Raw genomic sequence first — 72,089 nt, 5'->3', positions numbered from 1 at the left:
TGCCCTGCTTGCCCTGGAGGAGCCTAGAAAGTTGTTTCACCCAGATCAGCTACCCAGTGCAACTGATTTCAGGGGCCCAACTCTTGTAAGCTGGCATCAGACCTTGGCATCAGTCACGTGGTACTGGTTCTGCAGGAATTTAGGATGCCACAGTTAAGGGGCACTATCGGCTTCCACTGAGATTTCAAAGGAAGGCCCTGGAGGCCAGGCAAACTGCAGCAGGGTCAAAAATTCTTGCAGGTTTCCCCTGAGAGGACAAGGTGTAAAGCTCTGAAGGTGAAGCCAACGCTGAAACGGAGACCCCAGGAATTAAGTGATGCCAGCTACGTGGATTGTTTGTCAAGAAAAGCTGGCTGTAGAGCAAACCAAGTTAATAGACAGCCCATGTGGCAAGGCCAAGGGGTGGGGCTATCCAAGCCCTTTGGAAATAACATCTTGCAGCAGTGTGTCCTTGATGCTGTACACAGATTTTATGGGACCAGTTTCCCAGCTGAGTTTTTGGTCTTATTTTGGTCTCATCTATTCTTTTAATGTCCCCTTCTCTCTTACTGTTCCTGGCTTCCATGAATAGAACTGCTCTCCTCCACCACTCCCTTCCACTGTGATGTGCGAACTCACCTTGGGCCCAGAGCAAGAACTCAATTGACCATGGACTTAATCTCTGGACTATGACCCAAGATAAACTTTCCTTCCTTTAAGTTGTTCCTGTTGGGTATTTTGGTCATAGCAGTGAAAAGATGACGGAAACAGAAAGAAGACTTTTTAGGAAACCAAGTGAAAAATGATGAGCCTGAACTCAGGAGATAGAAATGGATAAAGAAAAGGATGAGGTGTGAGAGATATCAAAGAGATAAAACTTAGATAGTTGACTGATTGTGAGGATGAGAGTGTGGAAAATATTGATAATTGCCCCCCACCCCAGATTTCTATCTGGGTTGACTACAGTCATCCATTGAATTAATAAAAAAAAAAATCAGATGCTGCTAAGAGTTGGATCATTAAAAGATATTATTAATAATCTTAATTTGCACATATTAAGCTTGAGTTGTCTGTGGCATAGGCAGCTAGAGCTATGCCGTAGGCTCAAGAGAGACATTTGAGAATCATCAAAATACAGATTGTGTTTGAAGCCATGTAAGTGACTCCTGGTGAATTAACTTAACTGCCTTTTGAATAAGGAATATTGAACTACATGGTAGGCATTACTGGCCAAAGTGATTTTTACAGATGACATAAACTGTTGGACATTTATATTTTTACATTCACCTTCAATAAAAGGTGGCAGTACAATATTGTATTATAGCTGTGTAAAGCTATTTCTCTTAGGAGCAAAACTAATATAATTAAGATGTCTAGTTTTCTGGTTATCTAAAAGTCTTATAAATGCTTGGCTGCCCATTAGACTCACTGAAGGTGCTTCTGAAAATTTTGAAGTTGTTCTAATTCAGTTAGTTTGGGGAGGGTCCCAGAAGTGTGTGTGTGTGTGTGTGTGTGTGTGTGTGTGTGTGTGTGTGTTTAAGTTCTCCAAGTAATTTTGTCATGCAGCTAGAAATAAATGATTGGCATGTCCCTAGACCCTCCTGAATCTCAGTCTCAGATGGGTTTTGGCAAGAGCTCAAAGCAGACAGTTCAAGACTAGGTGAGTCATACACTTAAGATTCCAAGCATCGTGTTAGCAAAGATGATATTTTTATATGAAAACTAAATAGCCTGCCACAAGTACTTGCTTAGCCAGATGGAAAGTATCCTTCTTCTATACAGAAGTTTTGATGTGCAGAGAGGACCAAGAAATTTTTCAAGAAGCAACTTTAAGACCTACTCAATTGCTCATACAGCAGAATTGATTCTTCAGGGTTGTGCTACATAAGGCAAATGAAAGCAGACCTCAACAGGAATATTTTGAAGGCAAATTCTTATATATACTATTTACAGATTACCTGTGAAATGAATTAAAACTCATTAAATGTGTTAAACACTAAATTTATTCTAATTGTAATTTAATCATTGATGATTCAGAAGCCACATTAGGATCAGAATGTCCAGGCTGGCATTAGAAACATCAGCCATTATACTGAGGCTGCATGACAGCACTGGCTAGGAATATCTATTAGTGAAGCTTGCTGTGTGAAATACCACTGAGACTCTTGCTTCTGGCCATACAGAACTGGTTTGCAGCAGATCAAATTTTCTGTCAAGAACAAGTGGAAAAGATAGATTAAAAAACAAAAGTCTGTTGAAAGTTATCAAGATAGCCAGACAGAGGGTTAAAGGCCAGGGAGAAAAAGGAAGTTTTAGGTGAATTCATCCTTGTAAATTTTCCCACTTGAGAAATTTGCTGATTCATAAGTGGCATTGGTGGAGAGAATGAAAAGATAAGTAGAAAGTGGCTGCTAAGGAACAGAGAATATGAATAGATCTTTCAGCAACTTTAGACAACTAAGGAGATAAAAATTGACATTCAAGGCTAGTCAGGTTGGCGGAGCCCTGGAGAACACTAAAACTCTCATTGACCCTGAAAGAATATGATCCATAAGTATGGCTAACTTGGAACTAGATGAGACTTGATGATGGGTAAACTCAGTTTTAATTATCTCAGTGCATGATTAGATTTAGCTGATTGTCTCTTCTCTAATGCCTGTCAGAAGCTAAAGAAAATTCTTTCCTGAGAATATATCATCAACATTTTTCAATATCAATATAAATACAATGAAAAACACACCTAGGTATATCATAATAAGATTGCCAAAAGCCAATAATAGAGAAAATCCTAAAAACAGCTGAAGTTTAAAAAGACTCATTGCCTTGATAAGTGCAACAATAAGACTTATCACTGACATTTAATTGAAAAGATGAAATCTAGATGACAATGTGCCAAAGAAAATATTGGTGATGTGCCAAAGAAAATAATTGCCAACCAGAATTCCTTAAACTATAAGGTAGTGAAGTTCAGGAAAGAATGATCTCTTAAATGGTGCTGGGCAAATTGGATATATACATTGAAAAAAGGAAGTCTGGACTCCTTTACCATGCCATATTTAAAAAATCACTTCTAGACAGATTGTAACTCTAAATGTCAAAAGGGTATGATTTTGAGTAGGCAACAGGGTATAAAATGCAACAACCATAAAGGAAACAATTGATGAATTGCATAAATTAAAAATTTCTTTTCATCAAAAGATACCATTAAGAGAGTGAAAGGGCACAAAATAGATGAAGATATTTGCAATTAATATGGATGAACATAACTTATAACCAGAAAACATAAAGAATTTCAAATCTACAAGAGAAACTTGGGATATAACTCAATGGCAGAGCACTGGCCTTTGATTCTCAGCAACACATACAGATACACACACACACAACTTCAAAGAACATTGGGTAAATGTCTTATCAATTCATAATAGTGTCTATTCAGTGGCCAATCCTCATGTGAAAAGAGCCTCTGCCTCATTAATCATCATGAGAAAAATTCAGAATGAAGGCTTAATAATATATCAACTACCATTAACCAGAATATCTTAAATAAAAAAGAACAGCAATATCAATCGTTGAAAAAATATGAAGCAATAGAAAACTTTACCCAAGTGGTGGAATTCAAACTATTTGGTAGTGTAGAAGACACTATTGGTGCCCTCCCTGTAGCATCTCATCACTCAATACTCCCTTGCATTCTAGCCTGTCAGTTTCAAAAGGAAACACCCATAGTTCTTTAAGGATTTTCTTTATGGGTCAGAACTTACTTGGCCTGTGCATAGGGAAGACCAAAAGTTCTGGGGATTTAATATCCCATAGAGTATTGCCTCAATCAATCAGTGATGGGCAATATGGAAGTATTCCAACCCTTCACTCAATTGGGAAAATTCTGAATTATGTCCTAACCTTCCTCCCTGAGTTTCCTAATGGGATTGAATCTCAGTTGCTGCAACAGGAATTTGCCCAATAATCAGAGAGATTTCAGACTCACTTCTGCCACGGATCCAAAGAGTGTCACTGATCCTGAACCAGTTTCTGATGGTAGGTTTTTGTAATATTCCTGTACCATACATATGGTACTGGTCCAGACCTCATACGCACATGTGGTACTGCATGGGGTTTGAATTTCTCCTAGGCAGTTTGCTCCCTTCCTGGACAAACAGCATTTTTTTTTCCCTCCCAAGTTGATGGACAAAGTTTTTTAGGTTCCATTTTTTTTTTACAAGGCTAACAGTTTTATATAAGAAATTAATTTCTAGCCTCACACAGTCCATGCTGTGAGGTTCTAGTCGTAGCATTTAGAGCCCCTGTTAGACCTCAAATTCCCTTGGATACAGGTAACCCGCTTAATCACTGCTTTGGCTTTGATTTCTCTCTTCATTTTTGCCACATAGGAATTTTCCTTTCTTTGTTGAGCTCAGCTATTGTAGTAGATGCTGCTGGTCCTCATCTTTTTCAGCACTAGTTCTACATGTTGAAGGCTACCTATTACGCTTATTTCTGGGTTTCTGCCTGAGAGCTTTTTATTGGCTGTGGAGCAAACTCAGCCTTCAGGCAAGCTTAGAATGCCAGAAGAATAAAGTCCTCCTTCCCACTTCTACCCAAGGCATTTCCCAATGACAAAGACGATCTGTAGAGAAATGGTTCAGTTTCTTCACCCTCAGTTGGGATAACTCACACATATTCATTTAAGTTCCGGTTGCCAATAGTGGTAACTTAGCTAATCGCACACTGTTTAAAGCTATCCTTTTCATTTCCTTATCTCTGTTTCCGTTGCTAGTGCTTTTAGGGGTTACTGTCTAAATAAGCTGTTGGTGCTTATTTAGAGGAATAACTAAATAGACATTTATTTATTTATTGCTGCTTCTGAGGAATAGGTAGAATCAATCAAAGTAAATCATATGTAACCTAGAAATTTTTCTCCCAAATATATATGACGAAAATGCACAAAAATGTATGCTAAATAACATATACACAAATATCTATAGGAGTACGTTTATAATGCTCCATACTGGCAATAACCTAAATGTCTATCAATCATAAAATGGTAAGTAGATGATAGTATATTCATACAATGGAGTACAAACATCAAATGAATGAACTGCCACTAAACATAACAGCTCAGATGAATCTTGCAAACATAATGTTGAATAAAGGTCAGACTCAAATGTATATATCCTGTTTAATGTTGCATTAGTGCTGTGTCATTATTATTACAAAATGCAGCAAAAAGTATAAAATACATAATAAGTGAAACTTAAATATCTAGTATTATACCCTGAAAAAAAAAAAGAAGGAAATAATTTGGGTTTTCTTCCCCTTAAATATAACCTAAACTGTCAGGTATAATATTTATAAATATATTTATTATTTTACAATCTGAGTCTTAAAAATCCTTAATATTTTCCTTACTTGTTGACATGCTTTATAATGTTAATATCTTAGTGGCCTTTGTTTCTTGTTATCTGATTAATTACAAGCATACAATGACTTCCATGGTATGTATGTGACTCTCATTTTAATCGGTGCAATTAAAAATAATGTGGTACAGATTTTTCAAGTTTAACAAGCAAAAATAAATGGATAGTTCACATTTTAAGTCATCAACATATCAAAAAGCGACCAGTGCAACTGTAGGTAACTTTCAGTTAAGATAATTGGTTTGCTGCTCCAAATTGAACCCTTTGGGGTCAACAATTTCTTCAGTAACCATATTAGCATATTTTAATACCTGTTGAATTTAGAGACTCACTCATACGCTTAGTAAATGGAATTGCTACTTAGAGTTATTAGCATATTCAATCTTCATCATAGCTACCAGACTCGAAAACATTATTAAAATCCCTTTGCAGGAACATAATATGTGAGTATCTGGGATCATTCTATCAAAAAAGAAGCAAAAAAATATGTCTTTCAGAAAGAACCTTTTCCCTTCAGGTGTGTTATGGCTTAGATGAGATGTTCTCTGTAAATCTCCTGTGGCAATGAAGAAATGTTCAGAGGTGAAGTGATTAGATTTAAAAAGGCTAGATCCTAATTAGTGGATTAATCCATTTAATGGGTCAGTAATTTGAATTGATTACTGGGTTGTAACTGTAGGCAGATAGGGCATGGCTGGAGTAAGTAGGTCACTGGGGGCATACCTTTTGGGATTATACTTTGTCTCTGACCCCCCCACCCTTCCACCATAATGTTCTGCCTCACCTCAGACCAGGAGGAATGGAGTTGGCTGATGATGAACAGAACCTCTGAGATCATAGGCCAAAATAAACTTTGTTGAAGTTGTTCTTATAAGATAGTTTGTTCACAGTGATGAATAGCTGAATAACATCAAGTGTGTGCTCCTGTCTAGGATACCTAAAAGATAGTACAGTGTGGCCTTGGGAATCACATTGTATGGATTTGAATCATGGATCTATTACTTAGTAGTCAAGTAATCTTGGGCAGTTTACCTTTCTAAATCTCAGTTATTCAGCCTTAAAATTAGAATAATAACAGTACAGGTTGTTGTGAAGTTTAAATAAATGTAGTACTTTTTGAACTGTGTCTAAAACAGTCAGGTACTTTTCAAGTTATTTGTTGAGCATCTACCATGTACCAAAGACTAGGCATTTGGACAGATAATAAATAAAACAAAGACCTGCTCTAATGGAGTTTACTTATATTCTAGCCAGGGAAACAAACAACATACATAATAAGAAGTAGTATACAAATATATCAGATGGTGATGGGAAATATATATATATATAAAGGCACACACAGAGCCAGGTAAGGGGATTAGAAGTGCTATTGGGCCCAGCAGGTTACAGTAACTAAAGGGGTCAGGATGGGCCTGAGAAGGTGAAATCTGAGCAAAGACTTGAAGGAGATCAGGAAGTTTTGTGAGTGTATATCTGGGGAAGAGAACTCTAAGCCGAATAAATAGATTAAATGTGCTTGGTGTTTTCAAAGAATAGAAAGAGGCCAGTATGGATGGCGTGGGTTGTGTAAGGATTGTAGTGGCACTGGTAATGGGGCCAGATCTTGTAGGCATTATAGGTCATTATAAAACCTTCCGACTATGACCTTGAGTGAAATTATTGTTGTTACGTTAATTATCAATATTCTTTCCAAGATAGGATATCTCTACCATACATGTTTTTTGGAGTTATTTTTGTCCCTGTCATTGGTACCCAAATGACATTCAGTGATAGATATTAGATTTGTTGTAGGGATTCTCAAGATGTCAGGTCTTGCAGGATTGTCAAGGATAAAAGGCATGAGCTATTTGTCCTGGCTGGCCATTCTTCTTTCAATCAAGGCAGTATGAAAGCCAGCCTCTGTGAGTATGTCCCAGGGCAGGAACAGCATTGTTGCTTAGGGGTGGGGACTGTGGTGACTGATGTTGCCTGAATTCCCCTCTCTCTCCAGAAGCATTTCTATATTTCCCTGAGTAGACCAGTCACAGGATCTAGACACCAGCTTTGAGCCTAGCAATGATTAGGGAAGGAAGACACTCCAGGCACTTCATACCTCCTAAGCTGCATGAAGGTAAGCAGAGGAAGTTCACTCAAAGTGGAGAAAAGGTTATGGTATAAGAGAAAGGAAGACAGTTCCTGGTTTCCTTTTCTTTATGTTCTGATTCTCTTTCTTACCAAAGCATGTTTCTATCACACATAAGGTTGAATGGGCTGCACATGTGTGTGCATCGTGGAGTGGGTGTGATGGCCTGTGCGTCTATGAGTTTTAAGCAATGCCCACTGTTGGAGCCAGGATGTATATGGTCAGTTATAAATGAAATGTATTAATGTGGTTTCAGTAAATTACAGGAAGAAGTTAGCCAAAGAGTTCACAGGAATCTCCAAAGGGCATAGAAAAATTTAATTGCCTTTCCTTGCCTGTGCCTGGCTTCTGGAGAATAACATCAGCTGCTTTTTGAATAAGAAACATTCCTCAGTTCACGATTCTCCAGGTAACTGGCCAGTTTCCACTGCTGAATTGATTTTGTTCCAAGTTTTCTGTGCATATTAAATTGGTTGTGGTGACTCATTGTCTCCCAAGTTTTTTAAGGTCCACAGCCAAGCTGGATTCTTCAGTTTCAGTCAATGTTATTGTATTCCCTGTCTCCCAGGCCTGTGGCTATGCTGTCTTTCTGTGCCTTGGGGGCCACACATCCGAGGAACTGTATCCTTCGACCTCAGCTTGGCCTGCCTACGTTCTGTTCTCCTTCAGGAAGTTGAGGAGAGATTGCCAAATATGCATGAATGCAAGCACGGACATTTTTGGTATTTCAGCCATTTACAAATAATTCAACAACCTACAAATTATTTAAAAGCAATCTAGCCAGAGTTTTCAGAACTTCCAATAAAATTTCAGTACTTCCTGCTATGACAGTACCAGAGTATAATTTTTTAAACTCCTCCAGGCACTTCATTGACTTTTTTCTATTATCTTCTATGCAAAATTTATGTTTGCCCCATCCTCAATTTTGTGGACAGCATGACCTTTCCTCTGACTTTCCTATTCCCACCCACAGACTTCACTGAGGCCAGCTTTCTCTCCTTGCAGTTCCTTCATCATTGACCTGGCTGCTCTTTTCCCCAGTTATAATTATTGAACACTACTATGTATCAGGTGCTCTCCTTTTCAGTCCTTATAGTAACTCTTCAGGGTAGGCATCCTTAATATTTTGTTTTAAGTGAGGAAAACCAAAGCATGAAGGAGATAAGCTATTGGTTCAAGGCAGAACAAATACCAAGTTGAAGGACCAGGATTTGAATCTAGATCATCTGCCCCATAACCACATTCCATATCTTGCCTTGGCCTTTCGGTCAGATGGCTCCTTATTCTCACAATATTCTCTGTCATATATCCATAAGCTGTCTCTCCTCTTTTAGATCTAGAGATCTAGAAAGACTGGATCCACCCAAAGAATCTATTCTTAATCCATCTCAACCTCATTTTTGAGTGGAGTAAAGAGGGTAAGTTCCTACATAGCCTTATAGTTGTAGTATCCATAAACCCCAACATGTGAAAACTCTAGCATACCTTAATGTGGTTTAGTGTTTCCTAGAGAGGGTGCCTAGCCCAGTGAGATTTTGAGGATTGGATTCTCTCCTTCACATCAGGTCAGGACTAGCTTTGTATTCCCTGGAGTATGGGAGAAAAGTTCCTCTAATTCCTAAGCCCAGGCTTTAGAAGTTTAGCAGTGATGAAGGACAAGATCCAAGGAGGGGGCATTTATGCCAGTGGGAGGTTGACAGTAGTATTTTTGGCTAAAGGAAACCCAGAGAGCCAGAAATCTAATTTCTCACCTTCTACAATAAGCTGTCCAATCACTCCTCCTTTTAAAATTATATACTTAGGTCACGGTGGGAGCTGGTCTCCTTGTGGAGTGTGTGTGTGTGTGTGTGTGTGTGTGTGTGTGTGTGTGTGTGCATGCACATCTACAGTGGAAGCTCCTTTTTCTCAGAAAATGGAATTTGTGCAAGTCCAGCAAAAATTGGGCAAATTAAGATAGATCTTCACTTCCTTTTCATCTTAGTCTCCTCGCTGTTACAAAAATACCTAAGACTGGGGCTGGAATTGTGGTTCAGCGGTAGAGCGCTTGCCTGGCATGGGCAGGACCCAGGTTCTATCCTCAGCACCACATAAAAATAAAGGCATTGTGTTGTGTCTATCTACACTTAAAAATATAATAAATATTTTTTTAAAAATACCCAAGACTGATTAGCATGAGTAACAGAAATCTCTTTCTCACCATTCTGGACACTGAGAAGTTTTAAGATCAGGTTGTCAGCATGGTCAGGTCCTAGTGAGGGCCCTCTTAGTATATAGAAGGCCATCTTCTCATATTTTTACAGGGTGGAAAGGGAGAGAAAGCAAGTTCTCTCATGTCTCCTATCATAAAAATACCAACCCAATCATGAGAGCTCCCCTGTCATGACCTCAGTGCTCCCCAATGGTCCCATCTCCAAATACTATCACACTGGGAATTAGGTTTTCAACCTTTCTTCTTTGGAGAAGAACAAATGTTTAGTCCATAGCATTACCTCTCCACCCGTGCCTTTTCAGTATCTGTCAACCCAGAGGATTGAGACCCTCATTTTCAAAGTTCCCTTCTTTTCTCCCTGCTCTGACTAATGGTGCACCATTCAAGTTTTTTCTATTATCTTCTATGCAAAATTTATGTTTGCCCCATCCTCAATTTTGTGGACAGCATTTGGACAACATTCATGTTGCACCACCCTTTCTCTCCCAGGCACTGTCCGGGGCACTGAAAGCTTCAGAGGGAATAGGAAGAACGAGGAGGAAACCATCAGCGGGAATGACTAGAAGGTCTGGTAATCTTTCAAAGAATAATTTCAGTTGATCGTGGAACATCTAAGTGGAGATATTTAGTAAGAATCAAGAAGAAGGAAAGAACTAGCTCTTTTTTATGAAAGATTACCATAATCTCCTAGTCACCCCCCTGATGGTTCCACTTAGATGTTCCACAATCATCTTAAAGTCAAAATGTCACAACAGAGACAAGTCTTTTTCTCTACAGTCAGCCCTTCCTGCTGTCCTCATAGTTGTTAGTAACAGCATAATCTTATAAGCTCATGTTTTAAACGCCATCTTCTTTAGTATGTTTTCTTATTCTCAGATGATGCAGACTTTTTTACTCTGTGACATCTTCTCTATGCACATTTTTCTTTATATTCATGTGTGCTGTTCTATCCATGCCTACTCATGTCTGCTAGTTCTTCATTGATCTATCTCTAACCTCATATCCTTTTAATGTTGAATTCTCTGCACTCTGGTTATCATTCCTGCCCATTTTTTCCCCATACTCCTGTCTGACTAATCTTGTTAAGAGACTTCTGCTCACCTCTTTATAGGCTTTCTGACCCATCTGTGCCAAGACACTGGAGCCTATACTCCTTAGCCTTCGTTCCACGTGTCACTACCACATCAGTCTGCCTCGCCCACTTCCCCCTTTATATTCTATTTCTTTCCCAAATCACCCCTACACACCGGAAGCTTCTGTTCTTCCCAATTTCCAAAACTACATTGTACCTTCTCCATCTATTTGCCTCCTTCTTGGAATACTTGCCCTTCATTCTCATTCTTTCCTTTTGAAATACCACTACTCCTATTTATCTTAGTTTCTCCAGGAAACTTTCTATAATTTCCTCAGCTGGTGTGATCTCACCCCCATGTACATCCTAGGTTACTTCACATTCTACGTCTTGATATCATACGTGTGGCTGGATTCCTCCAGTGGTCCTATACAAGTGATTATTCGTAAAAATAGTTTTTCTTCCCAACTACACTGTAAGATTATGTTTAAATTTTCTTGTAATACTTCATATAGGCGCTTTCCTTATTAATTTAAGAACAGCTCTCTGTGTGTGTGTATAAGTTTAGGGAAAGACGTTGCACAAGACCATTCATTGAGATGTTAAGTTGGAATAAAATATTAAAACTTTATTTTTCCACAGTTATTAAATTTTTATTTTGCAAATATTCTATGATGAACTATATTTCAACACAATATATTCATTATATACAATACACCTAAGGATCATCTTTGATTGGATCCACTAGAAACAAACTAAGGTAAGGATTTGCATTCTGGGGTCTGATTGGAGGTTGCTGCTGGGAGATACATCTGCAAGGAGATACAAAGCAGGGTTCGGGAGGGAGAGGCTGACCAGCAATGTGTTTGCAGCTGATGCTTTGGCCTATACTCCTGGGAGAATTCTGATCATCCTGCTGGGATTGCACTTTAGAGTTTTCCTGAGTTAAGAAACACTGAAGGCCCAGGTCTTTGTATCTCCATAGTGACATAGCCAACCCCTGGAAAGGGAAAGCACTTTGATTAAGGCAGTTGCCTTTGACTGTGGGCAATTACCAGTGAAGGATGCAGCTGTGAGCATCAGCAACCAGCAACAGGAGGTTGTGCACACCAGCCCTGAAGAGGGGAGATAGTGGAACACCAGAGTTCTACTACAGTGACACATTCCTATTCCTTCTTTTATTCTTTTTTTTTCTTTCTTTCTTCTTAATTGATGGTGATGCCATCAAAATATCTTTGGAGATCCCTGGATCAGAAAAATGACTCAAAAAAAAAAAAAAACCCAAAAAACCAAAAAAACACCACCACAAAAAAACAGTAGGGAACTAACATTGCTTCAGGGCCTCATTTGGCCAAGCTCTTTTCCTGTTCTTCTTCTCCATTTTGAAACATAAAGGGCCAAGAATAGAAAGTGATTTACATCCTTCATGCATGTTTCATGCTGCCAGGAAAGTGGACTATGCGTTAAATTTGCTTTTCCGAAGATGGAGTTATATGATTCATGTGGGGATGACTCAGAAGTGAAGAGACTACCCATTCCCATCAATGGCCACTTCCCTAGTGAGGAGGAGACAATGCCATACAATTATATTCCCTTCAGAATTCAGTAATGATATATTTCCACTATGTGGGGGTACATATATTGAGCCAAAAAACTCCCTTTGAGCAACAATGGGATCCTTCCTTACTCATGGATAACATCTTATTTTCCTCATGTCTGCAATCTCCTAAGGTTCTCGGAGACTGAGAACATTCACTTCCAAACCCTTTTGATTTCTTCTATTTAACTGGCATGACTCTTCACTTTCTTTTCCAGACCATATTTGGAGGAGACGGTACAACATCATGCTGTGAGTGAAGACTCTGAAGCTAGAGAGGTTCAGATTCTTCCTCCAACTGCTCTTCACTGGGCAGGTGGCTGGTTTTCTTTTAGCACCATTTCTAATCTGCAAAAGGGAGAGAAGAGGAGTACCTACCCCAGGGGCACTTTATTAATTAAGATCTAATTTCACAGGGTTGTGGCAAGGATTAGCAAATAAAAATCATGTAAAGCCCAGTGCCCAGCTTATAGAAAGTGCAAATCACTCGTTAGCTATTTTAAAATCTGATTTTTCTTATTCTTTACTTTGCTCACACTCTTGAATAGGGAGAATTCCTCAGGAAGTTATGGAACTCTGAAATCTCAGAGCAGAAGTGACTCAGAAGGTAACCTGGGAGGCTTATCATAGTAACCAATTTGTACTGCTTATTTTAACCTTTAGTGACCTTTCCAATACTTGCATAGTTGTTTTCTAATTTCCCTCCTGATTTCATTAATAGCCTCCTCCTTCATATTTAAGTCTGAGGGTTAGACTGCAGCAGATATGCATATATGTTTCTTGTTTTTACTGTTTCTTAATCCTAAAGGACACCCAAAGACAGACCCACTGTGAGGGAGGAACTTGCGCTTAGTGTGCTCAGCCTGCCTACTCTGTCAACTATGGTGGATAAAATCTCCATCAGTTTTGACTGCTATGCTTTGAACTCTGCCAGTGTGGATCCAAAATGAAGCCATTCTTGATCAATGCAACCATGTTTCCTGATGCAAAAACAGCACAGACTCAGACCAGCCAAAAGGGAACCAACTGTTTTGCCCAAATGCAAAGGGATAGGGTTTATGTGGCCTTGCAACCTTGTAGCTATTGTCATAAAATTACCCAGCCTTTTAGAAGTCCTGATTCTTTATCTTGGCCAATGTCAACTGCTGGACTTCTTGCTATACGAATGCCCTGAAATGGCTTCTCGTCCACATTCAACTTTATGCTCTCATTTCTATTTCCTTTTTTTTTTTAAAATAAAATAAGCCAGATTTCTAAGGAAGGCAAGTTCCCACCAAAATCCTGCAGTTCACACTACACATGGGATGAAGGGAGGAGACACACAGAGAGAGAGAGAGAGAGAGAGAGAGAGAGAGAGAGAAACTATTCCCAAACCATAGCTTCCTGCAGAGGGAAACCTGCCTTTGTGTTCATGTGCTCCGACCCCACCTCTGCCTGCACTGCTTTCTGCACCCTACTTACCCTGGTCCTCTTGCTGTTTCATTACTGCATATCCATTCTTAGAGCACTTCCAGGGCTCCAGATTCTTCCCAGGGTCTTCCAAAGTCCATATCCCAGGAGCCTGGGGAGTTTCTGGGGCGTTTCCCTTTTGAGCCTTCCAGGTTACCAGCAGCCCAGTGATATTAGCCAGATTTCCTACCCTTCTGGGGGCATTTATCAGAATCCCATGTCAGTTTTATTCAGGTGCTGGGTAGGAGGTAGAAAAATTCTAATGTGGAGAACAGCTGTTCTCTCTGACCCTTATTGGCCCCACCGGACCCCAGAACATGGTCCATAGAGATTCATTGTACAGAATATATATGTTATTCTCCCAGAGGAGACTTGCAGATCCTTTGAACCAGGAAACAATCATCGTTCATCTTTCTATGTTTACATGGTGGCTTTCTCATATATGCATTGCTGTGTAGCATGCACGTCTTGATTCATGTATGGTCATGTTACCTGCAACCGAAACTTTAATATTATGAAATTTATAGCACACTTCATCTATGAGTCTCACTGCACTTCCTAAACAGCAACTAATTGGAGACCTACTGTTGTGTATTTATTTAATAATACCGTTGTATCCTCAGCTTTAACAAAATGTTCAGTTCTTTACTGTTTATTGTCAATGTAATTTCCTTCACATAATACAAATTAATGAGGAGATAAAAAAAAGAAATTTGTTTTTCATTAGTTACTAATTTAAGGATTTCCAAGCTGATTAATCAGAGTCCTTCCAGCCCATGCCCCTGCCCTGCCAGCTCCCATGCACTCAACTGATCAATCATTTTTTCCCTAAGAATATCATTTGCAGTTAAATATTTGTTTTGATTCCTTAACCTATAGTGATGTAGAACTAGCTTACCCATCAGAATTCTTCACAGTTTTCTGTTCTCTTCTTGCCTCCCCCACATAGCCCACATCACGTGATACCAATTTGGGTATCATACCTCTTCTTGTCCATTTCTCAAGCAGCTCCCTTTTCTCTTTCATCTAATCTTTCAAAATTGTGCTAGTCTTCTTTCTTTTCTTTTCTTTCCACCTTTGAATTTAACTCAGTGGTCTCATGAGAGATATCTTTCAATGCCCAGTTATCTTTAAACACACACACACACACACACACACACACACACACACACACACACACACGCACACACACACTCGTATGCATGCACTCGATAGCTTCTGCTGTTTGAAAGCTTATTAACTGCTCATGCAACTTCATCATTGATATTTTTTTGTATGAATCCTGACTGTTGCTTGGAAAATTCATGTTTTTTCGTCAAGTTTTCTGTCAGAGTTTCTATCATCATCACGTATGTTCTTCTTTATTCGTCCACAGACAAAATCCAATTATCAACTGTGAAATAAAGAGGAGATGGGTCACTAGGGGCTTCCCAGGGGGGACAGACTTCTTCTCTCATAAGAACTGCAGCAAAGTGGTGTTCATGGGCACGTGATTTGTGTAGGCTCACAACTGTGCTTAGAAGAACCCCCCAGCTTGTTTAATGCACTGTTGTCATGGTCCAGAAATTCTTTATATATATATATATATATTTTTTTTTAACCTGACTTTTCATTTTGTGCCAGGCAAGTACATAGTGCTATTTCTCCTGTAGTAGCAGACCTTCTAAATCAAATACAACACTGTTTCAGTTCTTTTTTTTCATTGTCATGACCAAAAGACCTGTAGAGGAGGAAAAGTTTATTTGGGGCTTATGGTTTCAGAGGTCTCAGTCCATAGGTGGCCAACTCCATTCCTCACGGAACGAGGTAAGGCAGGGCATCATGAGGGAAGAGTGTGGCAGAGGAAAGCAGACATGGTCTGCAGGAAACAGAGAAAGACAGCTCTCCTCACCCCAACAAAACATAAACCCCAAGGGCATACCCCCAATGACCTACCTTCTCTAGCCGGACCCTACCTGCCTACAGTTACTACCACCCAGTTAATCCCTATCAGGGGATTAATGCACTGATTAGGTTAAGGCTCTCATATCCCAATCATTGTACCTCCAAACTTTCTTGCATTGTCTCACACATAAGCTTTTGGAGAACACCTCATATCTAAACCATAATACCGATATTTATAGGCCCTGGAACATCAGGAAAATCAAAGGGGTTGAGCTGGGCCCTGTATTATCCACACAGAGGACCAATCAGCTTCCCTCTCAGTAGGAACTTTCTATCATCACATTCACCTCTGGAGACCCAAGGTCATTTGGTGATGTTCATTTGAATGCATTCTTCTCCCATTCTTCCTTCCTCTTAGAATTTCTCATCTAAATTTAGTCTCACCCACATCTACCATTAGGTAATTTATCCTAATCAGGTGCTTGGGAGTGACACAGCCCAATTCTTCAATGGAAGAAACATTCAACCTATATCTAAGAATCTACGGACCTGAAATCTGAGCTCAGCTATTCAGCATAGCCTGAAAAGGCATCTCCTGAGAACAACTTAAATGCAGTCTAAAAGCAACAATCACCAAGAGGTAAGCTCAGGGGAAAAGAAGAGAAAAGAAGCATGTTAAAAGAAAGTTATTAAAGGATGATAGGATGATAAGAGATGCAACAAAGATTTTAAAAAATAGCTGGTTCTAAGGAAGAGGCACACACTCATTACTTATGAAGATATATGCAAAACTAAGTGAAAGGAGACAGGGAAGGTCTCCCAATGAGTATAAAACTGATTGAGATGTCAACTGTCATCTGTTACTTAAGGGCTTATTGTGAAGGAAAAGCCGAGATCTGACTGGGAAAAAAATGGACCACATCTCTCTTTTTGAAACACATACATACCACCAACACCAACACCAATGATAATGACAATGATTATTTACCCAGCTTGTTCTCTTAGACAGCTGCTCTTAGAGATCAGAGTTATTATCTTTTTTCTTAGACACTGTTAATTTTTTTTCAGTATCTAATACTTGGTATGTGCTTCAAAATACTAGATCAATTCATGATTCTCATTTTAAGGACTTCTGTGCTCTGCACTGATGATTACATTCAATGCTGATTCCATAAGATTTGAAGAATAATAAGCTTGGAGCAGACTCTTTGGATTCAAAATTCCATTTTGCCCTTATTAGCTTCATCAGCTTGAACATGTATCTAAACTTCTCTCTGCCTCAATTGCTCATCTGTAGAAGACTTATGTAAGAATTAAAGGGTTAATACACATAAGCTCCGAGTCCCTCTCACATCCAAAGCACTCAGTAAGCATCACCTATTATCATCCTTGTTGACTTCCCTCTCTGACTGTAGAAAAGCAGAGTTGGCCCTGCATATGTGGTGATGTGCTGTTTTCTGGAGCTCTGAAAAAAAATACATTTCTGCCCGAAGCAAAAAAATTAATTTTAAAAGATGTAATCCTTCCATGGTTTTGTAGTACCTTCACCTCTGATGGCAGGAGCACATCTGGATTGGAATGTGCAGCTCAGGACACCTTCCAAGACAAGCTGATATAGTCCATGCTTATTTCCTGAGGAGATTCATCAGGGAGAATGTTTATGGCCATTCACATCCAAAGCAGACTACAGAAATATGACTGTGCAGTAGGTAATGTTATTTTCGGGTATTGATAAAGCTGGGGGAATGGCAAATGAGACAGCTAGATGAGGATGATATATCCCATGTGTAAAGGAGAACAGACATATTCCATTTGGGGAAAACCTTTCCAGGAAGTTGGTGGGACCAAGTGGTAGAAATCCAAGTGTAAACTACAGGATTGCCCCTGAAGAAAGGCACTCACCCTTTGTTCACCATCACCACAGCCTCTACAAAGCAACAAAATCAAACTAATTACACAATAAAATATTTAGAAGTACTGTATTTTAGTTTAACCTGCTAACACAATGACAGGCCTTGGCATTTTCCATCGCTTACAATTTCTTTGTGGAAGGAATTCACTCCATTAGGTGACAGCTGTTCTTGATACTAAGATAGCCTTCAGTCTCTCTTCTTTGTTTCAGATGCAAACCAGGGACATTGGTGACTTGCTTTCACAGTGTCTAAAGCACTTAAGTTTTTAATTGATTATGTTTCAGAACAGCGAGGCTTGCCATTGGAGAATTCTTTGAATTTTTAAACAAAGCCCAGTGCCACAGAAACCCTGCTGAGTCCCAGGATAAAGCAATATTATATCCTGAAGAAAGCATTTGATTTCAGGAGCAGCCACACTAACACTCACCAACAATACCCTTCAGTGCCCCCACTAGGTGCACTTAAATGGACTCCTGCTGGACTTCCTGCTTTCTCCCCAAGTCTCAGAGTCTCACACTGCACTTACTGACCACAGTTGGAGAGTCCCCAAAGAAGCAGCCGAATTATCAGAAAGTGATAGTTCTGTGCAGGGAACCAGAGGAGAAGAAAAACAACTTTTATGTCCTAAACTAGTCTTTCCATAAAAGCTTCTGTCTGGAAGAGCCATGTAAGAACATTAGAGAGATGATGACAGCGGGGTACAACCATCAAAGTCACCTTTGCTCCTTGAACAATGTGCATTGTCAATAGCTCAGTTGCCAATTGCTTAATCTAAACTTTCTGAGGGTCTGAGTGCTTTTCATCAGTTTAAAAAAAAGTAGGTCCAAAGAATAGTTTCTGAGACTTACATTTCCTCAGATTACAGATGAGTGACCCTTTCCTTCCTTTTGGTTCAGTAGCCTAGAGGGATGAAAAGACTAAATAGAGATACAACCTGTTAGGAAAGTGTATTTACCTCCATGTTCTGTGACACTAATGGAATACATTGCCAACATGGTAATATTAGACTATTTGCGTTAATTCTCCCTTGTGTGTGGCAATCACACTGTACAAGTGTCATCTTCAATAAGGAGATAATTTTAAATATTTCATTTTGATGCAAACATCTTTTGCTACTAATAAGGAATCCCAGAAAAACAAGTGCTTCTACACAGATTTCCCTCACAGACACTGACCTAAGGTAAGGCAATGACAGAGGCTGCCTAATTAGCAAGCTAATAATACTCCAGCGTGCCTATGCTTCTGATTTCCATTTTTCATTTTTCTGATTTTCATTTTTCTCTGGAATGAAATTTGAAACCCATCTTTGGGAGGAGTATTTTGGGGGCAGAGGGAGGAGGAACAGAATTTCCCTCCATCTCATGTGAAGATACAATGTGCCATATAGGATTTATGTCTAACTTTGCCATCTCTATTCTACAGGCATCTCATTGGTATTCAAAGACAGGAGTTGGATCTCCCTTCATGTGTGTGTAAGGCTGAGGGTGAGGCCTTCGGGGTCCAGCTAACAGAATGCTTCATGTTCTCACTTGAGGTTTCATGGTGATGAAAAATGTTCAGAACCTATGCCTGGAGGTGGTGTAGTCAGAACTAAAGAAAACAGTTGAAGGCAACTCACTAAATTGAAAAAATAAAGTCTAAATGAAAAAAATAAAACAAAACAAAATAACAATACCAAGATACAAAGTCCAACATTTCAGGAACCAAGGAAATTCAATGCGGGAAAAGATTTGAAGTAGAGAAAGAAGGTGAGGCAAGTGAATTCTCTGACTTGAGAGTCTGTAATATTATATAAAATATATATAATGATATGCTTTGGGGTTACATCCATGGTTCCCTCCCCAAGGCAGGTATTACCGTTTGTATGTGAGGTGTCCCCAAAAAGTTCATGTGTGAGACAATGGGAGATGATTCAGAGGGGAAATGATGAGGTTGTGAGAGCCTTAAACTAATCTGTGAATTGATCTCTGATGGGATTAACTGAGTGGTAACTGGAGGTAGGTAGGGTGTGGCTGGGGTAGGTGGGGCATTGAGGGTATAGCTTTAGGATATATATTTGTACCTAGTGAGTGGAGTTTCTCTGCTCTGATCATTATGTGAGCTGCTTCCCTCTGCCATACTCTTTTGCCATCACCATGAGCCCCAAGGAATGGAGCCTGTTATTCATGGACTGAGACCTCTGAGACCATGAGCCCCCAGATAAACTTTTCCTCCTCTATAATTGTGGTGGTCAGGTCTTTTAGTCACAGATGTGAAAAATGTGACTAAAACATCAGGCCATGGAAACTCTTAATTTTTCCCCTCCCTCACCCCTACCCCTAGAATTGCTGACCATGAAGAAATTCTCTAACTTACCTGGTCTGATGGTAAATGACAAGACCTCTCTTCCAGAAGGCATCCTGTCACACACCTGCAAGGAAAGAGTGTGGCACAGAAATACCAAGACGAATTTGGACAGGACTTGCTGGGTGTCCCCACCTAGTCCATTAACATGAGATCATGTTCTTTTTGCCCCATCACATCTTAATATAAATGTCCTTGATTTAATCATGCTATGCAATTAAATCTCCATAAAAGCCAAATAGGAAAGGCTAGGAGATTTTGGATGTTTGAATACATGGAAGTTCCTGGAGGGCAGCCCAGTCAGAGAGGGCATGGGAGCTCCACACCTCTTCCCACCTCTCTTGTTCCATGTATCTCTTCATCCATATTCAGGAATAATGAGAAACCAGTAAACGTGTTTCCCTGAGTTATCTGAGACATTCAAGCAAATTAGCTCCAAGGAGGGGGACGTGGGAACCCTAGTTTATAGCTGTTTGGTAAAACATTTTGGGGCTTGTGACTGGCATCTAAAGTGACTAGGGGCAGTTTGGGGGACTGCACTCTCAGTATGCACAATAGGACACTATGTCCAGTTAGATTGTGCCAGTGCTGAATTAGATTGGGGGACACCAGCTGATGTCTACTATAGAACTGATGACTTGTTTGGTGTGTGGGGAACCCCCCTGCCCCTGCCACATATCTGGTGTCAGAAATCTTTTGATTGTTGTGTGAGATCAGAGGAAAAACAGTTTTCTTCCCCAACTCAGATTCTGATCCTTACATTTGCTTTCTAGGGTACCTGACTGAGATCCCTGGATAGATTGGGTGTGTTGGAAGGGGCAATTCTAAGTGGACAACACTTTCATATGTGGACTTTGTTATTATCACAAGACATCCAGACAACTCGAAGAGCACACTGCATTTAGAGACAGTTTCTCCCATGGAAAACCTAGAGTATAAAAACATGGGTCTTAGACATAAATCCCATATTTTTAGACAGAAAAGATACACAATTTCTATAATGGGTGTAGACCCACAGGCCTTTGATTTATTCTCTTGCAGTTTAAATTTAATCATTGCTATGATCTGACTATGTCTCCCAAATTCATGCATTAGAAACTTGATTCTCAGTGCAGTGATGTTGGGGGGTGGGACCTCCTGGGAGGTTGAGGTCAAGAGGGAAAGGGTTTGCTCTCTTCTGCTCTCCTGTTATGTGAAGATAGAGTTTATCTTTTTCTTGCTCTTCACTTTCTGTCATGTAAGGCTGCAGTAAGTAGGCCCAAACTAGATGCTAGCACCTTGATCTTGAACTTCCCAGCCTCCAGAACTGTGAAAGAATAAATTTCTGTCCTTTATCAGTTGCCCAGTCTGTAACATTCTATTACAGCAGACACCTGTCTTCCTGGTTTCCTCCATTCAGTGCATACAGGATGAGAAAGATGAGTACACTTAGAAGGATGAGGTTGAAGCAGAAAGGTGTAGGGGGGGAGAGGATCATCTCCATGTGCTTAGGCAAGGGGGGAATGATTATTCAAAAAAGGTTTGAGTAAACTCATGATATCTGAGAGGCAGAAGAGTGCTGAATAGAAAAGATTGCTTTAATGAACTTGAGACCTGTAGATATTCATCCAAAATACTCAGGAGAAAGAATGGAGAAGGATGGAGCAAGGTTAGGTCCAAGACAAAAACCCTAGGTCTATAACCCCAAAAAAAGCAAGTTGGTGGTCTTATTTTGAGGACTGTTTTCCAAAGGGGTTCCTTTGCCCTGTTTGCACCATGTTGGGCTAAAACTAGATCTGAGTTTTTAAAGCTGGCTATGCAACTTATTATCAATGAACCCTTAGGTACATTACCTAAACTGTTTGCGTCTGCAGAGTAACCTAGAGTCAAAAGTTTCACTTCCTGAGAGAGCTTTCTTGTAAGTTATTAAGTGAAGAACTGGGTGCAGTGGCACACACATATAATCCCAGTGACTTGGGAGGCTGAGGCAGGAGGGTCACAAGTTCAAAGCCAGCCTCAGCAATTTAGTGAGTCTCTAAGCAAACTAGTGAGACCCTGTCTCAAAATCAAATATAAAAAGGGCTGGGGATATGGCTCGGTGGTGAAGCACCCCTGGGTTCAATTCCTGATACTAAAAAAAAAAAAAAGTTATTAAGTGGACCACATAAGAAGGCATATTAAGACATATGAAAATATTAGAGAAATCTTAGTGAGACTTCCAACAACATGGCAGACTGAGAAGATAAGAATCTGCCTTCACACCATTCCATGCACAGATCATGGAAAAACATGTTTTCACATATTTTGTAGCCTATAGCTGCCAAGGTTTGGAAGTGTATTAAAACCTTGGTCCCATCCTATAGTGCTACTGGAAGATGGTGGAACCTGTAAGAGATTGGGCTTAGTTAGAGAAAGTTGTGTCACTGAGGATGTGGCCTTGGAGGGGATTTTGGCATACCTGGTTCCTTTCTCTTTCTTTTTGCTTCCCTGTCACTGCAAGAGGTAGATAGGCTTCCTCCACCACACATTTCTGCCAAGACACACTCTGCTGCCTCAGACTTGAGACAATAGGGCCAAGCAATCTTGGACTGAGACCTCTGAAACTGTCAGCCAAAGTAAGTCTTTCTTCCTTTTAAGTCGTGTATCTCAGGTATTTGTCCCAGTGATGGAAAGATGGCAAGCATAATAGCTTTATTCAAAAACTGAAAAGGAAATCCTAAGGACAAACTTAAGATATAAACCAAAACCCAATCAGTAAATCAAAGCTGATACCACTTGCCCAAGGAGGTTTCAGATTAGATATATTAAAGATTCGGGAGTTGGGGGCTGGAGATATGGCTTTGGATCTGTGTGGGGTTAAGAAGATAAAAAAATAACTGTGCATAAAGCTTGGAAGTGTAAAATGCTGCCATGTTTGTAAAAAGAGATTCATAAAAACATTCCCAATCAGCTCGGAAAAACAGAAATAAAGCTTACTATTTGTCCAAGGCCTTGAGGAACAGGAAAGAGTTGCTTATGAGAAATTTAAAGCCACGTGTGGGTTGTGCCAAAAGTAGATGTAGAGTCTGAATTTATTGCACTAGATTGTACAGAAAACTTAATCCATGAAATTAGCTTTAGGAGCTAGTTTTGCACTATTGAATGACTTGAAATCTCTAGTGGAAACACATTTGAATTACTCAAAAGTGGTTTTTCTTTTTCTTCTTTTCTCTTACATCTAGAGCAATCCAGATCTCTAGGGAAAAACAGGCCCTGCAGAAGATGAGTTCACAAATTAAAAAATTGCAAACCACATGAGGAAATGAATCACCATGAAGGAGAGTCAAGACATAAAAACAAATGAAAATTAGCTATCTAAATCTTGAACATAATAAATTTGACACTGGGTAGATTTGGGAAGAACTAAATAGAACTTCTAAAAATGAAAAGAGCATAGATTAAAATTAAAATAATAAAGAGGATATGTTTTAGTGTAATGTGAGGTTACATATCAGAAAGGCACACGTTGTTATTTTATAGAGTAATATTATGGGAATAAGGGAATTTTATATAATATTTATAAATGCCCACTTTGGCAATCCATATTAAGTTTCAAAGATACAAAAATCAATTAAGACTTACCCAGTTCCTGACCTTGTAGAGCTCTTATTCTAGAGAACAATAGTAGTGGAAAAAAGGCAATAAAATGTTAAATAAAATAATGAGGGCATAAATGATGAAGTGATTAAGCCTATCTACCAGAGTTGAGCAGAGAGCAATTAGAAAAAGCTTTGTAGAGTAGGAAATACTTGAATTGAGTCTTGGATGAATATTTTCTAGACCCATAAAGAGGGAAAAGACACTATGATTAGAAGGCATATGGTAAAACTAGATGATACAGCTGAGCTCCAAAATAAAGAGCAAAGGAAAGAGCAGAGAAGTATCCAAAGGCAGATTATGAATAGCAGGTGGTAATTTTTACAAAGATGTATAAGGATCACACAATATTACAGTACATAAGACTCTGGAATCAGACTGCCTCAGCTAAAATCTTAGATCTGCAACTCACTGGTAAAGGAAGGTATCTCAAGTTACTTAAGCTCACCAAATCTCAGTTTTTTCAATGGTAAAATATAGACTGATAATACGAAATTTTCAGAAGATTGTGGTGATGATAAGTGAGATTATGCATGTGAATACATGGCATAGTTTCTAGTATGTTTTAAGTGTTTAATGATCACTAACCTTTGTTAATATAACTACTGTTCCCATTAAGATAATTTTGAGAGATGAAAGCAATCAGTATTTGTTCATTCAACAAATATTTGAGACACTGTATAAAGAATTGGAGACTGAGTTGGAACATGATAGGTTCAGTTCCTGCCCTCAAGAAACTCACATTTTAAAAGTGAAGACAAATAATAGGTGACTAATTATCATCATTGTCAATTGTAATAGATGCTGCCTAAGGAAGCAGATTAAATGCATTATCTTGATCAATAATGCCAGAGAACTTATCTGAATTGCAATTCTCATCTCATCTTGACCCTACCATGGGGTCAAGAAATCTTTGTTTTGAATAAAACTCAGATAGTTTTAATGCAAGGTAGCACTTGAAAAAAATCACAGTACAAGTCTCTTATTTCTTTAGGTTTAATGAAGGAAGATCTTCATTAGAGTTGAAAACACCCGACCCAACAGCACCTGGAATGGAGCCATTGACAATTACTTGACTCCAGGTACTTTAATCGAGCCTTCAGCTTTTCATAGACTTTTTTGAGGACTAATTTGGGTTTAAAAGACTTGTTTCTTAAATTGCATTTTGGTAAAATCTTAAGAAAAAAATCAATAGCTAATTATAGTCTGTTTGATTTCCCCTCTTCATTACCCTCAGGGAAATGGAAGATGCTCCTGCTGTCTCTAGCAGGGGGCTCTGCAGTCATCCAAAGGGTGAGGGGAGGATCCTAACCAGATCAGCAGAGACAGCCAGCATTAACATGAGCTAACTTTCTCAAGAATATATCCGATGGGTTATGCCCATTGCCCACACATTTTTTTGTACTATATGAAATTGTCTCAGTGGTGGAGCACAGATAACCTTCTCAAGAAAGTAGAACTAATTAGTTTCAGGGCTTTTAATTTTATTACTGAAAATACAAATATTGGGGCAGTACTCTCTATGATCTTCCTTTTTTGAGCCTCCTTTAGATTCAATATTCAACTTTTCAATATTCAAATATTTATCCTAAATATATGTTGAAGAAATGTTTAATGAAAATTCATTCCAAGGGATGCCAAATAATCAACCTGTTCAGGGATACCATGGGTACAGGTCAGGCCAAAGCAATATACAACTCTGTATCACAGCTTGTTGAGAGACAGCCTGGTGGCGTGTTCTTTGTCCATTCTCTGGGACTTCTCATCTTAAAGAAGAGTCAAATTGCTGATCTCAGCGAAATTTAACAACTATCCTAGGAAAGAGACATCTGGGAAGCTGGTCTACAGGTAATTTCACTCCCAAAGTTTGTTTGTAAAGTGGTTTTGGAGGAAGTCTTCCTATAGACGTCTTGTTATCCATTGGGTTATTAGGCAACCAGGTCAACCCACACTGTGCCTATTTTACTGAATAGCATTAATAGTGCAGTTTTAACTAGATATAATCACAATTTACAAAGCAAAAGGAGGAATGTATTTGGACACAAAAAAATACCTTCCTCTCTCTTAATGATAAGGTCACTGGAAGTAGAATTTGGTGCCTCAGTATTGAGCTGGGGGAAGGGTGGAGAAAGAAAATGATGATGAATTCTTTCAATAAAGACATAGTGCTTTTACATTTCTACATTTATATAGTGGAAGAAAATGTGTGGTATCAAATATAAAAAGATGTCTTTTAATGTCATGAACTGGGGACTTTAGGCATTTTGATGGGTGGAGGTGAAGGGATGGGTTGGATACCAGGTCATTTTAATGCCCCGGGTTGGTTTGCCTTTTAGCAGCATTTTTATGTGTAGTCCTAAGTAAATTCCCAGGTGGAGGCATTGACCTTCTCTTTAGATGAAGAATGAGAAAATAATTGACAAATGGAAAACCTTTTGTGTATGTGGCCAGAATATCAGTACCAACACAAGATGCTTAATATTCTAGTGTAAATTCAGAAGCATGCTTGGAGTTTATTTTTGCACCAAACCACAACAGAAGTGCTCCTGGTGAAAGTTTATCATAAGGAGAGGAGAATTCCATTGATCTAGGTACCCCTTCTGCCATTTGTTCAAGGTCAGACCATGTGTGAGGACAACAAGGGTCAGGATTGATTGCTCAGAGCCAAGGAATGCCCATGACAAAGGTGGGTATGGTTAAGATGTAAGGCTTTGCAACACAGGGTGATGTTTATTTGGGGAACAGATAATCAAGACAATAAATGCCCTTCATGTATATTTTCTTAATGGCTTTCAAAACCACACTATAAGAGAGGTACAAACATGGAAAACTAGAAGTAGGGAGAAGTAACTTTCTCAGAGTCACAAAGTGATAGAACTGGGTTTTGAACCCGGGCACTTGTACCTAAGAAACCCTACCCCTTCCTTCCATATGCTGGGGATCAAACTGAGGGATGGCCTCAGGCATGCCCAGCAAGCCCTCTACAACTCAGCTACAGCTCCAATTCCAGAGCTTATGTACTGAATCAATTAAAACCCTATAAATTTAACTATCTCTGAATTTCTCTGGGCTTATGATAAAAGGATGCCCCTGCTTTTTGCAGTCTAACCTGCCAGAGGTCGAAGAGCCTCTGTATCCTAAACTTTGTACTTAATTTCAATTTTTCTGAAAATTCAGATAGCACACAGTAAAACTGAGGGAATTGTCAATGCTTTTGTATAATTTGGAAGAATTCCATTGAAATATATCTCTCCCAGTAGTCTGCACTTACTTTTCCAACCCATTAGCACTGCATGGATTGTGGTTGATATTACAGTGACTAGAATGTTTTAATTTCCAGATCTCCTATGTATTTGTACATGGCCTTAAAGCTAAGGAATTCTCAGGTGATTCTAGTATGTACATTTGTAAATGGCAGTAATGGGTATTGCCTGATGGGTTTTTAAAAACCAATCTGTTTGTAAATGACTTTTGGCTTCCTGGGTCAAAGAATTGTATCAATTAAAACAGAAATGAAAGGTTCCAACACAGCATCAGTTTTTACTGGGAAATAGAAGAACGTGCCTACAATAAGAACTATAGAGATCAAAGGACAAAAGCACTCAGTTGAGTGAAACTAATAAAATATTGGGAAACACTTTTCAAGTAGAATAAAATGCCATATGTGAATGAAGAACATCATTACTAATCTTTTAAAATATAGAACTTTTTACATTCCAGCACATCAAAATCATCTTTAACCATTTTTATTTGGAAAAATTACTCACCACAATTTTCATTTTAGAAGTTGAAATTCCAAATTCAGAAAAATGCAGCTATTTCATTGATGTAACTGGAAGCATAAAAGACATTAGACTAAGCTGGTGAAAGTAGCCATAGACCTTTTCACATATGAGATCAAGATGTGCACAGGAAAATACCAGAAGACCCCATGTGTGATCTAAAGTGGAGGTTGGCAATAGATCAGGATCCACATAGGTAGTATACATTATTTAAACATACAAAGTACATGTATGATCATAAATTATAGAATCTCTGCCTGAAGTTCCAGAACCATATGGCTTTTAAATCTGCCTAATGACACCCTAACAAGGTGATGGAGAAAAATTTTCTTATTCTATATTCAAACAGATTAAAATAACCCAAGGACTTCTTTTTAAATCCTTTGTTCAAATCCTTTCATTGTTCAAATCCTTTTGACTCCCCCCAAAATATAATTCATGTTTCAGAATTCCTTGTTCTGCATTACCATGTCTATAAATATCCATATCCTATAATATCCTATCCTAGTAATTGTCTATTGAATTTTCAGTTTCCTAAGTCAGACATTATTAACTAATGTGCCAAAATAGGCTGTAGAAATATTTTCTCTGGGATTATTTCTCTCAGTCCTTAGAATGACAGGTAGGGTCTGAGGCCAATGCTTTCCACTTGTGAACAGTTTCAGTATTCAGTGTGATACACAAATAGTATTTTCTATGCACATCATGACATTTTTTTTAAAAAAGTTGGTCATCTGAGTATAGCAGGTGAACACTGATGAATATTATGAGATCAGTTGAGGCTGATTTAGGAAGCATTTTGAGCAGTGTCCAGCACACAGTAAGTAAAATGGACATGCTTGTTAAAAACATACATATTGAAGCTACTATAAAAATTATACTTAAAGTATAAATGACTGATATGTTCAATGCACAAGGAGATATGTTCAGTTTAATAAAGTATTTTGCTAACCTGTATTAATAGTTTCTCTTCTAGCAACTACCCATTCCCTTCTTTGTGCAAACAACTTTTCTGTGCCTTGCAAACTAGTCCCAGAAGGAATAAAAAGCACAGATCAATACTGTCTTAAAGCAGAAAGCCCCATGTCACCATGCTTTTCTATCCTGACATTTTTACAAGTGATTTCATATCTCATGGGATTTGGTAAAAATAGTCATTCTTGGAGCAATAAGTAATATTTAGAAAAAATCACAATGGATATTCCAAAATCAGGAAATTACCTATCTATGACTTCAGAAGGTAACTTTTATACTATAAATTATCACCTAACCATGTAACTCCCATTGATCTTTGAGTGGTTCTCTCAGATGGGTGATAGATTTGGACTATAAATATTTGTTGAATGAATATGCCATAAATCAACAAATAAACAAATTCTAGTTGATTTATGTCAACTATATCCAAGGAATTCAATAAAACAGTTTGGTCTTTGCACCATGGTTTGGCCTGACTGAGAAGTTGAAGATGATGGAGCAATAAGTAATTATACCAAAATATCAAAACACAATATCTGAAAGTTAGGAATCATTGTATAATCTCATTCTATCTGAATAGTCAAATGCACAAGTTTTTCAATCTTGTGTTCATTCCAAAGTTTAAATAGTAAATTGAGCCTGATATGGAGGTATCCGCTACATGGAGAAATTTCAAGTAAGCCTATAAATTCATTGGGAGTCAACTGTTCTTTTTTTTTCCCCCCCAGTGTCTTCAATTCTTTGCATATATATGATGTTTGGGGAAAAATATCAATTGCAAAAAGTTTGACATTATGTATGAATTCTGTATACATAGATTGACTGCTACTGAGTCACCAGGAGGCTCTGGGGAGAGCTGGATGATGCTCAATTTGATCATGGAAGACAGATCATATTTTTAAAAGAATTCTCCCAGCAACTCAGATATGTACTACTTTTCTTTTCAAACTCTTCAGGCTCAGTGCTCTCAGAGGGAGCTAGGCAGGAATGCAAACTCCTGGGGTGGAACAGAATAAAAGGATTTCTATTGGAAGTTCCTGGGAAGACACAATCCATCCAACCTTACTTGCACTGATTGGGTCACTTCTTAAACTCTCCCAAATAAAACCTTACGTGAATATGGTACTTTACAGACTAAAGGCATAGCCAAAGAAGTGATCCCTTTCTCTAACGATACCAGCTGGTTGGCCCTGTAAAGCAGCCAGAAAGATTACTGGGGCCTCATACATGGGGCCAGGGAAGAAGTACAGCCCAAATGAAACCCAGCTACTAAGTCAAGCCTAGAACCCAGGCCGGGCATCCTTCCTATCAAATCACTGTAACTTCACTGAGTCTCTGTAGCATTAGGGAGCCACTAACTGAAGAAGTAACTGATGATGATGGTTATTCTGGAGAGCCCTGGGGGAGGATCCAAGGTACCAACTAGGCTGAGCTATTTAGTCTTCTTGGCATCTAACAGACATGAACAAAAATCATTGCTGAATGGAAGTAAAGTCCCCTCTGGCTTTCTTCTGCCTTGTTTACAGTCTTCCCTTTGGTATTTAGGAGCTAATTATGCAGACTGCAAACCGTCTGGGCCTCTGCTGCCTGGTTTCTGACCATTTGCCTGCCTGTTATTTCTGTCAGCAGGCAGAGGTCAGGGAGAGAAATCATCAGACTTTAATCAGCCTCCTCTCCCACTTGTTAGCATCCGTAGCAAAATCTTTGATGAGGACAGAATGTTTCATACTTGGCTATCAAGGATTTGGGATCTAGGGATTATTTATGGATTTCATTACTCACTTCATTTCCATCCACTATTACTGTGAATAGCTGAGGTTTGCCTGCATCCCAAACACAATTTCAAATTCGTAGAAGTAGTCTATGCCCTAAAGAGCTGAGCATTTTCAGTTTGTCTTATGTATCCGTGGCAAAGAATTCAGGGTTACCGAATATAAAAATATGCAAGAAACTCTGAGAGTAGAATGGGTGGAAAATTTTTACACTGTAGGAACACCTCACTTTGAACCATAAAGCTGTTTCTGAAAAGTTCCTGTAACTTGAGTGTATGAACATTTAGTTACATTTTAAATCAACCAGGGGAGTTGTCAACTCCTCAAAGCACACTGTGCTGTGAGCTGTTTTGCAGGTGCAAAGTATTTGTTCAAGTAAATAATCCCACCCATTTATCTTTTTTATGAATTTGAATTTTAATATATCAAGTTGTCTTAAAACACCTGTATAAAGAAAATTGCCAAGGTGCTTTCATTGAATATCTGGTAGATAAAGGGACTCATTTTTCCAGGGGAACATTGTAAACCACCTGGCTTATTCCACAACCAAAGCTGAGAAGCACTCAGCTTTGAAGCACTGAGACACAAAGCTCCCAGTGGGCCACTCCTGATTAAGTTCCTACAATTCTTGGACCTTCACTTTCCATGAACAAGAGAAAACCAAGTGGACCAGTTCATAAAGCCAGGTTTAGGAGTGTCTGCTGGCTGGAATGTTAAACCTATTCATCATTGTATTTATGCATATTTGGGTAAGGATATGTCCTGTTTGTTTTTAAATTTCTAAATAGGGTATCTGAAAATACTTTAATCATTTGCCTATGGAATGTTCATTTAGACCCAAAGAATTAAGATAAACCCATTTATATATTTCATACTTTTCTCTGTTTATGCCTCCTCTTTGCTCTCTTATCCCTAGACAAAAACTAATGTTTTTAGCTCCATTTTCCAGGGGATTGCTCTGTCTTCGCTGTCATTTGTGCAGGCAGCTTTAGAGTTCCAGAACAAACATATAGTACCATGAAAAATTGGCCAGATGTTTTCAAAAAGTGTTTAAAGCCTAGTAAATCTGCTTTTGCCTACTGTTTGAGTTTCTCTTGGCCCACTGCCCGACATCCATTAGGTATATTCTGAAAATGTTAGTCCTGGACACAAAAGAAAAAGCTTGCTTTTTAGATTGGTTTGTACTATTTACTGTCAGAGATGACAGAGAACAATGGCACTGAGATACGCTGCCCAGTCCCTTGGTTTACAACCCTTCCCTGGCCTGTGGTATTAATTCCCGTCTTTGCATCAAAGATGAGAAGTAGTATTTTGGTTCCTGACTACTGCCCTCTTACATGCCTAATCATCTTTAGAAACAGATCTGGGAGCTCTTTTGACTGCCCTTCAACCTTAAAAAGGCCAGGTCTAGATTGGTTAGGAACCTCTATAACAAGGCAGGGAGGAATAATGAGAAATGGAAAGCCACGGAAGCAATTCCACTGGTGGACAACCCCATGCCTGCATTGTTTGTTTCTATCTCAGAAACACCAACTGCAGGTCCACTAATATGCACACAAAGCCTCAAGAAGCTTCCTGTTCTACTTCAGGCATCTCCTGAGGCCACCTTGTTAAAGAATTTACTTTCATAATCAGTTTTTAAGAATCGATATTTCTTTTGCTATTTCCCTCTGCTTGGACATAATGTGATTAGAACAAAGAGCTCTTATGCTTTGGGACTAATCAGAATTGTTGCTGAAGAGAATATCCAACAGTTCTCCCTTCACATACCAACGCTGCCTTTTTCCTTCCACTCTGATATGATAATGATGGTCAGAAATGGGAATCAGGAAGAAGTAAATTTGTATGTGTCTTATCTTCTTGGAGGGCAACTTGTACTAAGATCTTGTTGAACCATATTTGCTGCAATGGCCAATGTCCCATCACACTCATCTCTCTCAAAATTCTGTTCCTGGGAGATAGTGACATTTCACAGCAAGTATGACCCATTCCAGGGGATATTTGGATCTATCTAATTTAGGCAAATAATAATGAGATGCATAGAGATTGTCCCTCTGTTAAGAAATGAAGAATGATTTCTAAGGCTTTCCATCTCAAATCCTCTATAAGTAGGTAGGCACTAACATTTATGTATATCATGACCAGTAAGACAAATTGGTAGGTTTATATGTAAAGTAATAAAATCTGTCATATATATAAGGCAGAGTTCTCTCTCTCTTAAAAAGATACAAAGTTTGCACAAATAAATTTGTTAATATATGTATGGTGAAATCTTAAAAAAAAACCATATAATATGCAATTAATTTGGAAAAGAGTTAAAAACAGAATATTGTAAATCTTTATTCCTCTCCTTATAGCATAATTCAAAGATGTCTTCAGTTTTTTTCTGTCCCTTTTAAAACTCAAACTCTTAATTGAAAAGCAGTCTGTGTTATTCAATATGAATGAACTAATTACACTTGGGTCAGGTGTAGGTTTGGGTTGCTTTGGACATTTAAAAAAGATTGTCCCTCTTAGTCCTTATCTATTTGTTCCCTGAAGGATTTCTGTATCCCTTTAGGCAACCTAGGCAGTAGCAGCAGCAACAATAATCTTATTTACTAAGGGGCAGGAGGGCAGAGGGTTGGAGGCCCCAAGGGCTGGCGTTCAATAAGGTCCCTGTCATCCTGAGATCAGAGGGTTTGCTCCAGCCCAGGTGAATAATGACCAAGAACACTTTGTGACTGATGACTGCTCTGTTTGGGGGAGCTAATTGATGTCCCTCTGTTCCAAGTAAATAATGCCCTTTCTTGCAGTGACAGTAATGTCATCAAGAGAGAAAACGCATGCCAGCTAATAGGACACAGGATATGGAGCCCCACACTAATCTCTGGGTACTCTATGGGGCCAAGTCAGAAGTGATACTTCCATATATATATAAAATATTTGGAAGAATGTGTTTGAATAAGCAGAACTAGGGAAAAAGGCTACTTAAAACTTTGACCTTTTTGGTTAAAACTATGAATCTGCTCTGGCCTTTGCAAATTACAGAGCAGGTACACCAAGAACAATGAATCTCTGTAGCATTTATGACCCTTGAGGATCTTGTCCCTGGCCCTCATCCTTGTTTTTCTTCATGCACCATGTCTTAGGCACATAGGGCTATGTGTCATTTACTAGACATGTCAAACTCTCTTACAACTCTTGCCTCTTGTCCTCACCCAACCATTATTTCTCTCCCAATCCCTTCCACTATGCTCATTTTCCCCTCTCCTCTTTTCCAAGCTAGTTCTTTATTATTCCATTCAAAAATCACCTCTTTTACCTAAGTCAGTTATGTGTGCTGCTTTTGGTTTCTTGTAGCCCTTTCTGTTTTAGCATTGATTGTATTACATTGAGGTTTTTCTGCTTAAAGTGTTCACACTCTGATTATATCTTAAGTAATTTGATGACTTACCATTCAGATACTCAATAAATGTTGTTTGCCTTAAACTGAACAAATGCATAGTGCAGTTCACTAAATGGAAATTGCCTCGTGGTTTTGAACTCAGTAATCTTATAGCTAAGAGCAAATCTGAACTAGTTGTGTGAACTTAGGCAGGTAACTGTCTATCAAATGGGAGTAATAAAATTTCACAGGTGATTGAGAGGATTAAATGAGATGATGCATCTCATATTAAATGAGATAAATACTAACCATTTTTATCAGTGCCAAATTATAAGGTAGGTTCTCAGTTACTAAATTGTTTTTTTATTTTAATTAGTTATATATGACAGTAGAATGTATTTTGAAATACATCCATGGAATATAACTCTCCATTCTTCTGATCGTACATGATGTGGAATTACATTGGTCATGTATTCATATATGCTCATAGGAAAGTTATAACCTATTGTATTTTACAATTTTAACAAGTTACATTTCATTAAGTAGTTGAGTATTGTTTCCTGGATGCCTTCTGTTATGTACAACTTGAACAATAAAACTCAAGGTTTTTTTTTTCTTTAATTAAGTGAATCCAAATGAAAAACCTCTGCAAGAAATGGCTAAAAGTTGGAAAAATAACTACTGAAGGCAGGATTGGGAAGTATTTGCAGTGCCAAGCTTTGGGTCTAAAATAAATCAAACTTCCCCTCAGCCACTCTTTCCGATACCAAGGTGAGTGATGATTCATACTAGGCAAGTAATAAAGAACACCAATTTAATTTATTTTGACACCAAGAATGGATTTGATAAACTTTTTGAATGGCTTCTCTCTGGGAAATGAAGGCAAAGAAAATGCTAGTATCTGACTAAAAACATGCACCTCTTCATGCCTCTTGCTCCTTTGCAAAGTGGTGTGATTAAACAAAAACAAAAACAAACAAACAAACAAAAAAACCCCCTAGGTTTCAGAGCCCAAAGATGTGGGTCTAAGCTTAAGGAAGGCAATTTACTGCTGACTACCCAGATGAATTTGACCTCTTTGAGCCTACACATGTAGAAAAATATAGTAAAACACTGGGACTGTGAACATTATTTTTATGAGGCATTCTGATATGTAGAGGGGTTGTTTTTCATCTTTAAATTTGGTAGCACATGGGAAGTTTTCAATTCATACTTGTGGAATATATGGCCTAAAGGGAAGAATGAATGAGTGGATGGATGAATAGAAAACAATATGAGCTTTGAAATAAGCAAGGCCCGGGTTCTAACCTTAGCCTTGTGATATCAATAGATTTTCTTTTCCCTTATAATATGAAATAAATAAATAAATAAGTGTGTGTGTGTGTGTGTGTGTGTGTGTGTGTGTGAATGTGTATAAAGTGCTGGCACAATGCCTCCTTTATTTCTGATCATTACCTAAAGAATTGGTATAGACTTTAACTAAATTAGATAAAATGGAGAATTCGAACATGGATTAATTTGTTCTAATACTTTGTATTGGTGTAGACTTTCACGGTTTTAAAAGCTCTTCAAAACACTTTATATCATCTGATGCTACATATATTTTCAGACTGGCATTTTTACAGATGAGAAAAACACATCAGGGGTTGTGGCTTGTCCAAGTTCAATAACTAAAAAGTATGTGGTCAAGGACTACTTCCTGGATCTAATAATTCCTCCTCCAGTGTTCTTTCCAGCACAGTAGTTGCCTGTGTCAGTCAAAGCTGGGTATTTTCGACATTTGTTGTGATTTGGATATTAGCCACAAAGATTGTGTACTGGTTAAGGAGCATGTGAACATTTTCAGATGGATCAGGCTTACCTAGGAAGATAATCATTATTATTACAATAATCATTATTAATACAATGAACACTACAGTACATTAGTCATCTATTTCTTAGTTTTTTAGCTTTATAGATATTTGAGCATCCATGATGAAAGCAAGGAAACGAGGTGCTACACATATTACTTGGGAGTCTCCGTGTCTGATTTTCTCCTAAGACTGTACCTGTAATGTTTTAATTCTCCTTCTCATATGTTGATTCCTTCCTATCTTTTTTTTCCTTTGAATATGTCACAGGGAACCATGTGTCCTATAGTCCCCCATACTCTTTCTTTACTTAACATTACCAACTGCTACAGTTTGAATCTTGGTTGTCCCTCCAAGGCCCAGGTGTTAAAGAATTGATCCCAAACTGTGGCCCTACTGGGAGGTAGTGGAAGACTTAGAGGGCAGGGCCTACTGGAAGGAAATTAGGTTATTGGGAATGTGCCCTTCAAGGGGAGATTAGAACCCTAGCCCTTACCTATCACTTTCTTTGCTTCCCAGATGCCACAAGGTGACCAGGCCTCCTCCTCATGATGTACTATATTGTCACAGGCCCAAGCAACAGAACTTTGGCCTGGACTAAAGTGACCATGGACTAAAACCTCTGAAACCATGAGCCAAACAAATCTTTTTTCCTTTTAAGCTGATTATCTCAGGTATTTTGTCACAGCAATAGAAGGTTAACACACACAGAAATTTCTCAAGTGGTTAAAACATCAGCCCATTGACCTATATTTCTGAGATATTCCAAGACCCACCCATTCCATGTTTTATCATATCAAGTTTAACGAGATGTATGTACTCCAAATATCCCTCAGGATTCTAGGGACAGAAAATTGAGGAATAATGATGATGAGTTTGTTTACTGTTATGGTTTAGATATGAGGTGTCCCCAAAAAGTTCATGTGTGAGATAATACAAAAAAGTTTAGAGGTGAAATGATTGGGTTATGAAAGCCTTAACCCAATCAGTGTATTACTACCCTGATAGGGACCAACTGAGTGGTGACTGTAGGCAGGTAGGTGTGGATGAAGGAAGTGGGTCACTGGAGTGTGCCTTTGGGGTGTATGTTTTGTGAGCTTAGTCTCTCTCTGCTTCCTGATGTACTGAGCAGCTTCCCTCTGCCACATCCTTTGGCCATGATGTACTTCCTCACCACAAGCCCCAAGGAATGGAGTTGGCCTTCTATGGACTGAGACCTCTAAAATGTAAACTCCAAAATCAATTTTTCCTCCTCTATCAGGTCTTTTGTTCATAGCAGCAAAAATTGACTAAAACATTCACTTTGTACAATTTAAATTGGAGCCAAAACATACATATATATTACCTACAGTCCAGGAAAAACTCTTCATAAAATGTTTTAGAAATAAGGGTAAAATCACTCATGGGGGGACACCGGTGTTTCTGCATTTTTCAACTGGTTTTCTGTTTCTACCTCATTCTGTACATGTATATATATATAGATAGATAGATAGATAGATAGATAGATAGATAGATATAGATAGCTATAGATATAGATACCAACATGTATTGATTAAAGATCAGTTTGAGTTTTAAGATGGCATATGAAAATATTGAAATAAGTATCTTTCTACTATGAAATCCTAGTGTAGAATTTAATAGTTAAGAATATATGTCTAGTGGTGTAAGGAAAGGAAGCATGGGAGGAATAGATGAACTCTAAATAGGGGATAGGGGTGGGAGGACGGAGGGAGCATGGGGTTAGAAATGATGGTGAATGTGATGATTATTATTATCCAAAGTACAGGTATGAAGACACGAATTGGTGTGAATATACTTTGTATACAATCAGAGATATGAAAAATTGTGCTCTAAATTGTGTAAAAAGAATTGTAATGCATTTTGTTGTCATATAGGAGTAAAAAATTAATTAAAAAACCTAAACAACAACAAAAAAGAATACATGTCATTTGCTTTTTATTAGAAGGATTCAGCTTGTGCAAATAATGAACTTATTTAAAAAAAAAAAAAAAAGATAGCCAGCGTGGTGGTGCATGCCAGTAATCCCAGCGGCTTGGGAGGCTGAGACAGGAAGATCCAGAGCTCAAAGCCAGACTCAGCAATAGTGAGGCACTAAGCAACTCAGTGAGACCCTGTCTCTAAATAAAATACAAAATAGAGCCAGGGATGTGGCTCAGTGGTCAAGTGCCCCTGGGTTCAATCCTCATTACCAAAAACAAACAAACAAACAAAACCCCACAGTTAATCTATTTCAAATATTCACCAGCTCATTATTTGAAAAGTTTATGGCAGAACTATTTAAACTTTATTATATTGCTCTTTTATTTTCGAAAAAATTATGTGTTTTTTTTTTTTTTACAAACTGTTTGTTATGGTTTGGATCTAGAAATGCCTCCCCCCAACTTATGTGATTGGTAATGTAGGAATGTTCTAAGGCAAAATGATCAGATTATGAGAGCTATAAACTCATCCATAAATTAACCCACTTGATTAATAATTTGAAAGGACTATTGAGTGTCAACTGCAGGCAGGTGGGCATGGATGTAGAAATTAAGTCTCTGGAGGCATGGTCTGGACAATATGTGTCCCTGGACCCTTCCTTTCTTTGCTTCCTGGCTGCCATAATTTGAGCGGCTTGCCCCGCCATGCCCTTCTCCATGATGTTCTGCTTCACCTCAGGCTCAGAGCAATGGAGTCAGCCATCCACACACTGAACCTCTCAAACCATGAGCCCCAAATAAACTTTTGCTTCCTCTTATTCTTGTTAGGTATTTTGACCACAGAAAGCTAACTCTTTAGGTTTATATTTATCATGTCTGCTAAGTCTCAATTTAATTTATACATTTTGACCAGGTTTGTTTTAATTCATTGCAAAATCATTAATACCTTCAATGAAATAATGCCTTTAAAAGCAATAGCAGGCCAGGCATGGTGGCACATGCCTATAATACCAGCAGCTCAGGAGGCTGAGACAGGAAGACGGCAAATTCAAAGCCAGCCTCAGCAACTTAGCAAAGCCTTGTCTCAAAATAAAAAATTAAAAGGACTGGGGATGTGGCTCAGGTTAAGCAGCCTTGGGTTCAATCCTGGTACCAAAAAAAAAAAAAAAAAAAAAAAGAAAGAAAGAAAGAAAAAAAGAAAAGAAAGAAAGAAATAGCAAGAAATAGCAGTCATTCTTCTGCTTTCTTGTATAAATGAAAGTTTTCTGCACTGTTTTTACTATGTTAAAAATGAATATATTAAATCAATCTGTTCCCACATTTCAAATAAAGTTGTAAGTGCTCTTTGGAGAACAAATTAGTGGTTCAGCAATCCTTTGGAATGTGAAACCCAAGTGATTTCTCATCTGACTGTGAAACAAGGCAGAGACCAAAAGCATTTTATGTTCTTCATGATAATCTAGAATTTTATTTGATTCCAGGTAACTTTGGACAATAGACAGGATGAAATGTTTTCTCTTGAATAAATAACAGTTAAATTACATCAATGAAATAAAATATACTATGGGCTTAATACATTGTAAATATTACAGAAGTACTACTTTGCTATAGTTATTTAATGACTGAAGCTACATTTAATAACAATCTTACCATTACTTGTATACAAGGTATTATACAGATTACTAACGAAGATATTACAGCGGTTGCAAGGATATTACCAGTTCAACAAACATCTAACAATACAATATTCTTCTAAGAGGAAAAGTAATAATGTTAGATTTACAGACAATAAAGAGTTACATTTTCCACTTGAAACACTGGAAATAAAAATCCAGATAATCTGGTATCTTGATTCATACTATCACAAGAAAAAGTTTTCTTTCTTGGGGACTCTGATCCCCAGGAGGCCTAGTCCAGTAAGATTACATGAAGAGAGCTTTTAGGATGCCACAGCAATGTAAAGAAACTCTCCTATCTGAAAAGTACTGATTTGTAAGCCACTCCTTAAACATCTGACCCTTTAAAACCTATATACATACATTCAGCCCAGAGTCTTTTGTCTATATTACAATAGGCATTGTTAACACTCCATCAGAAGGCCAGTGCAAGACGATTGTGAACAGCCATTGCCCAGCATTTCGGAGATTTTAAAATATCATACAAATATACAGTTAGAGTATGAGAAATCTAATTTTGTGCATGATATTGGTGGTCTCTTTTACAGATGTGGAATGGCAAAAATTAATCAACAGGACCGTAACTAGAGTGCTACTCATCGAGGGCCTGATTCTCATTTGGTGGTTGGGCCTCTTTCCTGCAAAGTGGGTTTAGGCAGCAAAAAAATCCTGGACATTTAATACCAGACAGAACTGACTGAAAGTGCCAGGGAAGTCTGGGAATCATCTCAATTGCAGGTATGTGACTGCAGCATCTCCCAGATCTAATTTCTTTTACATATATTTAATATGTAATGAAAAATTAGAGATTCTTGGAGACAACCTGACTGTTCTAAATGAAACTGCTAGTCTAGGACTGAATCATCATCATTATTATGAAGAAATTGAGTGGGCTGGGAATTTGGCCCTTTCTGAAGACAAGTGATGACAGGATGCACGGTGAGGACAAATATGTCATCTTAGGGGGACAGTAGAGGACTCTGATGCCAGAGCTTATAAATACTTAAATTTAAACTGTATTTAAATTAATGGATATAATTAAGGGATCAGCTAATGAATGATACTAATGAATGGTAATTCTAATGAGTATATTCATTGGGGAGAACATCTTAGTCACTTGGGTTAGGAAATGATATGAGAAGTGTCAAAGTGAATCCAACTCATTTTAAACGTTTTTAAATGAAGGTAGTATAACACACACGTGATGATATTTCACAGATATTTCTTAAAATATCAATAAGCACCGAGTTTAGTGCTGTCAGCCCCATTGTCCCTTAATTTATTATATATGATTTAGGTCTTAAAAGCACAACGCACTAAAAAATCTACATGGCATTCACACAAATACAGTTTCAAAAATGAATTCTGAATTTTTTTTATATCTATGATAAGAATTTCCTCTCCACCAGGTCTTCATAGCTGTGAGAAAAGAGTTGGTACTGCCTGGTGAGCTCTAAGACATGCAGATTAATATTTAGAGTGACCCAGGACAAAAGACTGGAAATTCTTAAATGGAAACTAGTCTCTGGTGAATCCTTTTATGTCAATCATTTTCTTTCCTTCTAAAGAGATCTTAATCCTCCAGCACCCTGAGCCCTTGCTTCATTTCACACAGAGGTAAAGTGAGGAAGCCAACAGGCAGATTCTAGCTAAATCCTAGCTTGGTCCATGGGCCCCACTCCATCTTAGAACATAAACTGCAAGAAGTGGAACCACCCCACCAGGCTTCTGGGGTATCATGAGAGCTAGAAGTAACCAGATAGACACTAGGTCTTCACTTTCATGCAATGCAGGCCTCATGTTCTCTAGGAGTCATGCTTTATCTGTTTAAGGAGAGATTATAAGTAAAGTTTGTCAGGGTTAAGTGGCTTCTTAAGCAGTATCTTTCCTTACTGGAAAAGGGTTCAATTCTGAGCACCCATGGTACCATTAAGGAGTCTGAGATTGGGGCATCAATAGAAAGCAAGCCAGCTTAGGCTTTAGCATATCTTGCCACCAGGAAGCAGAGGAAAAGGCTATTCCACATTGACTAACACCAAGGACATCTGGGCAAAGCAGAGAAACAGCATCCATGACCCAGGCCTCAGTCCCAGGTGTGGTGGCTCTTCACTGCCACTGTTGGATTCAGCCTCCCTAAGCCACATGACCTGGACCTGGCAGTGCTACTGTAGTGTGAGGTATACCACGCTGATGAAACTTGGGTCACACTACCTATACACAAACTAAAGAACGTTACTGTTTGGGGATTTTAGAACCATCTTACTTTTTAATGATCTATATCTCCATAACCTTGATAAATATTAGGTGCTCAGAAACCCAAACACTCTCATTTTCCCCACAGTAATACTGTAAATACAAACCTTTACTTGGGAACCTGTCATCGATTATTTCTTGTTATGAACTGGTCTCACATAATATCTAAAGGTCAATTTATTAATTCAATCTCTCTCTCTTAAGGAGGAGAATTTTCTCTGAATGATTTTCTCAGAATTTTTATCAGAAGATTTCTGGAAGAACTCAATTTTAGAAACTGAATTCATGTGCAAGAGTGCAGCAAGTGGTACAGTTTACACTTGGTCACAGTTGTCTCACTTTATGACACTGCTGTTAACAGTACAAGATAGAAACACACATACATATACACACATTTATATTCACATTCACACACAGTATAATTTTACTGATCCAGACAATACTTTGATTTAAAAAAAAAAAGACTATTATTTGACCACCCAGGGATGGAATCTACTTACACTTGGAATAGAAGAATGCAATACTCTTCAAGTAAACAGCAACTGCACAGTGATACAATATACATTAAGATTGACACATGCTGTCTTAAGAGGTTCAGTAATTAGCTAACGACTAAAGAAAGTCAGAGATGTCAGCCTAAAAAAAGTCAATATGCTTTCTCGCTTCCATTCTGATTATAATCCATTACCCAACAGAATCTACAATCCAGAAGATAAGTGTCCTCTTATGAAAATGCAGGGCTAACCAATTTTTAAGTGTCAATGAATTCTGCTCAATACTTTGAACAGTCTTCAAATTCTTCTTGTTGTCTTAAGAGAAAAAATAAACCTTTAGGTATCTCAGTGTCAAATTTAGATATTTCAAGAAATATTAAGGTTTCTAAAGTTAGATCATGGGCAATAATACTTTTGAAAAGTGGTCTCATTGGCATATATCCACTGCTGTGTTCCATTGTTCTCATAAAAGTCAACCTTTTGGTTTTGCTTAACTAGACAAATTTACACAACACATAGGAAACACTGACACACAACTCACAGGACACAATACATTTTACAAAATATCTCTACTTTAGTACTATAACTGTTGTAAAAATTGACACCTCTGATACTATGAACAAATACACGTCACATTTATAATGAAAGTTGTGGTTACAAAGGCATTACTCATCTGATGGCATTTTTCTATGGGTACTTTAGACTTAAAATCATGTAGCCAAAGGTTTCCCTCCTATTTCGTTGAGACTTTGAAGGACCATTCAGTCACTTGAGCAACAGGCTTTCTTCACTGTAAACCCCTGGAGAACAGAGTTTGAGTACCTAAACTATTGAAATGTCAACGAACTGATAAATGAGCATGGTGACAATCACCTTTTCACTGAGCATGGTAAACTTAAAAAAATATAACCGATGAGACGACAGACTCTTCTAGGTTTTGAGCTTAAAAAAAAAAAAAATGAATTTCTTTTCCTGTGTTGCCAGAGAGGCATCAGGCTCACAGAGCCTCGGCGGACGTGTCTGTGGACACAGACATGGTCACCTTGGCGATCTTGACCGTGCTCTTGATGCAGCTTTCTGCAGCCCTGTGAACACTGGCTGTGTTGTTCGCATGCTTGTGCAGGCAGTCCGAGTCCCCCATGCTGTTATCCAGAGGCTGCGCAGTGCCTTCACATGAGGGGAACATGCTCCGGAAAGCATGTCTCAGGTCCTTGCTCCTCAGAGCATAGATGATGGGGTTCACGGTGGAGTTCAGCAGGCAGAGCATACTGCAGAAGGCAAACACCGTCTTAATGAGCTTGTTCATCTTCCCGAAGACATCGTACACCATGATCGCGAGCAGAGGGCCCCAGCAGATGATCAAAACCACCAGGATCAGGACCAGGGTCTTGGCCAGTCTAATGTCCATGCGGGCTTGGTCCGGCCGGGTCACCTGTACCTTGCCATCCTCTGACGTGTGGATGATGATGCTTTTCTGAGTTCCACGTTGAATCATGCGGACTGCGTGGCTGTGAGCTTTCCAGAGAATATACATGTATGCGTACACAATGAACAGCAGCAGCACGCTGGTGACCCCGATCCAGAACATCAGGTAGGTTTCATCAATCAGTGGGAAAATATCTGAGCAGACAGATTGCAGTTTCTTGCAGTTCCAACCCAGGAGAGGCAGCACAGCAATTACAATCGCGATGGTCCACATCAGGCAAAAGGCCACCACGGCTTTGGGCCTGGTGACGATTCTCTTATAGGCCAGGGGCCTGTGAATAGATATGTACCTGTCGATGGCCGTGAGGAACAGGCTGCCTACAGAGGCAGTGAAGGAGGCTGTGACCCCACCCAGTTTGAAGAGAAACACGTTGGGGCTATCTTTGCGGTGGAACACGTGGAAGTCAACGAAGCTGTAGACGAAAATGACACTCCCCAGAAGGTCTGCCACTGCCAGGCTGCCAATGAAGTGATAGGAAGGCCTGCAGCGGAGGCTACGGGAGTGGAGGATGACACAGAGCACCAGCAGGTTCTCCAGAACCGTGAAGGTGCCCAGTGTGAGGGACAGCACTGCGATGGCCAGCTGTTGGCTGGGGTTCAGAATCATGAAGCACTCCATGTCCATGAAGTTCTCCCCACACTGGATATTCTCCTCATTCTCCTTGTAGGATGAGAGCGACTTGTTGTAGAATTCTGTAATGTTGTTTCCCGGGTCTACTGGGACTAACTGGGAGTTGTCTCCTGCAGTCATCTTTTCTTGGAAGGGACTGCCCCTAAAAGAAGTTAAAGGAAATTTCTGTGGGAAGTACCCTAATTTGGATGCCATGTCGCCTTTGATGTCTTCGTACTGGATGTCATTCGAGCCCACGTAGAGGAGGTCTGTGGTGATGGTGCGGAAGGTGGTATCTGCAAGGCCATCTAGGATCGACTTCATAACCTCAGCCTTCGGTTAGGCCAGACTCAAAGTGACTGGGAAAGAGATCGCAGGAGGGGATCCTAACAAGAGGGAAAACAGATAAACTGAATGGTGAGAAAACCAGGAAGAAAAATAAAAACATCACACACACACACAGATGCCATCATGACGTGTCATTGTGTCTCTGAATACAGGTCAGGTCCTTGTAGATTCTGTCAACACAATGCGCCAGTCACTCAGGGGAGAGCCTCCCCCAAAGCTAGGGGTGGAGTGGCATACATCAGAAACATCTTTTATTACTTAAGCTGTCTGGATTGGAATCACTGCACAAGTCCTGACTGGGCCTCCAGGATCAAGCAGGCCAAGGTAAATGAAGTATTCCCTGGCTACAGTGTGCATTCCATAGGAAGTGTGTACCACTCTGCTTCTATGGCCACATACAAAGCACCCCGTGCCAATGGGGCAGGGAGTTCACCCACATGTGACACAATTGTGCATCTGGAACACTACCTTGTCAGATGGGTGGGAATAAATATGTAAGACAACCAAAGCAAAAAAAAAAAAAAATGCAGAATCAGGTGTTGAGTTGCAATCTGTGTGTTTCTGTAAAGGGAAAGGAGGGAAATGCTAAAACCAAGAGGCAGCTCCAGGCCATGGTGGGAAGATCTGCTCCACCAGGCAAGTTTCCTCCCCCAGAGAAGAGATGTTCTGGACCGAGCTGTAGCTGAGATGAACTTCTAAAATGTCTATAGCAGCCAAGAAGAATGTCACAATGCCCACTCTTGTACTGAAGCTGGTGGCAAACCAGACCTTGAATACCTGAGAAGGGTGAGGATGAAGCATGCCTCCTGAGAGCAATCTCTGCTGACACAAGGGTCAGAGGGGACAGGAACCAGGCCTAGTGGAGTCCAAGACTTTCCAAGTAGACAGCTCTGGAAATAAGGACAACTAAGAGGAGGGGGCCACATTTTAAGGGCACTTCAGTTTTAAGTTAAATAAATTGGTGTTTCAAAATTAAGAGCTAGAGAACTGATCTCACCATTTTATATAAATGCTTGTTTAAAAAAATGGCTGTTCATCTCTCTAGTTTATGAAATCCATTAGAAGTATAGCATGGTATCTATACTAATTGAAATTATACTAAGAGCCAGTACTCTGCTTATTAATTGCTACTTGTTACTCCTAAACACAACGCACTATGGAAACTAACTCTCAAGAGTCCTTAGGGTCCCTGACAGCCTTTATCTTCGAATAAATTTAAAAGTTCTGAGTCTTCCTGATAAAATAAACTGCTTATTAGAATTAATAATTTATTATTGTATTATCCATTTAACAAACTATGGAGCACCCACTATGTGCCATGCACTGGATTAGACACTAGTGTCTTGACAGCTTCAAGGAGCCCATGGGAAGTGTACTGTCCAACAGAGGAGATGGGCGGCTGCCCCAGTAATTAGGAGCAAGTGCAGTGTGAGCTACCCCCTGGAGACTTCAGGATGCTGGGGAACATCCAATCCAGGGGGTTGAAGGTGGCTTCCCCAAGGAGAGAATGTTTATGCCAAGAATAGGTAGGAACAGTGTAGATGGGGAAAGGACACAGAATCAAAGAAAATATTTTAAAATTAATACCCTAAATGTCACAAATTTTAAAAAAGAAAAAGTGATTTGGATTAGACATAAAATAAGAAATATGGCCCACCTTACCACAGTCTGCCTTCTCAAGTCCAGGCCATAATCAAGTGTGTGCCAGAATTAGGGCACCTGCAACCCAATCAGTTTTCCTGTCTTTCTCTGATCCTAGTCTCTTTGAGCAACCAGCCTTTGCTCCTGGGTCACTGCCTTGATTTGAGTGTATATCAGCCCAGACTAAGGGAAAAATCTCATTTCCTGAGTAGTGACAAATGTTACCCATTGAGGATTAGGGCCCAAATAAAATAAATAAATAAATAAATAAATAAATTCAAGATTTATATTTGAATGCATTCAAATAGAGCACCAACCAACCAACTTATTTGAAATATGGCCCACCTTACCACAGTCTGCCTTCTCAAGTCCAGGCCATAATCAAGTGTGTGCCAGAATTAGGGCACCTGCAACCCAATCAGTTTTCCTGTCTTTCTCTGATCCTAGTCTCTTTGATCATTGCCATGCAGCTATTGGCCTGATCTTTAGAAATCACATGGATAATTATGTGACTTCCCTGTTTCAACTTCTCTGCCAGGGATGAAGTCATTGCAATAAAAAGCTTCCTGTGATCTAGCCCTGCCTGTCTCCCTAGCCCTCCCCTCAGCACCCCTAACCTCACCATGTGAGCTGTACCAGATGGATTCCACTTCCACAAACACATCAAACTGACTGCTTTTTAGCTCAATGCTCTGGTTCCTACTTATCCTAACACTCTTCTGCCCAAGCATTCTCTTTCTGCCTGTTCATCTCCCCCACATCAGTTTGGTGTCACTACTTCCCCTAGCTCCTTGCTTCCCATGTTCAGATGAAATACTCTCTTTGGGGTTCCCAGAATAACCAAATAGAGTTCTGTCATAGCACTTACTAAATTTTTCAGTGTTTCTGTGTTTGCATTTGCTCTGCTCCTTCCTCTAACTCACCAGAGAACAAGCTCATTGAGGACTTTGTTGGGGACATTACCTATTTTAGTATTTAACTCCCAACATTTAATATGCTGACTGGCACATAAAGGAGGCTCTAAATAAGTTGGTTGGTTGGTGCTCTATTTGAATGCATTCAAATATAAATCTTGAATTTATTTATTTATTTATTTATTTATTTTATTTGGGCCCTAATCCTCGATGGGTAACATTTGTCACTACTCAGGAAATGAGATTTTTCCCTTAGTCTGGGCTGATATACACTCAAATCAAGGCAGTGACCCAGGAGCAAAGGCTGGTTGCTGAAGCTATAGAAATATAGGATGCAGAAATAAGGCAAAACCGCAAATATATATTTGAATGCATTCAAATAGAGTGAAAAAATGTTCTTTTCTATTCAAGATGGGAGAGGTATTCTTCTCATTGTGAAAAATAAATGAGCACATTATTTGAATCAAGGTTTCAAGCCCAAGGAGCTGCCTGATCCATTTGTGTTATAAAAATGCTATATTTAGGTGATGTTAACAGCATTCTAGATGATGTGGCCTATGTGATTACATAGTCTACATACTCAAGAAGGAGCTACATGACAGGCACTATGGGGGGGCAAGGTAAACAAGAACACTGGCACTGTCCCACCAAATGGCAAACAAAGCAAGAGCCCCCAGCACTCATATGACAGGTAAGCCAAAGGGCTCGCTTCAGCCCTCCAAGACTGCCCAAGCACAGTATGGAGGCAACTGACAAACCAAGGGCCCTAATCCTCCATGGGTAACTTTTGTCACTAGTCAGGAAAATTAGATTTTCCCCTTAATCTGGGCTTTCAAGCCAGTTCTGCACACTGTTCTGCACTGACATAGTACAAGGCACTTGGGAACAGTCGGCTGCTTTTCCAGAGACAGGAGTTCCAGGATACAAACAACACAGAGGCACTTAATGTGGTTAGGGTGCTAAGCCCACCCAAAATCAGGGCAGTGGCCTAGGAGCAAAGGCTGGTTGCTGAAGCTACAGAAATACAGGATGCAGAAATAAGGCCAAATCCCAACAGTCAACCTGCTTGTCCAGAGCTTTACGGTTCTTTTACCTAAAGCCTCTCCTGAGCCCCAACCTCAGCCTGGCTCCAATTAACTCTCAGTGTCCTTAGGGTCCCTGTCATCTCCTTTCTCACCTCTTCATCTCTTCAAGAACATGTCCTATGTGTGCCACCATTGGGCTATTTCTCAGGAGTCAACTCATGCTATTTGCAAACTTGTTTGCTAAACTATTCCACTCACACGTGAAAGCTTTCATCCATAATCAAGGAGACACAGAAGATAGTCATGGTGTATGAGAGCTGTTCCTTACATGGTCACACAAAAACATCTTGAGCTCACACAAAAACATACAATTTCCTGGTCCTGGAAGATGACATTCTGCTCTCTGAATAGACCATCACACCTGCCACCTTCCTTCTTCCTCTTCCCTTCCCTCTGCCTGAACACTCATTTCCAAGATCCTTGCCTATTAAATTGATCTTGTAATGATTGCACCAAATTGTGCCAATGCTACTTCATGTCTGAGACTTTCTTGACCAGTCCTTGCCACCAGGCACAACTTGAACCCCTAGTTTATCCCTCTGTCATAGGCCTCATCATTTAAATGTGTATTTACATATTTATTTTCACAACTAGAATTCAGTTCCAAACACAGAATGTTGTCTTTCTACCTTTAGGTGATTTACCAGCCTGAGAGCAGGAGGAGAGAGCGGGGCACCCATGGAAATGCTCACCAGAACCTAGTAAGATGGCAGTTGATTGGACATTGAAAACAGTGATTTAATACTATTTCTTTGCCTTTCTTAAAATTTGAGAATAGGAAGATAACTCAATGAACATTTGGCCTAAAAAGCAAAACTGGAGCTTACATTTCCAAATAGTTTCTAGGCACATAGTCCATGGCCTCTGTCCTTAAGACATTTTCCCTCAAGTGACAAACTCCCCAATACTTTCACTTAAAATCTAATTTTAAAATTTATATGTATATATAAAAAATATGTATGTGTATGTATATATATGACTTACCAGGTTCAAATTCAAAAGTTACAGAAAAAATACTCGGTGAAAAGTCAATTCTTTTTACCATACACATTCAAGCAAGATATATATAATATATTTGTACCCTCTATACTCCCTTTTAAAATAGTAACATACTACACATACTGTTTAAAACCTTGCTTTTCATTGAAGGTATATTAAATCTGGGAAGGTGGGGTATGGTGGTGCACACCTGTAACCCCAGCTACTCAAGAGGCTGAGGCAGGAGGATCACAAGTTTGAGGCCAGCCTGGATAGTTTGGTAAGACTCTGTCTCAAAATAAAATGGGCTGGGGATATAGTAAAGAAAAAAAAAGTATGCATTGAGATAGTCCACATTAACAAATAAAACCTCCCTTTTGATTTAACACCTGCTCTATTAAGGTCTATTAGATGAACGTGCCTCACCTCCTACAAAAGGGATGTTTTGGATATTTGTCATCTTTTGTTAATACAAATAATGCTGCAACATTTTCATTTTTCACATTTCTTTGGGTATTGCAAGTAATCTTTTTACTACCTAAAATCTTACCTTGGACTTACTGTAAAACCTCCTCCTCCCTCTCTTCTACAGTCAGGTATATCACTTAACTCTTGCTGATTTCCCCCCTTTGTTCACATAAAGGGGGCTTATTACAGGAAGGTGGCACTCTGAGCCTTTTATATATCAACTCACTTATTCATGGCCCTATAAGGCAGATGCTGTTATTATCCCTGTTTTTAGAAGAAAGGCACAGAATGGGTAATTTGACATTAGCACATCTAAAATAGTGGTAGAGCTAGGACTCAACCCAGATGTCAACCACATTTCAAGTGCTTAATGTGGCTAGTGGCTACCACATTCAACAGTGCAGGCCTAGCACTCCTGCTCTTTGCTTTTTTGATGCACTCTCTCTCTCTGAGCTAAGAAGAGGTATGACTATACATCTATTTTCCTTATTTTCCCTGCTGATTTCAACCAGCCAAAGCACTAGTCAACAGAAAGAACATTGCATTAGGAGTTAGCAGACCAAGATAAGTGTCAGATGTTATTGAGGAAGTAATCTTTCTAAGGTCAGTATTTCACCTGCAAATTGGGGATAATGGTGATGACAGTCATGACTAAATCACAGAATTGTTATGAAAATAAATGCACATAAGACCCTTAGCATATAACAAAAAATTAAGTCTTCAATAAATATTAGTCAATTAGTTCTTATGACCATATACTAATGATATCTCAAGAATATATAACCTATACTAATTATTATTATAATACTATATGTGCTAATTATATCTCAAGAGTATGCACTACCTTAACTTGATCACAGGCTACTTATTCGTTTTGTCTCAATGATTAAAGCATATAGCAAATAGGAGATACATACATAGTGGAGGGGATGTTCACTGAGTATTTATTATATTCAGACATGTGAGAAACTTTAGATATTTTATTATTAAACTACTATAATCCTATCAGGTGCTTATTTATAATTACTATTTCACAAAGTGAGGGTTTTTAGATATTAATTACCCAGATTGTGAAGAATTTTCTTGCAGTTGAGTTCATGTTTCTCAGACTCCAAAGTCTCTCTTTTTAGACCTTATGTGCTGCTTTAAGAATTAACATAAACTTTATCAAAGCCATTTGCATATTATATTCAAATATTCCAGCCTCTTAAAAACATAAGGCACTTTGCCAATAGTAATTAACACTATTTCCTAACTCACCATTTCCTATCCCAGCCTATCTAGGTAAATCTGCCTACAGGGATGGCCCCAAGGATTAAAATTTTAGTCAATATTTTTGAGAGCTATCAAGCTTCTTCAATAAAGACAAAGGATCATAGACCTTATTTTCAGTAAAGCAAAAACAAAAACAAAAACAAAAACACGTGTTCTGTTATTTCTCCACAGGAAGATACTGCATATGTGATCACAACTTCCCATATTAATGCCACCAAACACTTCATTAAAACAAATTAGCTTGTTAAAATCTAAGCCAGGGCATGAAGTTATGAGATATAGAGAAATTTCTGTCCAATATAAGCCAACTTTAATTAAAGAATATACTTAAGGTCTGGGGCTATAGCTCAGTGGTAGATTGTTGCCTCACACATGTGAGGCACTGGGTTAAATCCTCAGCACCACATAAAAATAAATGAATAAATACAGATATTGTGTCCATCTACAACTAAAAAATATTAAAATAAAAAGAATATAGTTAAAAAGAAAACTTGGATTTTATGCAGTTCAAAGATCTTCATAATGTCAAAACTCCACACTGCACAGGCTATTTTAGCAGTTCATGGGATCGTGGCAGGAAAACTGTTTTCTACATTTTGATAATTCTTTCTTTTATTTCTACATTTGGATTATTACAGTAATTTCCACCTTATTATTTTTTTGCATTGAGAGTTTTCTTTGAGAGTTCATTAGCAATATAGCTTAGGCTTTGGGGGAGGTAGCTGCCATTAATTTTGTTTTTGTTTGCTACTGGGAAAATCATAATTGGAAATTTTTAACAAGGTGTGTGGATGTACCTATTAAAGAAGCAGTTGGTTTTTATTATGAGTATAGTAAAAGGATGATTGTTAAAGAGATTTTCTTAGAATTATACTTTAAAAAATATAACCAACATATTCTAACAATTTAAGCTATAAATCATGTCTTTAGAGTAATAATAAAATGATTAGAATGTGTTAATTTTTTTAGAAAAATACTTCAAATTAAATAGAATCACCTCACCCGTTCTTTCTGTCCTTCTATCTGCACACCTGCCTCTCTGCTATCCTCTTCCCCCATAAAAACACAGTTCACGTCTCATCAACTACAGGCTCTGATGTCATCAAAGGAATTTTGGGGTATGGCAACAGCATAGAGGTTTTTTTATTTTTATTTTAAATGTTTATCCAGAGTCCAGATTTTTATTACCATTTTAAAGGTTTCTGATTAGGTTGAGTGTGACATAAGTCCTGAAAACAAGATTTCAAATACAGCCACTTCTATATCAATATTATTTAACCATAGTTATTTTAGTTTTCACTGCCCCACTGAAGACCTTCTTTATTTTAGAGGGCCATTTCAATATTCAGGTATGTGCATCTGGAGTCAAAATTCTTATTGTTCTAGACTGTGTGGCATCTCTAGGGAAATAATAAGCAGGCTAGTATTTGCTCTGTGCAGGATGTTTTGTGTCCAAGAAAGCAGAAAACTCTTTGGAAGTAACAGAAGGACTGATGATTCTGGATATAGCTATATATTCTGCTCTTCTCTAATATTTGAAGTTTGCAAATGCTTTAAGGAAATGATACCAAGTTTACAGTGTCTGAACAGAGAGAGGGGTCCATGATATCAGATGCAGGAGGTCCAGGCTCTTGCTTAACCTGCTGTCTCCCCTACTTGGTTAATTCTGGGTTCTACTCAGCTGCCTCATAAAAGAGCCATGTGAAGGGCTCAAGAGAATGAAGGTCCCAGTGGATATAGCCATTATTTTCCATTCATTTCTGAGAATAAGTCTGGTTCCTACTAATTCAATCAAGAAAAATAGCTAGCTAATTTATTTCTCTAAAGTTAGTAGGAAAAATTTTAGTTGACTCTTATAACAACATTATATCTAAGTTATGTCCTCAATAGACATAGCAGGTCTCATGGGCCAACATCATAACATAATGCATGATGGTTTGGTGTTAGTTGATTGGGCAATGAATCTCTTCAAAATCTTACCTAATTGTTAGTGGTTTGGAATTACTGAAGCAATTTGGTCATTTTTTTTACATCATCTACTATAGTAATATAAAATAAAGAATTTATTTAATTAACATGATAATTCAGGGAAAAATGCATAATCCTTATTCCTGGTACTAATGTCAGCTCCTTTTTCTATATATAAAAGAAAATTCCATTACAGTGGTAATGCTTGGTTGGCTCTCAAAGCTTTAGCTCCTCATATGTTTTGTTAAAAATATAGAAGTTATTAAAGGCACCATTTTCTTTGTTTTTTTCTTTTCTAACAATAGGAATATTAGATTTTCCATGAAAATATATCAACTAAAAGGAACTGAAGACATTAAGAAACTTATAAAGCTGTATTTCTTTTCAAAAAATTCAATGTAAAACATTCCTTATTATTTAACATTTATTAAATCTTATTAAATCTTATTAATAATTAATAATTTAATCCTTATTAAATCTTAATTTAATTAATAATTTAATCCTTATTAAATCTTAAATTTCAGGGCTTAAGAAAATGATGCATTGAAATTACAAAAGGCTCAGGCACAGTTTGGTGATGATGTTACATGAAAAGCCTGTCACAAAGATGAATTAATTATACAAATAAAATTATCTGTTGATTTATGTAACAAATTTCTTTCACCATTTAATTTTGCTCTGCCATTTAGATGTTTCCTCCTACTAAGTGCCTTGGCCTATTCTGTAAGAGAGAGATGTTTTCCACACAGTCTGTAAGGAAAACACCCATTCCTTAACCGAGAACATGCAGTTTTCAATTCAATAAAAGCCATGGTCCATACATAAACTACTACATAAGATTGTCCTTATCTTGCATGTGAGATTTCGTCATTAAAAGTAGAAAGCAATATATTATTCTGGTCCATAAATTATGTAGGACCTAGTAAGCAGGCTCTTATCTTTGCTATTCATTATGAAGTACTCTACAGCAATAGATATCATAGGTACACAATATGATATCCAATTGTGTGGTATAGCTTTCAGTTTCTTCTCCAACTATTGAAGAAGAGGTATTTTCATTTTTAAGCCATGCACATACAAATTAAGCCCAACTTCAGTTTTATTCTTTCAGTTTCAAATCTGAGATTTAGATGAACAAATATGGACATTAAAGAAAATCTCAATTTTCAAATATTTTAATTTAAGAAATAGCTGAATATTTTTATGTTCCAGTCATCATGCTAAGTAGGATATTATTTTTCTTTAATATTTATGTGAAATAGATGTTATTACAATCCCCATTCTGTACACAAAAACACTGAGTCTTACAGAGGTAAAAATGCTTTGCCAAAGGTCTCCAACCAGTGGAAGCAGGGCTGAAATCCAGGTCTGCATAATTCAAAGTGCCTGCTCTTCACTGTGAGATATAGAAACCATATAGTAAGAAACCCTTTCTTTGATTCCTAGGGAAAGGGAAGAGTCTGTTTGGGGGAAGGAGGTCACAAACAGTACATGATAATTTTACCTGATGAACAACTAAAATATGAATGATCAGTTGAGAGCAAAAACATTGGTCATAGCACCTGCAACACATTCTTTACCAGTGGTCTTCAGGGGCAAAGTATGGTGATCAACTATATATAGTTTCAATGATTAAATCTTTCATGTGAGATAAAGACAGTCTTATGTAAGTATTTCATGTGGCTTTTAAGTATGGCTAGTTTTCTTTGCCAAAAAGTCAGCTGATCATTAGGGAATTAAACTTGAGTTTTGGTCTCCATATAAGCATCCATCTGAAAAGGTATCCAAATGTCAAAATTACATAAAATGCATCAACAAAGATCTATGCCAGTATCTTTTATCTCAGCATCAAAAGCAAGTCCTAAGGTCTTCAGGAACAAAGCATGCCAATCAACTATAAACTGTAAATCCCAACTCTGGATTAGCACATTGTTTGCAGAAATTATTGGCAAGTATATAAAATCTAAGTCCTCTCTGTCTCTATTTTATCTTTAATTAGGAAAGGTGGTTCCATTTTATTTACTTTTTTTTTTTCTTCATCAGTCAATTACCACGACAGCGGTTGGTAATGACACCCCTCCACAACACCATGAGACATGAAGAGGAGAGCTTCTTTAGTCTGAATAAGACAAGACAAGTCAACAAAAGCTTGTAATGTCCATTCTCTATGTGGTGGAGAGATTCTCACTTGAAATCCATCAAGTTCCCACCATGAGCTATGCATTTTTCTTAGATCCAGAGGGAATAAGATTCTCTCTGGCCAGTTCCTAAGTTCTGACCTAGAATCACAGTAGACAAATTGTATAAACCTTAGTTTGACTCCAAGATTGTTAGACTTCTAGTGCCCAATAAGATAAAGGTGTGTTACCACAGCAATGTGATTGATAGATACAGAGTTATAGGCCTTCACATGCTTTATTTAGTTCATTTTTACTGGGCATGTAGTCTGTGCCTACCACTAGACATTATATTCCAAGCATGCATGTTTTCTGTGATTCACTCCTGAAATATATACACGTTTCACACTTATGTAATATATAAAGGTTGAGTAAATGGAAACAAGGGAAATGATTCTCCATTTCACCCCACCCCTTAAATAAAGCCCACCCATCTGTCTATCCCGTCCCACAGATGAAAGAATAGGATATGAAAGTGCGTAATAGGGATATTTTAACCACCAAAGAGTATGGGCTGTTCATTGATGATCTCTGCCGCAAGTGACAACGGGCAATGCCGAACCATTCTGTAGCAGTCTCTCATGTCTAATCCCTCCAGACCATGAACACTTTGAGAGCTGGGACCCGTCTTGCAGGTCCTCTGCCTAACTCAGGGTTTGGCACAGAGTAGGCATTCTGTTTACAAAATGGATATAGGCAGGCATTAGCAATATGACAGATCTAACTTAAGATAATGGCTTTATGAATAGTTTTCTTTGTCAAAAATCCAGATGATTGTTAGGGATTAAAGTTGATTCTTGGTTTCCATACAAACATGCATCTGAAAAAGTCCCCAAATGTCAAAATTAGATAAAATGCATCAACAAAGATCTACCCTAGGATCTTTTCTCTCAGTATCAAATGAAAGTTACGGGCCACAACCAGATATTTGTTTTTCACTCTGATCCTGGTTCACTCTGGGTGTGTGTTATGAACTGCAACGATTAGTCACATAACAATGATACATAAAAGATTTTTGGGACACACACAACCTTGGATAAATACTAATTACACACTGTTGATATAACTTTAAAGACAACACATGAAATTATTATAATAATTTTTCTTTCCCCAAGCACATGTTACACATTAATCTTTCCCAAATGGGTTTCTCTATATGCAACTGTGTTTTCAAAACAACTTGTCAAGACAAGTATGTGAAAATCCAACCACTAGATGGAGTGGCTTTTATAAGCCCTTTTTATAAGCCCTTGGGAATTAATTTGTTATTCTATTCACTGGACATAGTTCTTGCTTTGGTTGAGCAACTTCTCCTCCTGCTACAACATTTTATGAATTTTACAACTGAATTAATTAAAATATAAATAAGAAAATATGTCATGGAGGGTTCAAATGGATTATTATGAATGCCTACAAAACCCAAATTTCTAATTACTTTTCTCGGGTAAAGGGGCATTGAGAAAATTTAATATATTGACAAAAATTAATTGTGAATATTTGGAATTTTGCCTCAAGAAAGTAATTAAGAATAAGTAGAGAAAAGCAGTTCTGCTGAAAATAAATGTTTATGCCAAGAGATGCTAAAAGTAAGAGGAGAGTTCTCAGGAGCCCAAAATCAATTCTAATAACAAACTCAACACATTTCTATTACATGAAATATTGGGCTTTCCCATTTCTAAATATTAAATTACCAATACAGGTCATAATTCTATGATGAAAAAGAATGCAAAATAATTTTATATTATATAGGGAGTGAAGTAGAACATTTCACAAGTGAATATTAGTTCAAATACTCAAATTGAGGACACAGTGACTTCCTAAATAATTCAATTTCCTTCCAATTATTATTTCACTCACTGAAATAATTTAAAATAAGTTTTTATTATTGCTTAAATCCAGGGAAACATATTTTAGAAACTAGGCACTTCTGTTTCACCCACTTTGGTTGGAATATTTAGGAAAGTCTCAGTGTGTACTAACAATGTAAAATATAAACAGAAAAATGTGCTTTCAAGATGCAAATAATTATATACACACAGCAGTAGAAGTACTCGGTTTCAGTAAGAATGTAAAATATAATTTGGAAATGCAGTTGTGGCTTAGAAGTAAGCATGCAATTTGGATTCAAGTGTGGAATCGTTATGCCACTGAAACCATGAGGTGGTTTTATTGTATGCATCCAAGGTCAGACTCTTTCTAGGGTTTCTGTGATTCAGTTATGAGATTCTGAACAGAGCTGAAACTGAAAGTGTTCAGAAAGAGTGACAAGAAGATAAAGAACTAGGAAGATAAAGACTGATGCAAATGAGCTGAAAACTCTAGTGTGCATTTTAGAAAATAGTCTGAGAAGTCACATAGTTGTCTGTAAGCGCACACAAGGTAGTCTACAGGTCAACAGCTCTCAAAGTGTGGTCTCTGAACCATACAGTAGTACCAGGCATCATCTGAAAACTTTTGAGAAATGTGAATTACCAGGCTCCAGCTCAGATCTGGGAAATTAGAAACACTAGAGTTGAGGCACATCTGTGTTTTTAACAGGATGCCAGAAGATTCTGACACATTCTGAAGTTTCAAAACCACTGTTAAAGATTGTAGAAACTCAGGAAAAAAAAAAAAACTAAGGAGAAGAAATAGAATTAAATTTTAAGAATTGTTAGATAGGAAGAAAGAATATTCTGAGTATAGGTTTTTAGATCATTGAAATGAAGTGCTAAGAGAACCTGCTCATAATAAAGTAGACTCTGACAGATCTTTAAAACCAGGGTATTCCCATTTGATGGAACAGAATAATGTTAATCTGGCCTGAAAATAAGTATAAGGGGAGGGAAACTTCTCCAGGTTTCTCAGTGTACAATCGGGGCTTCTCTAGACTTTTTCAGGACACTTATTGTTAAACATTTTACCCAGCAAAGGGGCTTCAAGATGTAATGTGTACTAACACAGCACACAGACATAAATTTAAAAACTCTACACCATTTTCTCCTAATTCTATTTACAAAGCCTATGCAAAGCTTTATTGGAGTGCTAAGCTATTTCTCTTAACACCACTGGGAAGGAATCCATGAGTACTGAACTTAACAGAATGGGAAAAAAGTTAAAAGTAATTAACATCTCAGCTTATTTTTTTTTAAGCTAGAAACATTTGCTTCAGTTAATCTTTACCCCCAAACCATAAAATATTATATTAAAAGAGATGAGCCCAGAAAATGACAAACTAAAATGGCAATTTTGCAGTATCTAAAGTGACATAGTTGCACTGCAAATTTTTAAAGAATTATTCTAGTAATTATACAATTTACACTGATTCTAGTTGGTCGAAAAAAATTTAAAATACTTACAAGTTATAAGTATATGGAAATGTGTCCCAAAGCACTTCAAATGTATGACCCTGCGAAAGCTGTTTCTTCTCTAATTAATCAATAAAAATGGACCATAGATTACTTATAGTTAGTTACCTTACTGATAGCTAAAAATCATTCAAATATCCCCCCTCCTTTTTAAATAAGAAGTAAGATGCCATTTCCAAAAGTAGTTGTGCATCCTTCAAAGTCAAGTATCCACACATGCAGAGACACAAAATTCCTTGGATAATCTTTTGCTTACTTATGTGTTAAATTGTCTGGCTTTCCTTTTTCTCTCTCCATATATACTTGTTCACCAGTTGTACAAAAGCTAGAGAAAACATTTACAAATTCTGGCAGCAACGCATTGAAATAATTTGAAAATGTGGTCCGTTTTACCAGCCAGTATGGAATAAACCAAAATACTCAGGTCATAGCAGAAATAAACCGCTCTTATAAAGAACAAATACATTTGATTTTTAAATATAGCTGCAAAATAAGCAAACATGGGTGACAAAGAATGACTGCCTAAATAATTTTTTGGAGATCACTGGTATTGATTTACTTGCTATACAAATCAGTGTTGTGAAAATACTTAGTACATATGTCCATAGAAGTAGAGATTAATTAAAGCAAGTTTTTATTCTTTTAAAACACATTAGAATTATCAACAGTTTGAATGTAACACTCCTTACAACTTAATTCAATTTACAGAACTCAGATTGATTTCAATTTTCTTCTCTAAAGACATGGTCCAAAAGAATGGATGAAGAAAACAGGGGACCCTACCATTTAAACATAAATTTTGAAAAACTTGAATTCCTAATTATATCATATTTAATTATATTTAAATATACTATGGACATATGCAGTTTGTGAAAGCATTTGCCGGTATATTAAACCACCACAACAGATTGCCTGGCACATCTTTGAAAAATGCCTCTGCTTTTCTTTAAAAAGCAATAGCATGGAATTTGCTAGTAGGGAAAAAAATAGATTATTACATTATCAAATTTTGGGAACTATACTGCACTTTATCTCCTGAAGTTAAAAGAAAATTTAAAATGTTATTCAGACTTGACAAAAGAGTGAGGAATAAAGCCAAAGATATCAAATCTCTATTCAATCAACTAAAATTTTAAACAATAAAGAATCCAACTATCTAACTAAGAGTGGAAAAACAAAACATTCAATGATAAACTAAAACATTGTCATTTAAAATCATAAAGATGTGTTCAAATATAATAAGAACATTGTATTCTTAGGAAAAAAAAGATTTGCCACTTGGGTTAGAGAAAAGGGAACTTAAATCACTTCTTGCATTCAAAAAATGCAAAATCTACTTTGTGAAACTTAATTTAAAATTTACTGAATATAATGAAGTAGCACAATGGGTTAAAAACTGAGCTGTCTGAAAAACAAGGATTCCCATCTAACCAGTCTCAACTCATTTATTCAAAAACAAATCAAGATAAAAGAAAACAAAACTTTGAAAGATTTCCTAACATGCAGGTGTGACAATCTCTCCAGCTGAGACCCAAACAAAATCCATAGCATTCCCAGAACAAATGCAATGACTCTGCCAGACCCACTGGCTCAGGTTTAAGGAGTAAACAATTCTTTCCTCATAAACCCATAAAAACTCAACTATGAACTTCAAAATTCCATGGTTGCTAAGTTCTTAAATTAACCTATCCAAATGAAGCTTTCAGATTACAGGCTATCTCAACTTTATCCTTTAGTAATCCATATGGAAAACACTTCAAATACATGAAAAAAATCAATGAAAACTCGATTAAGACTATACTTATTTATGCAACTAACTGTCCTATAATAACTATTACAATTGAATGTACTTTATTTCACCATAAGACATCATGTTCAGTAAAGAAATAAGACTCAGGAAGTAAATATTTTACCTTAAGAACTAGAAATAATCACATTGATTGCTTTACATAACAGTTTTGACCTATTATTACTGTTACATCATAAACATTTCTATTATCTACGGGGCAAGTTTGAGATAGAAGTCCATCTAACATCACACAATTTGAATAGTAACAAGAGAAGTGATGAAGACAACTAAAACAACCCTCTTCCCCCCACCTCACAAATTTCCTCAAGTTTTAAATTCCTTGTGATACAACATTATAACACTTTAGATATAAAACAAATACAACTATCTTACTATGCATTTTGTGAAATGGTAATAACCTATATTTTTTCCTAATTGGTATAGACTTAACTTCTAAAACTAATAAATAATTAGCATGACTGGTAAAAGCTGTCTTAAACTCATTAGTTTTATAAAAAAAAATTATAATCCAATGATGTGGTACTCATTCTGGCATATTTGCAAGACTCTTAGAATACATGGGCCTGGAACCAATTTCCTCCTATCCTGGAAAACAATTTCCTCCTATCCTGGAAAACTCCTATCCGTGTTTTGATTCAAGGTGAATACTTCTTTTTTGCCTTGAGTCTTCAGTGTCCATCTGCACAGTTGCTTTGAACTTGAATATTTCTCCAAATTTGTAGAATTCATTTAAAATCATAAAGATGTGTTCAATTATATTAAAAGGCAACATCTATGAAGAAGTTTATTTATATATGTACATAAAAGTGTTTACACATCCAGCTGTCTAAAATAATGCAGTATTAATAGAAATATTCTGAATGATGCTTATCATTACTTTTGGTCCAGAAAATATTTTGGAGAAATCTGAGTTGATCTGTAAGATGAAGCCAAATTAACATACAACTATACATGATAAATGAATTAAGTGATTGTCAGAGCATTAAATAGCAATTCAGTGGCAAAGTGTTGAGTCCCCAGAACCCTCCTCCCCAAATAGCACTCATGCAGTTAATGCACAAAGTTAGCAGCATTTCATATGAGAACAGGATCAAGAACAAATTGGAGATATGGGTGAGGGAGATACGAAGTTAAAATTCTGCCAATACAAAATACACAAATTGTTTTTTATTTTTTCTTCTTTAAGTTCTCTACCAATCTTCAGTCAATAAGAGATAATCCAGCAGATCTGGCTATTGCTAGAAATATAGATATGAAATATGTAAACCTGGCCCTAGTACAGTTTTTCAAACAATGTTGGGTTCAAGTTCAGAGTCAAAAGCAGAATTATAAATAATTTATATCCAAAGGCTGGTTTCATTCTATTTGTCAGTTCAATTAGAAAATGATGAACACAAAAATAGAAGAGGCAGACTTACACTGGGGGAGACACGGCATCCTTTTAAGCATGGAATGCAAGCTCTCATCTGTGTTCTTTATGCAACTGAGCTAACATAATTACGCTAAGAATTACAGACAGCAACCTGAAGGACAGGCTCCATAGTACTAACTAAATTCAAGAAGCTATAACCAAATCTCATTTTACTAATTATATGTTGTTAGGTATTTCCAAATTCAATTTGTTACTTTTGTTTGTTTGTTTCAGCATTCCTGGATAGCTAGTTAAGGGAAATAATCCCTTAAATTATTAGGCCAACTGTTTTCTCGGAGGAAACATTTGGTAAACATTGTGAATTCTAAACCGATATTAGAAGTTCCATTTCATAACAGTTTATTCTTACCCAGTAAAGTATTCCAACTCTAATTCCAAAAACTAATATGCAAGGCAACCAAGGAGCCTGTCTAAATTTCTTGGTGGTTAATGTTAATTCTGAGTCAAAGCAAAGCAGAGTGTCACACAATTGTTTTGAAAGAGTTTCTCAGGCTTTGCCTTAGCAATTAATAAGCTGACACTGCATACTAAATACTTATCAACAGAATCAATGGGGCTGCTTCCTTCTTGAGAAAATAGGTAAACCGATTCAAGGAGTTTTCTTTAGAAATAGACTGTAATATGTCACAAATGTAGTGGTTCTTTTGGAGAATTTCATTCCCAGCAGTTTCAGCTTGGTAACATTTAACAATTTCACTATTTTAACATTTTGAAATGCCAAAAAGAACACACTGATCCTGCAGCTAGGCTTATTAGAGAAGAGCAATCTCACAGGCAAGACAGAGAGGAACATAGTCCACTGGGAACAGGGTAACAGAAAAAGACAGAAAACAGTGGATAACAAACAAAGCCAAGCACTACTCCAATGTGAGATCTGATTTTCACCAGAATTGAAAACTTTGCACACTAAATTAAATATCACCTATGACTTAATTAAAGCTCTAATCACAATATACATTTATAGACACAGATTGATGCTATTAAAATTCAGGGTATAAATATCTAATTTTCCTCCCTAACAATGAGTATGCAAGCATAGTAATTTTATTTTTGAAGGGTCATAACTGAGCATTCCCCCCCTGTGGCATTATTTTACCCTCCTGTAGGCATAGAAACACAATGAGACCTCTCCCCATTAGACACTTGATACATACCTCAGCCAAGAGTATTCCTCGCCTGGTGCGGGAGACATCTTTGAAACAAAAACACTCCATTTACAGTAAGTTCTCCTGATAATCTAATATACATTAGTTTTTTAAAACATGCTTAACATGAAGCCTCTTGCCCAACTAAGGTAACTGTTATTATACCTGCAAATAACTGCCTGCAGTGTGCAATGTTTTAAACATTCTGGTGGTGCATGCATTCTGTTCATGTATGAATATAATTAGAAAATTATTTGCTTTCTTAAGAAACTATACCTGGCCTTTTATTTTGATAAAATTGCTCTTAACTGAGTTAGAGTGTGGGGGAGGGGGAAAGAGTAGCAGGAAGAAAAGGGACAGAGAAAAATCAATCCGTATATCTTCCCTTGCAAACTGTCAGGAGGGTAGGATTAGAAAAGCAACACTTTAAATCAGATAAAGTCCTATGGGAACCTTAAGGTTGGTTGCTGTGAGCTTCTCAATATTCTGCAAAATAGATTGATGTCAGTAGTGACCCCCTCTGATACTCAATGTCCACTGAGTTTCCTCTAAGAAATAGCATTTCCCCCATTGTTCAAAAGATATTAACTTGGTAATAAAATGAGAAGTTAGAGGACCCACAGAAATATCTTTCAACACTTTTAAAACCACTAAACCTGCTCTAAAATCTTATTGGAGTAAATGCTCAAGGAAGGTTAATAGACCAAGAGATAAACAAAGGCAGGATTAGCTCTTATTTGGAAGAAAATTTTTAAAATCAAAGGCAGAATGTTTAATAGGTTACTATTTTTTCCTCACCTGTTCAGTTTAAAACCTTTGCGAGATAATGTATTAAAATTAGAATCATGCATATTGCTTTCAAACTTTCAAATGACCAAACGACACCTTTTCACGTCTATCACAGCAAACATTTGCATTCGGGAGTGATCCATTTGTGATTTGTGAACCTTATCAAAAATGCAACATCAACTTTATTCATCTAATGGCTAGCTCTGAGTTAAATGGTTCTATCTACATTTAAATACTAAATACTATGCTCTTTTTTCTCCTAGAAGTGGCTTCTATAGCTATTTTTTCTATGTCAAAAGTTTATTATTTGACATACATTTCTTAACATGATATTTAATATTTTATTTAGTCTTTTTTACGTTTGATGCAGAGATTGATGTTATTTCTCTGGGAATATTTCATTGCTGATAAGGTTTAGAGACATTAAGCATCAATTCAAGCGCCTGTTTTTCAAACATGCACAATTACACATTTTCTACAAACAGACATCAGTGCATACAGAGAGCCAGGTGCACACACATCCGATAAATAGTAAATGGTAGAAACCTCCAGAAGTAGCACAGACAACAGTTAGCAGTCTGAGGCTATACACCTAAGTAAACATCGACACACGATTCCCTCTCCCAGAATAAGAACTCCACGAAGGACACTTGGGGGCAGGTACCCAAATGGTCAGGACACAGTGGTCAGTAGCCAAAGGGGCAGGAGGCGGAAAAAGTATTTCCAAACACAACTCTGCCAGGTCTTACCCTTCGCATCCCCTGATCCTCAGGGCAGAAGCTCCCTCAGCACCTCTCGCCCAGCTCAGGGGTAGGTTCTCCGCTAGAAGGAAGCGTCCCCCCTGACTCTATGGAGAGCTCTGCAGGGAGTCGAGGCGCCCCGCCTGGGCCAGGGGAAGGCACAGGCTCCGCGGGAGCCTAGAAGAAGCGGAGGCGGAAAAGAAGTGGAGAAGGAAGGGGTGGCTGAGGGAGTAGCGTGGGGAGGTGGCGCCGGCGGGGTGGAGCGGGGTGTGCCTCCAGCGGTCGGTCAGTAAGTCAGTCGGTCCGCGCGCCGGCGTCCCCTGCCTCCAGCGCCTGCCCGCGACAGTAACGCGGACTGGCGCCCCCTCCGCTCCGGCTGCCACTGAGCCTCGCCCCTTTCTCGGGCTCTTCACTGGGTCCTCCCGCTGGCCCCGCCTGGCCCGGCGTGGGGCCGCCCGTCTCCGCCAGCCTGAGCGCCCGTCGCCTCGCCCTGCTCGCGTGGTCCCTGCCTCTCCCTCCGCTCGCGCTCTGCCTCTGGCTCCCTCTCAGTCCCATTTATGAAGCGCGGTCCCATCACGTGTTAATGAGCCTTTGTCCTGCCCTGGCAGCGGCGGCGGCACAGACTCCGCCAAGGGAACTGCGCGGGGAGGGACCCGCGCGCGGCGCCCGCGGCTCCAAACTTTGCTGGCGCGGGGTACCCGCCGTGACACTGGCCTCGAGGCCAAAGGGAGTAGCCTTTCCCTCTGGCGTCACCTACTTCTCCTCTTCCTCCCCCTTCCTCGTCGCTCCTTCGTTGCCACAGCGCTCCCGGGGGACCCCGCGGCCATGACCCCTCTCTCCTCCCGGATACCCTTACACCCTGGCCGAGCCAAAAAGGGGGTCGTGCCTGAGCCGCCCCCGACCTCTGGGCCATTAATCACGCACGCCCGGGCTGCGCGCAGCAACAACACCTTGCGCCGAGGTCACGTCTGGGGCCGCGGGTTTAGCCACAAGGGGAAAAGGAGCAGGAGGGGAGAAGCCGAGGCACGCCGAACCCGGGGGTGCGGCCGCGGGCCCCTCTCCCTCTCCCTTAGGCCGCCCCCGCGGCGGGCCGCAGCGAGCCGGGCCCGGGGATAAGCCAAGCATTGGGACCGCGCCGCACAGCCCCCGAGCCGTTTGCTACCTGGCTGCGGCTGCGGGGCCACCTGTCCTCCGCCCCCGGAACACCGCCTGGCTTCGCGCTGGGCGCCTTCTGCAGCCCCCGCCGCCCCCGCCCAGCGCGACCACTCCGGCGTGCCCCACCCGCCAGTCCCCGGCTGCAAACAGTTGGGCTCCGTAGGCGGCTGGCTCCGCGCCTCCCTGCCCGGTGCGCCCCCTCCCCAGCCACCCGAGGCCCCACTCCTCGCACCTTCTTGCTGGCGGAGGACGCACCCCTCCAGGGCCTGGCAGGGGAGCCTCTCGGGGTTCGGGGGTGGCCGTCACGGGCGCCTGGGGATCCGCGGTGCGCCCGGCGGCCGCGGCAGAAATTAGGGGACATGCTCGTTAATTGGTTCCACTATCAGCCGCCGTCTGCCTCCCGTGTGCACGGATCAAACCTTAATTGGTCTTTACATTTATCATGGTGAATTGCGAACCTACAAACAAACCCCAGCCGCGGCTTCAGCCGAGATGGGCGCTTCTCCTCCCCCTTCCCGGGTCTCGGACAGGGTTGTGGCGGCAGCGGCCGTGCTTATTTAGATATCTTGATCTCTCGTAAGTTGGGTAAGACAGAACTGCGCGGTTTCCACCTGATGGAGCCACTTCACTTCGGCCCCAGGGGCCCTGCCAAGGGCAGTTGGTTCGGTTTCCTGTTCTCCTATTCGCGGCGCGTTCATCTTATGACATCTTGCAAAGAAGTCTAGCCCAGAGGGCATCCCTCACCACACTCAAAAGAGCGACCTCCACTGTCCTACCCCAACCCAGAGTCCAACAGCAATGATAACATGTCTGGGCCCATATCTTGGACTACGTGACAAGAATCGAGCCTCTCAAGGAAAGAAGGAACGTTGGTGGACAGGAAGCAGCAGACTGGGTGGTTCAAGGACTTAGAGGAGGGAAGGCTGAAATCGCTTTGGAAACAACAGGCCAAGGCTAGAAAGGCTTTTTTTTTTTTTTTTTTTTTGCACAGCGCTAGTTCTGTCTCTGAAAATCCCCCTGGATTGCTTTAGGTTAGAAAACGTATTTCCCATGTGCCTTTTGGAGAACTGTCCATTTGTGAGAGTCCGTAGCTGAAAGATCAAGTTCTACTAAGTAGTTAGAAGGAATACCATTTACAAATAAAGATCTGAGGGACCCATCAATATGCAGACAAATGTTTGAGAGATGGGTGGATACGTGTGGAATTCCTGATGGACCTTAAACCTGCTTCTAATTTAGGGACAGACTCTACTCTGTCATCTCTAGACCACCCCAGCACAGAGACAACTTTCTGGAGATTTAAATGGAGGGGAAGGAAGTATCAACATTATTTGACTTTTTTTTTTTTTCTTTTGGCAGTCATGGTTGTTTTTACCCTCACCTCAAACCCCTGGCAGAAGGAAACATTTGCGAATTTCTGTGACTTCCCAAGAGTCTTGACAAGAAATAACTGCAAAATCCCTCCACTGCTTGGCAGTACAGGTTCAAACAATGCTCTCGCTGTGACAGAGACATCTTTCAGTCTCAGAATAAGTTGGAGGTGCTGGGTTCCTCCAGCTTTCCAGTAACAGGATTTCACATGGATGCTGGATTTCCCACCCACACAGCTGGGCTGTGTATGCACTTGGGGAGGCACAGCTGTCTAACAGCACTTAGATAGACAACACTGACTGCCCTGGTAGTGCCCCTTAGGACATTCTCCCACAGTAATATACCCTCTTGCTGGTCAATATCATATCTGAAAGTGAGAACCATTTACAACCTGTGGAAGGTATTCCTTGGAAATCTCATATCTCAACTCATCCAACACCAACTTTTGCTTTTTAATAAAGAGGAACAATCTGATTATCATTCCTAATAGAGACACTTTATAGCGACCAATAGTGAGGGCATTTTTTCCCCCACTGAATCCAAAGAAATTCCAAGCAGAAATCTTGGATCTGACTACCTGAAAGTCTGTTCGTTGATTGGCTGAAGTGACTGGTGGACTAAGTCAATCATTAATTATCTGATCAAGGAGTGACTCTAGTAGCCATAACTATTTAGCTTGTTATTCTGTTGACAGAAATTGGAGGGAGACTGGAGTCTGACATCTGGAGAATTGTACTGAGTTTCAATTTAGAGCTTAAGAATAATGCTCAGTAAAGGAGTCAAAATTTGGCTTGTGACCTGGCATTTTATCACCATAAGTGAATGCTTTATTAAAAATGGGAGATTTAGGTTGTTTGGAAAATACTGTTCTGGTGGTCCTGCATGTATAGCTTTTGAATTTCACCTGTTCCAGGCTCATCAGATATTAAATTGATAGTTGAAGAACTTCTGTACTTTTCCCTTGGAGCTGGGGAAGCTGGAAGAGGGGTAGGCAGCAGATAGCATGAAGGCAAGATGCTCTTTAGTAATGTGAACTTCACATTTTGCAAGTATCACCTTTCTATGAAAGGAAATGATTTATTTTCCACATGTGTCTGGCCATCTACAGTTACTTTTGAGAGAATCAGTAAGAATGACAAATGCAAGCTGTCAGCATCCCTACTGGGAACATTATGTTAAGGACACATAAATTTTACACAAAATGTTAAAATGGTCCTTGGTCACTACAAACCTAGGCTGAATTTGAACCCATAACTTTGTGGGAAAAGACCCTGGCAGTCCCTTAACAGGCTTTATTAGTTCCTCCAGCGCTAGGCTGTCTGGATTTTCAGATCTTTATCCTTTTAAAATTAGAACAGGACTATGATGAGCCAATTACTGCCGTTCTGTGTAATTTAGGTTGTTCACTCAGTGAAATATAGAGAATGAGAGCACAGTTAAGACTGCATATTTCAACTTCAAAGAAAGATATCAATTCATGACTGCCAGTATGTTTGTAGTTATACTGGACAGAGAACGTTAGAGGAGCATCTGCCTCCGTGAGACAGCTGTTGATCTGAAAAGAGCCCTTTAAGGTTTCTTGTTTTACTTGTTATGGTGTCGTGCCTCTCTCCCACTCCCCAAAGGGGTGAGTAATGATCCCCTGGCTTAGGAACTGGTGAAGCAAAAAACATCATTCTCCTTTAGAGTTTTGGGGTTTTGGCCCAAGTTTGGCCCTTATGTTGAATTGGACATTTTCAATGGGATGCTCACACCATCGGGATGAAATGCTCACTGATGAATGACATTTTTGGAATGATATTTCGGCGACACGATTTCACTTTAATTCCAAGCATTGCTCTGGAGTTTCAACAGCTGTTATCAGCTCTCTTTTAAAACCATAAAGCATTTGTGTTTGCAGTGGTTGTGCCTTGCTCCGTGGGAATTGGCTTCTTCATTCTTCATCTGAAGGGTAAGTGTCCCTGTGTCTGCATCTGCAGACCACCTGGGCTCTGTCAGCACAGCGTGAGGTCTCAAATGCCCACTCTGAGGATGCTCCACCAGTGACACAAGCAACCTACTAAATCTCCCGCTCCACCCCTGCATGCTTGTTAAGAACCCCAAGCCGGTGATGAAAGAGGAGAGACTTTTTCACTTCACTGTTAGAAATTAAACTTCATGAAGCTGTCTTCAAGTGAAGAAGCTGGTTGCCAGGATGGGAAATGAAGGAATGAGGTGAGAAAGGAAGGACAAGGCACTTCTTTGACCTTGGGGGACGCTGTGTTATACTAGGCACAAAGAAAATCACTGCTGCTCCTCAGTGATCTTTCCATACAACTAAACACATGCTCATTAGGGCTTTTTTTTTTTTTTCTCTTTTTCTTCACCTTCTCACCTTCTTTCATTAAACCTCAATCTTTAACATCCCAGCTGAGCAGCGGCAGAGAAGGCTGAGAAATGACAGGAAGGCATTTTTCCTTTGTTCATATGTTTCATTTTGTTTTTCGTCACCAAGCAGAGGGTCGGTAATGAGGAGATGGATCATCCTTTCATTTCAAACCGTATGAGGAGTATGTTCTAACAGATAATAAACAAGCGCATGGTGCAAGTAATGAGGGTGAGAAAACAGGTTAACAAAGCTTTTGTTCCCCCTGGATTAAATTTATAAACTAGTCATCAACACTCCATAATTAAAAAGGCTAAAACATTGCATATCCAAATATTTCTTCTTCTTCTTCTTCTTCCCCTCCTCCTCCTCCTCCTCCTCCTCTTCTTCTTGTAAAAGATAGGGCAAGTTGCAGTAATATAATGTCAAAATACAGCAAGTAATAGAAAAATAGTACTAAAATATATGTATTTCTTAATAGTCACTTGGTTTCCTCATGAAAAAATTCTCTTCCTAGTGTTCTTTATAGTTTGTTTCAACTTCTGGTAGAAACTTTGAAAAGAAAAAGAAATGATCATTCATCTTGAGCAATAAGAATTAAATGAAGTTATAGACATAAAACCCCCAGACTGGTGCCTCGTACTTAGGTTCTCAATAAATGATAGCTGTTTTTATTTCTCCCATGACTTCTGTTGCACTACAACTGAATCTTTATTAAAGATCTGGAGAAGATCACTGAATGGTTGAAGGCTCTTTCACTCTCAAACAGAGGGCAGGCAGTGGATTTGTAAACAGAGTACTTGCATTTTGAGGGTTTCTTGTGGCTCAGCTGTGACTTCTTTGCTGTCTGTCCCATTCTAAACAGATGCTGTAGATTATCTGCTTTGCGCAGTGGTCTGGATGTACTGATACCTTGAGAAGCCCCCATTACCTACTCCCTGCAGTTCACTAGATTTTCCTTGAAATGCAGCTGCCAGTAAAAATGAGAATTGGCAAAAACCAATGGGGTGTATGATTGGTCTGTGGGTTCATTGCTTTGTCTATTGTAGCTGTTGTTAAAGAAGCAGCAACAACTCAGGCCTTAGTGAAGAATTGAAAGTAATAGGTAGTTTTCTAATTTTATGTTTAAAAAACTTGATTTAGACAGATACAGGTGAGATTGGGGAGCAGATCATCTGGGTATACAGCTTTTATTCCTCAGCTGTGCACTGATCACCTGGGCTCTAACTTATCATTTCTAGTCCTTTCTTTTCTATGCTGTGAGATGGGAATAACACTAATATCTCTTGCACAGCCTTTGAGAGGGTCTAATAAGATAACAGAAGTGAAAGTTCATTGGAAAAAGCTTCAGGAAAAAAATTCAAATGAAAGGTTTCTTACCATTAATAATGTATTTGACTTAATGGTCCACTGATTTCTCAGTTGTATCAAATTACACAGAATATTTTAATTATTGTGCTAATTTGAAGAAAGAACAGTGAATATATTTTGAATCATAGGGCTGTGATGGCATTGACTTTGTTTGAAAGGCCCAGAGAAGAAGATGTAGTGGGCTAATAACCAAGTGGAAGCCTCTTAAGCAAGAATACTGGATGTTTATAATGGATGATTATCTATATAGGGAAAGAAATTTCAGTTCCTGGCCTGATAATATGACTTTTTAAGCTGAGAAAATGATTGATTGCTATCATCTCAATGTTAGTGTCCCCTCAAAATTCATATTAAAACCCACTAACAGGTATTAAGAGGTAAGGACTTTGGGGAAAATGATTAAATCGTAATGGTTCTGCCCTCATGACTGTGACTTTTGCTCTCAAAAAAAGAGGTCAAAGAGAGCCCCCTTGCCCCTTACATCATGTGAGAAAACAGCATTCACTCCTTCCATCACACCTTGCTCTGGACTTTCCAACCTCCACTACTGTGAGAAATAAATTCCAATTACATGTAAATTACCTAGTCTAAGGTATTTTGTTACAGCCTCCTGAATGGACTAAGATACTAATCTGCTTCTCATTAGTGCAACTACATACTGCAGACTGTTGCCCATTGGGGGTTATGTTTTCAACCCAATTGGACATAGTTTCCTTATATAAAAAAAAACCTAGAAAATATATGATATATTATCCTAGGAAATATTTTTCACAAAATTGATTGCTGAATGTTAAGACTGCATAGCTCATATTTTTCCTACAGTAGGCATGGAGTAAAATAACGGCGACTTCATCTCTGTGTTGTATGTGGTTCTCAGGCTTTGGAAAACCAGCCGTAAGTGTAGAAATCCCTTATGAGAAGTTAATTTAGAAGCTATTAATAATTTTCTAGATATGATCTCATACAACTCAGCAAACACTGTGGGGAAAAAAATTGATGTGACAATTTTGTAATGTTAAAGTTATTAAAGAACATATAGGGGAGAATGAACCGTTGGTGAATGTCATTTTAAAAGATCTTCAGTTCTGAGTTTTTTATCGTGGTCTGTTATGAGGAGAATCCTAATGTAAAGGCAATGCCTCTGGTGCTCTGAAATCTCTCCTCTGTCACATTCTAGAAGACTTCATTTTCCCTTTCTCCAGATCTTTCCCCCTCTAATAGCTGTTTTTTTGTTAATAAGAGCCCATGGGGGTGGGGTGGTATAGAGATATAGTAAAGGAAAACAAACAGAAGAAGAAAAGAAACAGGACCAAAATAGGAAATAAGGAAGATTTTTTTCCCAGAATATTTATGTCTCTTATCTTTCAGTACTAAAATTGAGAAACCTGAGATAATATATGAAATTCGTGACCTGACACAGTGCCCAATATGAGGTAATAATGGCTCTCGGCTTTCACAGGGCAGCCCTAAGTGTCTGGCTTTAAAGAATTCTTTGCATGTTTTGTGAGGGTAGGCCTTGGCTAATTCATTTCTACTCCTACACGTCCTCAGAGAAAAGGACTGGTGTAGGAATATCCCTAAAAGTCGGAGTCCACTGAGACAAAGACTGGATATTTAATTTTGCTTTTTTTTTTAATGATTTAGAGATAATATTACAGTGTCAACATGACAGCATTTAGTAACATGGATAACATGTTAGAGCTGGTGATAGGGTCACTGAATTGAGTCCAGTGTTCAAAACTCAAGTTGGTCCTTTCTTTTGAACCCTTCATCATTATTTTTGAGTAAAAGTAGCATTTAAAAACCTGTTTTAACAAACAGTGAACTATGCTTATTAAAAAAAAAAAACATTGTGATAGGAAGTTTATGTCAAAATCCCTATACCACACCCCATCTCATATCTTTTTAC

The 72,089-nt window shown here is 38.7% G+C and overlaps 1 protein-coding gene across 4 annotated transcripts; it reads right to left on the bottom strand.

Moving 5' to 3' along the window:
* Positions 1-42,649: 42,649 nt before the first annotated feature.
* Positions 42,650-65,856, bottom strand: Cnr1 (cannabinoid receptor 1). Of its 4 annotated transcripts, none has more exons than XM_021726015.3 (2): positions 65,306-65,856; positions 42,650-44,187 (listed from the first exon to the last, which is right to left on the bottom strand). In XM_021726015.3, the coding sequence occupies exon 2, from the start codon at positions 44,123-44,125 to the stop codon at positions 42,704-42,706; it is 1,422 nt and encodes a 473-aa protein (XP_021581690.1). In that variant the 5' UTR covers positions 44,126-44,187; positions 65,306-65,856; the 3' UTR covers positions 42,650-42,703. The 4 variants fall into 4 exon arrangements, with proteins under 4 accessions (XP_021581690.1, XP_021581691.1, XP_005324777.1 ...); XM_021726016.3 differs by lacking the exon at positions 65,306-65,856 and adding an exon at positions 65,081-65,152; XM_005324720.4 differs by lacking the exon at positions 65,306-65,856 and adding an exon at positions 63,928-64,871.
* Positions 65,857-72,089: the final 6,233 nt, after the last annotated feature.

This window comes from Ictidomys tridecemlineatus, chromosome 8 (genome assembly GCF_052094955.1).
Source record: "Ictidomys tridecemlineatus isolate mIctTri1 chromosome 8, mIctTri1.hap1, whole genome shotgun sequence".
Lineage (NCBI taxonomy): Eukaryota > Metazoa > Chordata > Mammalia > Rodentia > Sciuridae > Ictidomys > Ictidomys tridecemlineatus.
The sequence above is the reverse complement of the archived record's forward strand: the minus strand, read 5'-3'. Positions and strand labels throughout refer to the sequence as shown.

Coding starts and splice junctions, on each gene's coding strand:
- Cnr1 (XM_021726015.3), bottom strand. CDS start 44,125: ATGAAGTCGATCCTAGATGGCCTTGCAGATACCACCTTCCGCACCATC.